General features: G+C 43.9%; 1 protein-coding gene across 1 annotated transcript; it reads right to left on the minus strand.

The window, feature by feature from the left end:
* Window positions 1-1,945: 1,945 nt before the first annotated feature.
* LOC147458558 (uncharacterized) lies at window positions 1,946-57,754 on the minus strand. The gene is made up of 4 exons (XM_086513213.1): window positions 57,596-57,754; window positions 57,435-57,500; window positions 2,388-2,513; window positions 1,946-2,302 (listed from the first exon to the last, which is right to left on the minus strand). The coding sequence occupies exons 1-4, from the start codon at window positions 57,707-57,709 to the stop codon at window positions 2,270-2,272; spliced, it is 339 nt and encodes a 112-aa protein (XP_086369339.1). The 5' UTR covers window positions 57,710-57,754; the 3' UTR covers window positions 1,946-2,269.
* Window positions 57,755-72,089: the final 14,335 nt, after the last annotated feature.

A 72,089-nucleotide genomic window follows, 5' to 3' on the forward strand; every position in this document is an offset into this window, starting at 1 on the left:
AAGGTATGTAAAGGTATGCATATTTGGCTTGAACGCAAAGGTATTCATATTGTGGAACATGAGCAAGCCCATTCCCAAATATTTGGATCTAAACATGGGATGTTTTGCTACCTCTCAGCAAGAGTTGGCGTTCGCCTCTTTCCCAATGCATGCTTAAAATAGTCATAGAATTGGCCATTATGCTAAGAACTGCCCTGAGAAGGCGATTGTTAGCAAACCGGTAGTCAAGACAACTTGGAGGCATGTCTCTAGGCACGTCAAGCTACCTACAAATGCAAGCAAGCTGGAGGAGGATGTATGTAATCAAGATGTGGCCGAATACAAAATAATAAGAGGATAATGGTCATCCTTCAACAAATAAGCAAGAGAAAACAAGTAAGCTTTTAGGATCATTGCAAGGGGTTAGATGAAACCTACCAGCACGACATCATAACCAAAGACACTTAGGGACAGAAGATAGATCTTCTTAGCCACCTTATTGATGTCTCTGGCCCTCTAACAATACTAGTTTGATCAAAAAGAAAAAGAAGTGACTTTCCTACAATTCTATTAAGTCTAAAGTGTATGGGTTACTTGCTCCTTGTAAAAGCCAAACACTTTTGAGTCCTTGTATCCCCATGGCAGGTCAACTTTGCATGGGCTAACTTTGTATTTTTCTTGTTTCTTTTGATACAAATATCCCACATAATGCAAGAAATCACTAACTAAAAATGTTTTCCTTATTTTTGTTACTACAAATATTCCACATAATGTCCCCTAAGAGTTGGGTCTAACCGTAAGGCTTTGGCCTCTCAACCTACGGGTTGTGGGTTCAAATCCCCCGTTGGGTCACACTCTAGAGGGACACCTTGTGCTCACTTGGTGTTCACGTTGCTAGGGCTCTTGCCCTTGGATACTTGAGTGCATCCTCCTCCTCGGGTGGGTCACCCAAGGAGGAGGTTCCTAGATGGTTGCTACGAGTTCTCTCTATCATTCCCAACACGTGGTGCATCAATTAGGTGGCCATGGTGATGACTACGCGTGGCTCTTGCCCGATGGTACGCAACCCTTGCCCCTTTCCCGACCATGTAACATGGCTAATATTTGGAAGGGATAAGCACCTCCCCCTGCAAGCCCTTTGGTGTCTCGAAAAAAAAAAAATCCCCAATGTGGGAATTACTATTTAAAAAAAGGCTTATTTGAAGGAAGCACCATAACCTTGAAGGTCACCAAGAAAAAGAGGGAAACGTGCTAGGAGCAAAGGATGTCTCGTGGTAGGAGAAAAGAATGACAGAAACAAGAAGTTGCACATTCACATGTCCATATCTACATACGTTCTCGCCCAAACTTTTCAGCGATTTACCGTGCTAATTATGAAAGGCAACCCACAATCATCGAGTGCAAGATGCAAACTACCATATGCCTCACCTTGTTTGACAAATTTGTCGAGTACTTTTTTTTCTTTTCTTAATCCTACTCAATAGAAGGAAATTTTCTTGGTAGAAATCTCTCTCTCTCTCTCTCTCTCTCTCTCTCTCTCTCTCTAACAATCACTCCTTTGCCTACAGTGCAATCACACAAACAATGAAAAGAAGGATTGAATTTAAAGCATCCATATTCACACAAGGTTACACTTTCCATCTCTTTTACAGAGATTCAAGGCAACTTCACCTGGAGTTATGTTTTATCGCCTATATCCATATCCAGGTTGGAAGAGAAATTTATGTCATTCATCTTCACAAGAATTATTTCTACCTCCAACGCCACATTTACATGGAAAACAGCGAGGTTCAAACAGCACTTTACATAAACTAGTAAACGGTTGGCTTTGATCATTCTCTAATTTGAATTATAAAATATATCTCACCTTTGTACTAGTTGCATTTATTTAACGGGTTATGGTTCCACCCCTCAAACAGTGAAGCTTCCTAGCATATGCTATTTTGCCGAATTCAACAATGAGATATTATGAATGAAAGAATTTTTTTTTCCTTTAAAAAAACCTGCTGCTGCCCAGTAATTTAATCATGCATCTCTTCAAAGTCTCAATATCATAACCTTGTCTGCCTAAATAAAAACCAAATGTGTATACATGGGCTGCTATGCTGTAGAATGGACTCCAAATAACCACGGAGGAACAGAAGACTCCCTGATACACACAAGATCAAAAACTTCACCATCTCGAAATTTTGTGTGTAAAGATCCTCGGCTCCTCATGTACTGGCTCTTCCACAATGCCTGCTTTTATAAGTTTCTTCCAAGACCACAATGGCATATATCTTCATTCTCTTTAAGCTCCATGCCATGAGACCCCCTCTGGTACCTGATCAAATTGAAAGCTTGTAAAAGCCAAAAAACCATGCTTCTCTTGATGAGATACCTTGCAAAAAGATGGAAATGACTTATACCTCATAAACAGGCCCTGTGATTCTACTTGGCTTTTCAACCAAGGTGCCGGTCGCAAAGTTATGGAGGCGTGGATATGGTATTTTGTAGTGCCAAGCATAATCATAGCGAGTCTCCCCTTCTATTATCTATTTGGTCAAAAAATAGAAAGAAGAATCAAAAGCTTCTCTTTCACACTTTTTGAACAGCAGCACACTCCAGCAATCTCATAACCCTAATCAAATTCACAACAGGGTCTAGAAACTTAAGCGCATATAGACATATGAAAAGAGCTCAAAATTGACACTAACTTTTTTTTCCCCTTTTTTCTCATCCTTGCTGCTAGGCTTTCTAAAATTGGAGTAACAAATCAGAATTGATACCTCACTAAGCTTTTCCCCTCTTTTCATTGTTGCAGCAGCTAGGCTCTGTCAAATGCTCGTAAAGTGCCTAGGCATGATGTCATGGTTACCCTTACTAACCCTCAAATTCAAAACAAAGTAATGGCAACCAGACAGTCTGAAGAAGGGGAAAAACGGGCAATTCTTGCCCAATCAAGAGTTTTCAAGGCTCCTCGTCCTCACCACTAATTGGCTGGGAGATTGTGCATTTTTTTGTCTTCTGCAACTGTTGGCTTTGCATTGTGGAGACCAATTCAGGAAGCTTCTCAAAGCACGGGCTCCGAGGGAGATCTGAGAGTTGATGTCTCCACATCCTTCAGCTCCAGAACCTGCCTTTCTTCCTCCTGTTAAAGTACAAATATGGCTCAAGACTCAAAATTCAAGTCTAAAGAGCCTAGAGAAAGGTGTAGGGTCCCTTGTTCGCGTCCTGCCCGCATGTGTCACCAGGGACCCGCATCCCGGGACGCGTCCCCTCTGCACACCAGGTGAGGGATGCCAGTGCTGTGCCGTCCTGTCCCCCCGTCTCGTCCTGCATCCCCCGTTCCGTCCTCGCCGGAAACGGCCACGTCCCCGGGTCCCCTGTTTCTATGATTCGGCTAGCAGAATCGTAACCAGAATTCAGATAGAAGCAATGCCCTGTCATCACCAGTGCTCCACGACAGTAAGAGTGGCCTCCCACCTGGACATCAATATCTAATGGCCATGTCGTGCAGTAGTAAGGCCATACACCAAAAGCCCACTCCTCTGACCCCTCAAAAGCTGGGTCTAAATTCACCGAGGTGCACTCTAAGGACTAAGACCAAGGAAGACTCCCATGCTAGAGGCCGGCTGCAACCTCCTTAACTGCCTCCTCAGGAGCCGGATCTAGATTCCACCGACCCTCTGCCGCTACAAGCACCCAAATCCCCTGAAAGATGCACTCTAAGACCAAGAAAGACTCACACTGTATGCAAAAGAGCCGCCCCTCCTCTTGAACCTCAAAGGAAAAAAGGAAACGCACTGTTTTTTTGTTTGGGTTTTTTTTTTTTTTTGGTTGGGGGGGTACCCTTTCCATCACTTAAAATTCGACCGTTGGTCAACATGGGAAAATATACGATGACATAAAGATAAAACACCCATACGACCACAGGATACATCACTAACAAGATACAATCAATCATCAAAAATGGTGTAGAAGCCACTGGCTGCGTGAAGCCTACACAAATCTGCCAAAAGTTAGGTCCATCTCTTGAGGTGAGCGATACCGTGTAGTCCAATGCCAAATACCAAAAATGATCTCAAGTATATGCTGTAAAGAGCCATCCTGTAGCAGCTCATAAGCTCCATGCGACTGAAAAGCCCGCATGTTGTGCCTCAAAAATCATCAGCAGCCAACCCATCAAATCTCTATGTCGTACACAAAGATAGGATGCACATCTATAGAGCCGACTATAAAAGATATGGAAGGTCCGAGGAATCCGATCATCCTCTACTATAATGATTAAGGAAAGGTGCCAAGATGTAGAACTCTCTGACCATACTAGCCAAGGCATTACTAATTTGGCTCTCATACATATGTGAGAATTGTCCATAGTCTATGAAATCTCTGGCCTTGGCCCTCCACCAGCGTTTGCTCCTATAAAGCATCATAAACTGTGATCTTTGTCCGAGGAATATCATGCAAGGTCTGCAACCTGTATCTGATCATAGGTGCTCTCTCTAGACCTAAAAATGGCAGGCCCCATGTAGAAGAATATTGCATGGAGACAACGTCTGCACATAAAGGCTCATCCCTCAATGAAGTGTAGAAGAATATTGCATGGAGACAACGTCTGCACATAAAGGCTCATCCCTCAATGAAGTGTAGAAGAATATTGCATGGAGAAGACGTCTGCACATAAAGGCTCATCCCTCAATGAAGTGTAAGGAGATCTCCATGGGCCTTCAGCATAAAAATGAGCTGGCAGCCACATGGATAATTGAACGTTTGGAGGTGATGCAAAGGCCACAAAGTAGTAAAACACCTCGGTGAATCGAGGAGACTCCATATTCTGCTATCTAACAATAGTGTCATATCACAAAGTGATGACGTGGCATGACCTAAAGGGTAGACTCCGGACAGAAAGGGGTCAGAGCCCTACTGAAAGAGCAAAACCAAGCCGAGAAGCCCAAAATGGAAGAACATCCAATTTTATAAGTGATGGGAGCGTCAGCAGCACGAGACGGTAGTGATGCATTTTTCTACAGTCGACGAGCGTGAAATGAAATGAAATGTTATATTAACGTCTTCAAAAGGCCAGAATGACCTATGAGACCAAACTGATACAAAAGTGGTGAATCTGTTACAATGTCTGGGTACCTTAGTACTAAAGTACTAAGTGTGAAAAGTGTGAAAGTAAATGTGAAAAAAACTAAATACAAAGTATTAAATAAACTTCTTAGGAGCATTCTGGGTGTCTGGCTAGAATGCTTCTAATCCTTTGTTGTAGTCTCCTCAGGTGAAGTGTGCTTCTGCATCTTGGTCGTGGTCGTCTCGATTTCCTAAGCTCAATCGCTCTGTCAATTAGGGTGCCTTTGGTGTGAATGTGGGTACTCCTTTGTGTTGGCTGCTGGCCTCTTGCTTCCCCTTCCACTCCTGCTTCTCTCGATCCGAAGAAATCTGTGATCTGCCTCTGAGGCTGTAGTGCTCTTTGTCTTCTCATTAGATTATCCTTGTGCCGATGTAGTTCCAGTAGGTACAAGCCTAAGCATCTTTGATCTTGGTATTGCATGATTCTATCTAGAGGTCCAAAGCCTTCTTTAAAGAGGCAATGAAAACGCCCACGTATCTCATAGGTCATGTGCTGTTGGCACACTTTACAATGTTATATTTTATTAGTTTTAGGGTACACACTTAAGTGACCCTAAGGGTGGTTCACACCCAAAGAATAATAACAAGTGTACAAGGGTGGCCCGAGGGCCTTTAGACCCCGATGTGGTACCTTTAAGTAACTCCCACTAAGTGTAAGCAATGCCTACCTCGTGTCTTTGCAAGACACTTAGTGAGAACATCTGCGAGGCTATCCTGTGTTTTGACCTTTGTCACTGTGACAAGGCCATCATCCAGTACCTGGCATATAAAATGGTACTGCACATCAATGTGTTTGGTACGAGCATGGAACATGGCATTCTTAGCCAGGCATACAGCACTCTGACTATCACTACCAAGCACTGGAGCATGAGCTGGAAGACCAAAAGTCCTCACAAGACGGCCAAGCCAAATGGCTTCTTTTGAAGCCTCTGTGACTAAAATATATTCAGCCTATGTAGTGCTCAATGCAACAATCTTTTGCAATCTTGAACACCAAGAAATAGCTCCACCAGCCAATGTAAAAACATAACCACTTGTAGATTTCCGAGTGTCAAGATCACCTACCATGTCCGAACCACAAAATCCCCGCACTAACAATGTACCCTTTCCATAACATATGCATGTGTCTTGTGTACCTTTCAAGTACTTGAAAATGCTCTTCACTGCCTCCCAATGTGGTTTTCCAGGGTTAGACATAAACCTACTAACAACTTCCACTGTGTAAGCAATATCCGGTCATGTAGCAACCATTGCATACATCAAAGAACCACACGCTGATGCATAAGGAATACCTTTCATAGCATGGACAACTGCATCATCTTTTGGGCAATCATGCTTGCTAAGCTTTGTGGCTCGTGGTAACAATACATACTACAGTGAGGCTTAGCATCAACTATACTAAATCTCTCAAGCACTTTCTTGATGTACTTGTCTTGAGAAAGGAATAAAAGACGCTTCTTTCGATCCCTTGCAATGCGCATACTCAAAATATGTTCAGCTGTACCCAAATCTTTCAAGAGAAAGCTGAATTTCACTCCTTTTTCAAAGCACAGTTTGATACAGCTTATACAGGGGGGAATTTTACAGAGGCTTCTAAGGTCAGGAAAGCTGCCACCTTTTTGAAAGAAAATGCGCATTCATGGTGGACGACGCTGTTGATGCAAGGACAGGCACCCGCCGCATGGGTATACTTCAAGCAAATGTTTGCATCTACGTGGCTGTCAAACGAATTTGAAGCCGATGTCATGACAGATTGGCACCAACACACTGCGGCTACTTGCAAGAGCCTACAGGAGTACAACAAGAAATTCACCAAAGTGTTGCTCTCAATAACTTCCTACAAGTTCATGCCATTGACAGAGCAGATAGAGAAGTATTGTTGTGGGTTGTCTAAAGGGCTCAGAAACTATTGCACAAAGAACAAAGTGGCCACCCTTACCCAGCTCATGGAGGTTGCCAACACTAGAAACGACTTGTTGAAGGGGGAAGACAGTGGATTCCAGGGCAACGTGAAAGGGGGCCAGCCCAAGAAAAATTCAGCGAAGAAGCCTTTTGCAAAAGTGGCTCCTAAAGCTTCCCAAGGGCCAGAAAAGGCAAACAAAGGCAAGGATTCAGCCGAGACTTCTGGAGCTTTATATGCGAGCACTTTGCTACAGATTGTCCACAAAGAGGAAGACCAGTTGATTCGGATGATAAAGAGCACATGAAAGGAAAGAAGCCCAAGCCCATAGGAGGTGTAGTGCCACGCATGGTGGGTGACAGGCCTAGTACACATGCCAGTGAGTTATGCACAACGTGGGGTAAAGTCAGAGACCAGACAACACTTATCTTTTTTGATCGAGGTGCCAAAAGCAAACTTTTATCTCACCAGAGTTGGCTATGAAGCTGGGCATCAGAGCTGAACCCATTATTGGAAAGCTACATCTGCATTCATATGTGGACACAAAGAGTTTTATATCATGCCATTGGAAGGGTGCGATGTGCTATTGGGAATTCCGTGGATTTCCAAATACATGGCGTGCTGGATGTCTTCGACAAAAAGATCACCCTTCAACATAGGGGCAAAACTCATGTTTTGGATGTAAAGCTAGAGGAGAGTCTGTCCCTATTGTATCTGCTTCAACTATCACTTCTGTAATTCAAAATCATCTTTCTACGTACTTGATTTTTGCACGTGATGTTTCAGATAATTGTCAGTCAAATTTATTTGTGTTAGATAAAGAAAGGTCAATATTTTTGCAAGAGTTTAGTGACTGTTTCTCTGATTCATTACCGTCGCAATTGCCACCAGAGAGGCCTGAGGACCATGCGATAGATTTGGTGCCAGGGTGTAGTCCACCAAACAGACCTCCCTACAGGGTTAGTGCGGCCCAAAAGAAAGAGATTATGGGCCAAGTAGAGGAGCTTCTAGAGAAGGGGTTGATTCAGCCTAGTTCTTCACCTTTTTGCTCCCCAGTGCTCCTAGTACAGAAGATGGATGGCTCTTGGCGCATGTGTATTGACTACCGTGCGTTGAATAAGAATACCATCAAGAACAGCTTTCCTATCCCAAAGATTAATGATATTCTTGACCATTTAGAGGGTGCTGCAATTTTCAGCAAGATAGACCCTATGCGCGTTTGCCAAGGCAAGAGCCTTCTGTGCAAGAACCGGATTAGCTAATTGCTAATCCCCCACAGGTACGCACAGTTCCATCGTGAGGGATTGCTAAACGAAGAGTTTTCTCACGTGTAAACTCGTCCATATCAAAGGGGAACTGTCCCATTGCGTGCTCGCTCTGCCGAAAACAATCCAAAACAAAGAATTACATAGGGTTTCGCACCTAAACTGCAGGGCAATGCCATGGGAGCCTCGGGAAAGCCTTGGGATGCGTAAACAGGGCTTTCGGCACCTGACAATGACAAAACAAGGAATTACAGCACGCTAAAATTGACCTACAACTCACTGGAAAGCTTCCAAACCACAAGGGAAAGTGTCCTTGACTTGTACTATTGACCTACATAGAATTTTGCACCGTTATGCTGGTAAAATTGGGTCAAAAACCTGCAATTACAGCCATGGACAGGTTTGGACAGATTGGTGAGAGTTAGGTGAAAGCGTTCGGATCATTTATTTGCAATAAGAATAAAGAAATATCGATAGGGGCGCCAGTCTTTGGGGCCTACAGGGTGTCGTTGTCTGCTTGGAGTGCTCTAGCTTCCAAGCCGTGTTCTTTTGAAGTGTTAATTCAAGCAACAGGTTTTTATTTGCAAAGTTTCTCAGTGTCCTAAAGTCTAAAGTAAAGTTTCAGGTGAAAGCCAAATGCTACCGCCCTACGGGCCGGTTTCATTTCCAATACTCACGATCAATGATATACTCGACAAATTACAGGGTTCTACTTGTTTCAGTAGAATCGACCTAAAAAGAGGCTATCATCAGATCAGGATCACTCTTGGAGATGTATATAAGACCCCATTCAAGAGGTCCTTTGGATTGTACGAGTATTTGGTGATGCCTTTTGGTCTCACAAATGCTCTTGCAAAGTTCAACGGTATGATGGACAGGATTTTTCAAGAGTATAGGTCATTTGTGGGCACCTTTTTCGACGATATCCTCATATTCTCCAAGAATGAGGCAGAGAATTGACACCACCTGTTACAAGTTTTCTAGGCACTGACGCAACATCGGTTGGTGGTGAATTGGAAGAAGAGTGAGTTTTTCTTACCAGAGATCCACTTTTTGGGACACATCGTCTCTGCTGAGGGTGTCAAAATGGACCCGCCCTAGGTTGAAACCATCATAGATTGGCCAGATTACGCAACATCGGTTGGTGGTGAATTGGAAGAAGAGTGAGTTTTTCTTACCAGAGATCCACTTTTTGGGACACATCGTCTCTGCTGAGGGTGTCAAAATGGACCCGCCCTAGGTTGAAACCATCAGAGATTGGCCAGATTTGAAGAATGTTCATGAGGTTCGAGCTTTTTGGGTTTGTGCTCTTACTCTCGGCGGTTCATTCGAAAATATGTGAGATTGCTTCTCCTCTACATGCTTTGACACAGAAAGGGGTTCCTCTCACATGGGGACCATGTCACAAACTGCTGACGTGTCAAGCCACTAAAGAATGGAGCCAACCTGTAGATCTCGACAGAGGGGCCTAAACCCTAGAACAAGCGAAAGCAAAAGCAACAGAAGAAGTTTTACCAACTTGCAAAGTCTTGCCGAGTGGCCTATTTTTAAAGACGAGTTTCCCCCAACTCACGCGACCCCATCCGATGGGACCGAGGGGACCTAAAGCCATTAAAGTAAAGCGGGACCAACACACACACACACACACACACACACACACTTGCGTGGATGACTGTTGATGTGGTAGATTTGTACGGACTGCCACAATTTGCGCTGACCTGCTGACGTGGCAGCTGTATGGACGCCCACGTTTTACGTTGATGGCGTGGGAGTTGTACGGATTTCAGCAAAACACGCTGGCAGCTTTTGAGGCCAGATGCTTTTCATGTAACTGCTTAGGTCCTTTAAATATGTGTAGAGGGCTCTTACTCTCGCACTCTTCCGGGTGAGGGTGCAGAGAATAGAGTACCGGCATTGTACTGAGTTTAAGCAATGTAAAGAAATATCAAGTGTCAAAGGTGGCAGCGGAAGATGCAATGAAAGACAAGACCTGGCTCGTGATCCGGTGGGTATCTCGACTCCGATCTAGAACACCTGCAATGTCAAACACATAAACAAAGGCACACCTGTGGAGAAGAGATATCACGTAGGTAGAATGAGACAGGACATCTGAGAATGAGAGAGAGAGAGAGAGAGAGAGAGAGAGAGAGAGAGAGAGAGAGAGAGAGAGAGATCTGGGAAAGGCTCTCCATGCTGATAACAATCTGCTCATACAAGTGACCAAGGGTGGTCACTTGTATGACCGGCATAGAACTGACATGCCAATGGATAGACCCGAGGACACACACAACTGCGACTGCTACTGACACTGCCAACTGCTCCCGCACCCGAGACCACTAACACAGCCATAGCATGGGCTGGACTCCCCGACATGGATCCACCTCCTGGCAAAGGAAGAACTGGAGAAAGAGACAGACAGACTCTAGGCTGCCGGTGTGGCTGCCCTCTAAAAGAAATAGGAATCTCTGCTCTCCTCCGCATCTGACTGCTATGCTCATCAAGTGGGCTGCCCTGAGGGGAAGAAATGAAAGGGGAGAACCTGCTGCCCCAGTCCCTAGAGAAGGAGCCCCTGCGAGTGGTACCTCTGGCTGCCACTGATCTCCTCCATGGCTGTCCAGCAGAAAACGCTAGGAGCAAGCCTGAGAAAAATGCCAAGGCAAGGGGGCTGATGAGAAACGCTGCTCCATCTCCTACCACTGGTGGCCAAAAACGGCAGCAAGGGATGCACCCTTGGGCGCCCTGCAGGGCTGTGAACTGCTGTGCATGACAAACGCTGGCTGATCCATGCGTAAACGCTGGCTGATCTGTAGGGAAAATGCCAGCCTGCCAGCATGTGTAAAAAACGCCACGCTGCCCCCTGGGGTGCCCAGGAGAGGGCGCCCCTCACTGGGGCTGATCTGCACTGCTAGAAAGTGATCCCCCCCTGGCTGCCTATATAAGGCTGACCTCAGCCTGCCCGACCCACTCCTCGAGCCCCACAACTATAATAAATATGGGAAGGGTGGAAAGTGGCACCAGCTTATAACATAAAACTTCCTAAATGCCAGCCAAAAACGAATAGGCAAAGCACTGTCAGACTATTTGAATTGCTTTAATATGCTAAAATAAAGCAGAAAATAAGGAAAAAAAAAGATTCCAAATTCTTTCACTTTTTATTATTCTTTTCGAGCGCTTCTTTTCTTTGAAGCGTTGAGGAACACGAGGAAATCACCACACCAACCACGAAAGTTTCTGTCCCGCAAATCAGCCACTAACCAGATGTCCATAGGCTCAAGGGGGGAAAATACCTAGGGCATGGAACTGAGCCAAAGCCCGAGCTAGGCATGGCTAGACATGACCCGACATGAGTGAAAAACCTCACACTAGGCGGGCACAGCCACAAAACAACCCCCACTCCCTAATCTGCTCCTGGGAGATATCGGAGCTACCAACGGACGGGAATATGAACTCTTAACACCCCCTCTCAGATCCTGGACGAGAAACGGATCCAAGGAGCTGGAGTGAGCAATCTGCAACTGTAAAGAGAGGGTTTCGTGGCCGAGGCAAAACAACCCCCACTCCCTAATCTGCTCCTGGGAGATATCGGAGCTACCAACGGACGGGAATATGAACTCTTAACACCCCCTCTCAGATCCTGGACGAGAAATGGATCCAAGGAGCTGGAGTGAGCAATCTGCAACTGTAAAGAGAGGGTTTCGTGGCCGAGGATATCTGCTACAGAACTCCAAGGTTGAATAGTGCCCGGCCAGTATACCATCCAACCGCTACTCCCGAAAGACGTCTGGGAAGTATAATGTTTTCTGCTGAAAGTAAATCCAGCTCTATGAAGAATCTCCTCAAGCCAATCAACTCACAAGTCGCACAATCAGCATCTGCAGAAGGTACTGTTGCTGACCGCTCCAAGAGTCTACATCCGAACTAAGGGTAAAAGGCATAAAAAAGAATGGTATCCGGATTATTTCCCAACTCTAAAGTACTCCACACCCTCGAGGAAAGAGTCGGAAATATGTACCTCCGGTCATATACCACATGCCAGAAACTCCAAGCTGCTACGGAAGTCCAAGGAAGGGAACAATCCGAGGCTATTATGGAACTATATGTCCGATGATGAGGAACCAAAGAACTGCACCAACCACCATATAGAATGATGATCTGCAAACTATATCTAAAGGAACTTCATCGGAACTAAGAGTGAAACTGTAACTGATCCGTCTCAGAGTGAATCGGGAACAAACATCCAGCAGAATGGAAACACACATCAATACTGAGACTGCAGCTAACACGGCAAGACCAAAGGAAGATCCTGCTCCCAAGCTCTGCAAGAGAAGAACAGGGTGTTGTAGACAGCAACCAAATAGACTGTCAATCCTATCTGTTGCACATGGAACCATAAGAACTGAAAGGAAGTAGTCCGCGGAACCGACTCCCAAGATGGCTCCATATCCCCCTCTGAAGGGAGAACATTCAAACCATGGATAACTGTCATAACTCTCCAACAGTCTCTGCCTGTGTAACTGGATCAGCAATGTATCCAAAGGAAAAATGATAATAATGATATACTTGTGGAACCTGGAACCAAATTTGGGAGAAGCAAGAAGATTGTCTCCCCTCTTTGAAGAATGCCATGGCTAATTGTAATTGGTTCTTAGTCCGAGAAGGACCACTATCCACCTGACAAAAGAGAACGTGTCGGTCTAAGGATACGGGAAGTAGGTGTGTCCTGTATGGTACAGTCTCCAGGGATCAATCTAGAAGACGAGGCATAGGAACTACTACTCGGGTGCACTGTGAAGAGCAACCGTCACACCACAAATCTGAAAGACGGGGCAACCACCGAAATGGCTAAGGGAAAACATCCGCCAAGATAATACATGCATTGTGGGCTCAAGCACACCATCCAAAACCGCAAGAAATGGGCAACGGAAACCTAGGATTGAAAGACACCATGTGTGGTACTCCGTTGAATGGAGCACCGGTAGTCGATTGAAGATAATAACCTGGAAGTCCCCTTTGAAAGAGAAGTATCCTCAAAAGTATGCTCTGAGGTAGCAAGTGACTCCACCACGTCGGAATAGAGCAAACACTGACAATGAAACCTCAAGAGCTAAAGCTAAGAACTCCCCCTAAGATAGGAAGTCCCACTCCCGCTCAATCCTTGGGAAAGAGAATAAGTACCACCAGAAAGAAATCTGAGACAACGTGGAGTAAAACTGCTTCCTCTAAAAATGAATAGCAAAGCCCGAATCTCATGAAACTCGAGACTTATAGAGAATCACACCACCGGTAAACTCGGAATGAGAAGAGAAGCGAGAAGTCAATAGCAACACATGAGCAAAAACTACAAATAACTGAACTTAAATAGAGAGAGAGAGAGAGTCGACACGAAGCGGCGCAGTTCCGCTTCCAAATGCACTAGCCCCAAAGACTGGCACCCCTTTTGGTATTTCTTTCTTTATTGCTCAATCGCATCGCACAACTCCCAAGGATGCAACTCTCCTCAACTCTGCGTCCAGATGCTCTGCGAGAGAGTGGCCCCAAGGGCTCTTAAAAACTAAACAAGACTTGCTTAAAGCAGAGTCCCAAAAGCTTCTGGCTCTAAAAGTATAACCAAAACTGGCGCCAAAAACCCTAGTTATCCATACTCAGCCACGTTAGCAAATCTCCCCCTTTTCCGGGCATGGACCACGTCAGTTGTTGTCCCGCGTTTAACGCATCTGTCACGTCATCAGTTTTGGCGCCTTGCTTTTATTAGGGTTTGGGCCTCTCAACCACCTTCTGCAAGTTAGTACGTGGTTAGGGATTTAAAAACCCTCTAGCTCCCTGTCCACACGCACATCATTTTGAGTCTTTGGAACTCTCTGATAAACTATCGATTGGTTTCCTTGGTTCTTTCTTTGGACATTTTGAGAAGACATGTCCCTGTTCACTAAAGCAATAACACTTGCCCTCGTTGAAGTACTCAACACGCTGCTCTTCTGTCAATTTGGGCCATGTAGATTTCTTCTTCTACTCCTTGCCCTTCATTTTTTCCTTGGAAGACTCCTTTCCCGTTGACTTGGACATTGGCTTGTCCGTTAGATAAGTCAATGAGGCTGAACGCATGGAAAATCGGTCCTTTGCATGTCGCATGAGCTTCTAAATGCTCTTGGATTTTTTCTTCGAACAAACCGCCGAATCTCTTTTAGTAAGTCGCAACAAAACCACTCCACTTGTGTCACAAATTACTGACGTGTCAAAGCCCTAGAGAAGGGGGCCAACTTGCAGATGCCGGCCGAGGGACCTAAACCCTAAGAAAAACAAGTAACAAAAGAAGAAGTCCTACCAACTTATGGGGACCCCGTCCAATGGGGCCCCAAGTGACATAAAGGAAATAAAGCAGGACTCACACACACACACACACAAGAACTTGCGAAGCAGGCTGATGACGTGGCAAATTTCTGAAAATCACATTGGCTGATGATGTGGCAGAACTGTACGGATTTTCGCTTTTCACGCTAGCGGTGCTGACTTGGCAGAACTGTACCGATTTCCGAAAATTGCGTTGGCACCTTTTTGGCTTTGCTTTTGGACAAGATGCTTTTGAGTTTGAAGGCTTTTCACTGTAATTGCTTTTTAGGCCAAGGGCCTTTAAATATGAGGTTAGGGCTAATTCTCTGGCATGCTTCCTGGAGAAGGTGCAGAGTTTGGAGTACCGGCTTGTATTGTGTTGATGCAATATAAAGAAATATTGAAAGGGGCGCCAAGGTTTGGGGCCAATACTCTCTGGGGTGGAATTCCGCCACTCCGTGTCACGTGTCATCTCTCTCTCTCTCTCTCTCTCTCTCTCTCTCTCTCTCTCTCTCTCTCTCTCTCTCTCTCTCTCTCTCTCTCTCTCTCTCACACACACACACACAGTTCAATTGTTATTCAAGTGCTAAAAGTCTGCTCAATCTCTTCTTTTCTCTTGCAGGTGGTGCACGTCTTGTAACACTGGTATCAGAGCATCAGGCGTGTGCTTTTCTGAAAGCATACCCGTCCCACAAAAGAGCAGACAGAGCAAACCCTTACTTCATCGCGCATCAGGCGCGCTCCCGTCTTCACTGCTCGTGTCTTACAGGGCATAAGCCATTAAGATCACTTGCAAGAGAAGGATCCAAGATTTGTTACGAGCTGCTGTTTTTCTCAGAGACAGTACCATGCAGATGTCTATAGCTACCAAGCCGCACACTTCCAAGGACTTGGCAAGCTTTCAAGAAAATTTTTGCCCGAAGTTATATGGTTTCTGACATCTTCCTTTGGAGTGCAACTTCTGGCAGAGTGGTGCAAGCCTCAAGGCCTATTTCATTGTAGGATCAACTTTTCAAGTCAATTTTCTGAGGAAAAATGCTGGGTAAAAAAAGTCTTATAAAACAAGGTGAGAGTTACGTTGTACCCTAATTATACATTTTACATTAAATGTAAAGAACGTAAAGGACTAGCTCGTTGCAATGGCGTAGCCAATCTCCTTAGAGAGCTGCCCCTGTGATCTTAGGGTCCTGACATGCTTGCCATGGAAACCCTAGCAGATTATATCTTGAAATTTCTCGACATCTCCCAATAGATGTCTCTTCACGAGCAGTTGACCTTGGAGGTCCAGTGCGATTGCCATCTGGGACTACCATCGCCACCAAAGAAACACTGTTTGTCCAAGAGCTGATGGACCATGTTGTGCTTGGCTACGACCCTATGGAATGAACCTAACCCTATTTTTTTGGTGCAGGTTTCAGGATGGAAAGTCAGTCGACTTTTCGAGCTCGACTTATGTCGAAATTGCTTTCTAAGTTTGAAATCTGTTTGAGAACTTGTTTGGTGATCCTGTTTGGCATTTGTTTGAAATGGGTGGTATCTGCTTTGAACCTGTCTTGGTGCCAATTTGAATTGTTTCACTCTGGTTTTAATACTAGTTTCAATGATTGGTGATTTTACTCCCAAGTAAAGTAGTGAGAAATTATGTTTGAGAATGCTTGTTCATACTGATGGCCCGGACCCTTGTGGTTATTTGCGGGGGGAGTATTGAATGATTGAAAAGTGGGGTTTTTTTTTTTACTCATGGCACAGACCCTTGTGGTTATTTACGGGGGGAGTATTGTTGTCGTGACTCCCGGCCCGAACCTAGATGGTTATGCGGGAGGAGTATTAAGAAGTCTGAGCAGTGGTTACTCTCAGCACCTCCAAACAATGCAGGCTGCGGTCTGGGGGGCGTTTGGTTGTAAAAGGCCTCTATATCTCCCGGCCGGGACCTTTTTAGGTTATGTGGGAGGAGTGATGAGAGAGTCGTTGAATATCTCCCGGCCCGGACCTGTTAGGTTATGCGGGAGGAGTGTTCATCGGCGGCTTTATGTTTCTCTGTCTTGTAACATGCATATGTGAGCATTTGTGTTGCATTGTGATGTGCCAACCACTGAATATTCCTAATTGGATGAGATTGCTTGGGTATGTTATTTTAGTGCATCAAGACGCCCGTGGAAGATCAGTACGGTCTGGGTGTGATGGCTAATTTTATTATGCCAGAATATCGAGAGTTCCGATCTGGACGAAAGGAGAAGCTAACTCCTTGAGCAAAAGAGCCGAAAGGAGAAGCTAACTCCTTAACAAGAAGAGCAAACTGATTGTCCCTCGAAATGACACTTGGAAATTTTCGAGCTAACTTGAGTTGTTCTGCAAATATACTGTAATCGCGGACGATTACTCTCTTTCAAGAAGGGGAAATGTCACAAATTGCTGACGTGTCAAAGCCCTAAAGAAGGGAGCCAACTTGTAGATGCCGGCCGAGGGGCCTAAACCCTAAGAAAAACAAGTAACAGAAGATGAAGTCCTACCAACTTATGGTGACCCCGTCCGGTGGGGCCCGAAGTGACATAAACGAAATAAAGCAAGACTCTCACACACACAAGAATTTGCAAAGCAGACTGATGACGTGGCAGATTTTAAAAAATCACACTGTCTGATGACGTAGCAGAACTGTACGGATTTCCGCTTTTCACGTTGGCGATGCTGACGTGGCAAAATTGTACGGACTTCCGTAAATTGCGTTGGCAGCTTTTTGGCTTTGCTTTTGGACCAGATGCTTTTGAGTTTGAAGACTTTTCACTATAATTGCTTTTTAGGCCAAGGGCCTTTAAATATGAGGTTAGGGCTCATTCTCCGGCATGCTTCCTGGAGAAGGTGCACAGTCTGGAGTACCGGCTTGTACTGTGTTGATGTAATATAAAGAAATACCGAAAGGGGCGCCAAGGTTTGGAGCCAATACTCTCTGGGGTGCAATTCCGCCACTCCGTGTCGCATGTCGTCTCTCTCTCTCTCTCTCTCTCTCTCTCTCTCTCTCTCTCTCTCTCACAAAGTGATGACGTGGCGGACAGCAGAAACCCTCAAATTCCTGTCAACCCTAACTTTCAAAAATCGCGGAGGCTGAAAAAAAATAATAACAAATAAATGATGAGCGACACGAATTTTGCTTTTTTTATTAAAAAAAAGAGAAAAGACTCTCTAAGAGAGAGAGAGAGAACTGATGCTTTTTATTTTAAAAGCTTTTGGGCCTCTACTTTTGGGCATCCCTTGTATCTTTAAATAAGTGGTGAGGGCTTCACTTCTCAGCACATCTGGACGCACAGTCTGAGAGTGAAACCCTAGCCACTCTCTTGTACTTTGATCTGATTAACATAAGAAATACCGAAAGGGGCGCCAGTCTTTGGGGCCAATCTCTAGGCACGGAACTCCGCCAGGCTAGTGCAAATCGATTGTGATCTGTGAATTGTTTTGAAGTGGTTATTTGGTGTTGTCGCGGTTGATTCTTGACTTGGAGTGTCCAAGTCTGTTACAGTGGTATCAAAGCACGGCCGATTTCTCTTCTACGGGAAATCCGATCCCCGAAAAAAAAAATTCCGTGGCACCTATGGCTTCAGGCAATGATCAGTCGACTCCCTCTGCATCTGGAGATGCGGGCTGGGATCACAACGAAGATTCAGACAAAGAGTATGGCCCACCTCGGCCTACTCAGGCGGAGCAAAGAGAGATGGAGCGTCGTCAATTGATTCGCGATGCAACAAAGATGATGCTCAATTTTGCGAAGGAACCGAAGATGGCAAAATATATGAACCAGACCTCTTTGGAAGAGGTACAGATGGAGTGGCAAAGAACCACAACACCACTCCCGAAACCCGCTCTCAAGAAACCTTCTGCCTCCGAGAAATATACGGAGAAGGAGCTGGAGAACGTGGTTGATGCAAGAATTGCTTAGCTTTTCGACGTGCAAAAGAAAGGCAAAAAGCACGGCAAAAAGCAGAAGAAAGGCACTGACTTCCCGGGATATTTGCGTCATCGGTCGACATTTGACAAGGCAAAGAAATTGAAGAAGCACGTCAAGTTTGAAGACCTACCGCATTCTTCTTCTTCTTCTTTTGACAGTTCTTCTAGCTCTTCAGACTCGAGCGAAGAAGACAGGAAAAGCAAAAAGCGAAGCAAGAAACAACGCTTCAGAAAGGGCAAGAAAAAGCCAAGGAAGTCTAAGTCTCACCCAGTGAGTGACACTTCTACAGAGGACTCGTCTACGAACAGTTCAGTCTCTGACAACGGAAACTTTTATGCGAACAAGAAGAATTTTTATAAAGCCAACCAGTATGACTTTCTCGAAGATAAAAGCAAGAAAGTCCGAGAGTTTAAGGAAGGTGGCCACTCGATCAAGTTTGATACTTTTTCAAGATACTCAGATGCTTCGAAGGCTTTGTCTTTTATACAGCAGTTTGACATCGCTTTCGCGAGAGGACACTATTCAGAGCACTCCAAGATTTGGAGAATTGCCTCTTACTTTAAGAGGAATGCTCGTACTTGGTTGTCCACGCTTCTCTTAAACAAGACTGCGCCAGTTAAATGGCTGAAATTTAAAAATATTTTTATTTTTTCTTGGTTGACGCAAGAATATAAACGAGATATACGAGCTGCTTGTAACCATCTTCGGATGACCAAGAAAGATACAATCAATGCTTATTGTGAAAGATTCTGGAGCTCTTTTCTACCCGCCTCTTCATTCAAGAAGATCTCGTTCAGAAAACAAATTGAGCGGTTTACCTTGGGTCTACCTACAAAGATCCGAGATCACTGCTTGGAACAGAAGTCAGCTTCTATTCAGGAGTTGATGAGTCATGCGAAGCGGGGCTTTGCCATTCACTCTGGCAGTCTGACCTACCCCACAGATGAAGCCATGACACAACGAGCCGAACAGACTTATGGGAATGAAAGTAGAAAGAAAAAGAGCAACCCAGAGAAAAAGGATGCACGACCCAAGCTTACTCCTGAGGGGAGAGAGCTCGCTTCATCAGAGAGGGGAAGTGCTTTGGATGCGGGGAACAGGGACATATCTCCGCGAAGTGCCCTAATAAGGCACAGAAAGAACAGAATGATAAAGAACGACGACAGGCCTGAGAGTTCGAGAGCAGCTAAGGAGCGTGGCAGAAAAGGCAGATAGAAAAGCAAAACTGGTACCACATGGCGTGGGACCTGCACCGAATCACATGAATGAAAGTACAAACTTTGCCGCTTTTTGGGGCAAAGTGAAGGATCAACAAGCCGTTTTGAAGGAGCCAAGGAGAACTTCTTTTCACTTGGAATTGGCGGCTTGATTTGGAATTACGCCCGACAGACTGACGCCGCAGGCGGAGGTAGTCCGACTGGCACCCGGATGGGATGTTGCCATTACACAGAGCATTGGCAAACTTCGTTTGCAATGACAGGGGTGTTCAAGACACGCGAGTGACGTTCTACTCAGGATCCCTTGGTACCACAAGAACTACGCTGTGGTTGACTACCTAGCCGAGAAAGCGACTTTGATAAATGAAGGGCTTAGAGATTGTACTTGATGAACTTCAGTTTCTTACTCATTCTTTTGGGAGAGAACTGAACAATGGATAAAGGTTGAATATGTTTTGACCTGATCAAAAGAACGCCAAGATTTTTCTCCACACTCATGCCGATTGCTTTTCAGAGGGCCTAAAGATCAAACCATTGATCAGATACCTGGAAGCACGCCACTGAATCAGCCACCTTACCGTGTGAGCCAAGTACAGAATGAAAAGATTATGAACCCAGTGAAAGACCTCTTGGAAAAGGGTCTTGTCCAGCCTAGTACTTCACCGTATTGCTCTCAGTGTTGTTGGTTTTGAAGAAAGACAGATCTTGGAGAATGTGCATCGATTATAGCACTCTCAACGAAATCACCATCAAAAACAGATTTCCGAGTCCTAGGATCGATGATATACTTGACAGGTTACAGGGATCCTCGTGCTTTAGCAAGATTGACTTAAAGAGTGGATATCATCAGATCAGAATAGTGCCAGGAGATGTCTACAAGACAGCTTTTCGGACGACTTTTGGGTTATTTGAGTTTTTGGTGATGCCTTTTGGCTTAACCAATGCTCCTGCGACATTTAACCGGATGATGGACAGGATTTTTCGAGAGTACAAGCTATTTGTTGGCACTTTCTTTGACGACATCATTGTTTTCTCCATGAATGAGGCAGAACACAAAGATCATCTGCTTCAAGTCTTTCAGGCATTACGAGATCACACGTTAGTGATTAATGCAAAGAAAAGTGATTTTTCCTACCAGAGATACACTTTTTGGGACACATTGTGTCAGCAGCAGGAGTGCAAATGGACCCGGCCAAGATAGAGACTATCCGTGATTGGCCCGATTTGAGGAATGTTAGAAGCTTCTTGGGATTGTGTTCGTACTACAGGCGGTTCATACGAAAGTTTGCAGAGGTTGCTTCCCCTTTGCATACCTTGACACAGAAAGGAGTCCCTTTCTCGTGGGAAGTCGGGACCCACAGTCGAGTACCTTTTTCGTGGGGACCCACAGAGGTGACTGCCATTCGGACATTGAAAGAGAAATTGACTACGGGACCTATTTTGACTTTGCCGGACTTGCAGAAGTCATTTGAAGTATATTGTGATGCTTGTGGTCGTAGTCTGGGTGCGGTCTTGATGCAAGAAGGCCATGTCATAGCTTACGAGAGCCGTTTGTTCTCTAGGCCGGAGATGACAGCATAGATCTATGGGAAAGAGCTTTTGGCGGTTATCCATGCTCTTACTCAGTGGCGGCATTACCTACTCGGAGCGGATTTTACTGTCTTTATAGACCATCAGAGTTTGCGCTACTTCTTGTCACAGAAGGAGCTTTCGGAAAAGCAGATGCGGTGGGCGAACATCTTGTCACAGTTCCACTTCCAGATTGTCCATGTGCAGGGACAGAAGAATCTGGTGGCAGATGCTTTGTCTCCGAAACCATTGGTTCTAACTATTTCCACGCTACATCATAGGAGCTTCGAGGATATGGTCGATCAGTATGCCACAGATACAGATTTTGCAGATATTTTCACACGGATACGGGATGGGGAGACAGTAGCGGGATACTCCCTTCGGGAAGGCTACTTGATGAGAAAGACTATGTTGTGTGTTACACAGCCGTTGAGGGAAACGGTTATGATTGAATGCCACTGTCCACCTTTAACGGGTCACCGCGGCATTGCTACCACCATGAAAGGGGTAGAGAGATACTTCTTTTGGCCGTGACTCAAAAAGGACGTGGAAGAGTTGTGCGCAGTATGCCAGAAGGTCAAGTTTGACAGGCATAACACACGGGGATTGTTACACCCTTTTACCCATACCCACCCGCCCCTGGGAAAGTATTGAAATGGATTTCATTTTTGATCTCCCGATTACACAAAATGATCACGATGATTTTCCGATTACATGGCACGTCTGAGACAATTGTCTCAGACAGAGCCCCCAAATTTATGAGTTTGTTTTGGAAGGCAATCTGGGAGAACATTGGCACGCAGTTGCAGTTCTCGTCATCGTTCCACTTGCAGACTGACGGGCAATCTGAGATTGCCAATTCAGTGGTTTTAGATTTATTGAAGTCTTGTATCTCGGATCAGAAGACTCAATGGGAAAAGAACTTACCTTTGCCTACAATAACACGATACACTCTTCCACGGGGAAGACGCCATGTGAGATTGTTGAAAGTGCTCCGAAGGTTCCATCCTTCCTGAGCATGAAAGATTAGATATTTGAAGCGGATGAATATTCGCGAGATTTGGATACGGCTATTGCCAAGGTTCGCGAGACTTTGTAGGAGTCTCAAGAACGACAGAAAAAGACAGCGGATCGCCATCGTCACGACTTGAAATTGAAGAAGGATGATTGGGTGCTCTTACGTTTTGAGAAGGCACGCCTATGAAAGAAAAAGGGAAAGGAGAGGCTTTTTTCAAAGCTTAGTATGCGATACTACGGACCTTTCCAGATCACTGACAAGATAAATGATGTCTCCTTCCGATTGAAACTGCCAGATACTTGGAAGATTCACAATGCATTGCATGTGAGTCTCTTGAAACATGTTAAGGGTGATGTGCCTGATGATGGGGAGCCTAATGAGCAACCCGAAGTGGAAGAAAAGGAGGAGATCCTTGTTCCTGAACAGATTTTGGCACATAACGATACGAAGAAAGGTAAAGTCCGAAGGCGGTTCTTGGTTAAGTTCAAGAACTTTCCTGCATTTGATGCGAAGTGGATGGAGGAGGAGGACATAGCAGATACTCCTCGGATTGTGAAACTTTACCTCGATGTTTTGGTTTAACATAGTCTACTCCAAACGGAACCCAGAATTCAGCTTGGCCGGAGATCTGGTGCAATGGGATGCACAAGAGGGGAGACACTCCGCTCCCTTGTCAACAGATGCCTCCATTTTGATACTAAAGTCACTGATGTCTCTTTGAGCTTCAGGGATACTGAGAGCTGACAGTATTCTGTTGGATGACTTTATGAAATGGAATTCCTGATAATGATGCTGATTTGTTCTTGACTTCTTGTGAGTGCAGGAACTGGTACCCGAAATGACTGCAGCATTTTGGTTTGATTGATCTCGAATAGACATGGTTGCAATAGGGGTTAGTCAATCGGACATCGATGAGGTCCCGATTGGACCTAGATGTGATTGCTAGCTACATTGCCAATAAATCATGGTCTAAGATCCGAATGAATGTATGTCATGTGATGTCCTGTGATGTCGTTGATGTGACTGTCGATTTTCTACATGTGCTAGATGTGTGTTCCTAGTACGTAGGTACTAACAGTCAGTGTCTGCTAAGACGGTTTATGGCTTTTGTCGGTTTTGCAAGCATAATCGCGGTCGATTACAATGCTTTCAAGAGGGGGGTATGTCACAAAGTGATGACATGGCGGACAGCAGAAACCCTAAAATTCCTGCAAACCCTAATTTCTACCAGAAACCCTAATTTCCGAAAATCGCGGAGGTTGAAAAAAAAAATTTAAATGATGAGCGACGCGAATTTTGCTTTTTTCATTAAAAAAAAGAGAAAAGACTCTAAGGTAAACTCCGGCTTTTGGGCCTCTGCTTTTGGGCATCCCTTGTATCTTTAAATAAGTGGTGAGGGCTTCACTTCTCAGAGCATCTGGACACCCTAGCCACTCTCTTGTACTTTGATCTGATTAATATAAAAAGAAATACCGAAAGTGAAGTCTGAGAGTGAAACCCTAGCCACTCTCTTGTACTTTGATCTGATTAATATAAAAAGAAATACCGAAAGGGGCGCCAGTCTTTGGGGCCAATATCTCTAGGCACGGAACTCCGCCTAGCCAGTGCAAATCTATTGTGATCTGTGAATTGTTTTGAAGTGGTTATTTGGTGCTGTCGCGGTTGATTCTTGACTTGGAGTGTCCAAGTCTGTTACTCTCTCTCTCTCTCTCTCTCTCTCTCTCTCTCTCTCTCTCTCTCTCTCTCTCTCTCTCTCTCTCTCTCTCTCTCTCACAGTTCAGTTGTTATTGAAGTGCTAAAAGTCTGCTCAGTCTGTTCTTTTCTCTTGGCACATGGTGTCCGTCTTGTGACAACTTGCTCCAGAAAAGGGATCTTCTGAAAAGAAGCAACTGGCGAAAAGGTATTCCAAAACCGTTGACAAAACGTCGCCCAAGTATCATCTTTCGTCATCCTCAAATGAGTCCACGTCGTAATGACATCCTCTTTTGAGGTTGAGGAGCGCGGGAATAATCCCTTGCGGAGCGGAGAACCAGTTAAAAGCCGGAGTTTATACGAGTTCAAGACCGGGTGGCAAAACGATTTGCGTGGGAAGGTGGTCCAACGGGCCCGCCATGTGTTTAGATTGGAATTGAGGGCCTTTCAAATCCACCCATGATCTCTTACTCAAAAGCACATGAGGTTTGACCTCGTCACCTCCACTATGAATAGACAATCCAAGTTGGGCTAACCACGTGACCCTCTAAGCTTGCTTGGGTAGAGGATCCACAATACAGAGTTATGAACTAGTCCCGACAAAGCTCACACACACACAAAAGCTCACACACACTTATTTATGGAAGTGAATTAAATGGGTTAACAAAGTGATTATGCAAAGGTTAAGGGCTGATTGTAACAAACTTAAGACACCCCAAGTCAAGATTCTACCGCGACACAGCAGAGATTCACTTTAAAACAGTTCACAAGAGACGACACAGCCTGGGTAGTTCCGTGCCAAGAGGTATCGGCCCCAAAGAGTGGTGCCCCTTTCGGTATTTCTTTTTATCCTCCCTATTATGTATTCGAGTGAATACATCAGAAAAATCCGGATCTGTGGCGTACTGATCAACCATGTTTTTGAAGCTTCTAGGATGAATCGCGGAAATAGCCAAGACTAGCGGCTTCCGAGACAAAGCATCTGCCGCCAAGTTCTTCTGTCCCTAAACATGGACAATCTGGAAGTGAAACTATGACAAGATGTTAGCCCACCGCATCTGCTTTTCCGAAAGCTGCTTCTATGACAAGAAGTAGTGTAAGCTCTGATGATCAGTGAATACTGGAAGTCGGCTCCAAGTAGGTAATGTCGCCACTGAGGAAGAGCATGGATCACTGCCAAAAGCTCTTTCTCATAAATCTATGCTGTCAATTCTGGCCTTGAAAACAATCCGCTTTCATAGGCAATCACATGGCCTTCTTGCATTAAGACTGCTCCCAGACTACAACCACAAGCATCACAATATACTTCAAATGACTTTTGCAAATCCGGCAAAGTCAATACTGGTCCAGTTGTCAATTTCTCTTTCAGTGTCTGAAAGGCAGTCACCTCTGTGGGTCCCCACAAAAAAAGGGACTCCTTTCTGTGTCAGAATGTGCAAAGAGGAAGCTACCTCTGCAAAGGTTTTCAAACAAAAAGGGCTCCAGAGAGGGCCTGACAGGATGGAGGGTGAGGGGCGTCCAAAGTGTTAATTTTTGGCTTGAGCTTGAAGTGATGAATGGGTAGGTTCAGACAGCTCATCAAACAGAGCAACATAGTGCAAGATATTTGAGTTTAAAGTTGGAGGTGTTTATAGATCCGTGTCAGATTGGGTAGTTGCAAATGAAGGGTCAGAGTTGAAGTGAATGCATGGGCCTTAAGTGCTCGTCATGTGGAGCATCTCTGTCTTTTCAGATCGCCATTTGGAGCCCTGGTTGCCAAGATATTTCCCATTGAAGTTTCACGGGGGGCTGGTTTTGTACCAGTTTGGTCGTCTCGGTAAGTGTGTCATCTGAGAGTTTTGGGCTTCAACGAGGTACTCGTATATGGTGCACTTAATAGAGCAATAAGTGCTCGAGGAGCAGAGTTCTCCGGAATGTCATCTCTTGTAGTGCACTGATAGCTGAGTATGCTTGGTTGTACTTGTGCTCAGCACAATGGTGATCAGGATGTATGCCAAATGTGTTGTGATTTGGCGATGTTTGGTTGGGAATAGTTGAGCTCAACAATGCTTGGGTCGACGTGTATGTCAAATGTGGTGCCAAATATTGTAATGGGCAATGCTTTGCATGATTTATAAGCCAAATGTAATGTATTTAATGAAACAAATATTATGTTTGAAACTACCGTGGTTGATATCCGGGCCTAATAAGCTGCCTTTGTGGCAATGTTTTAGCGGATAAGTATGCTTAATATGGTACTTGAGCTATTCATGCCGTGGTCAAGGAGCTATAAAAGCAGCACATGCCCTCGTTGAAAAGGAGTTGCCAGCGCCAGCAAGAGAAGACTCTGCCGCCAGAAGACGCGAGAGATCGCGAGACTACGAAGCACGGAAGTCGCTTTTCCCGCGCAAGAGTGACAGGTATCTATTGTGGATTCGCCATACGAATTGTTGTCGCATGTTTGTGTGTGTCTTTGCAGGTACTTCATCGCGAAGGAGAAGCGAGAAGGCTTCGGCCTACGCTTTGGAATTCCAGAAACGGAATTCGAAAATTGTCTGTGGAGTCTCGACTCCGAGTACAGACGGAGAAAGGATTGAGAGCTCGTCTCTCGGATTTCCCTTACGGGAAGGAACGACCATCAAGTCAAAGAATTAAAACGGAGGGGTTTTCTTCGGTTCTTGTGCTTGTAAAAAGATTCTCCCTAATAAATAATTCTCTTTAAGGGGGGGGACCAGCCCATCTTCTGGTCCCCAATACTGTGTCGATCTTCTCACTCTATCTCTCTCTCTATCTATTTCTCTCTATATCCTCTGGCTTCAGTAATAAGTGATAAATCATATTTATCAGAATGTATTCTATAATGTTATGCGCTCCCGTTTATGACAGTGGTATCAGAGCATGGTCTCCTCTCTCTCGCTGTAAAGGAGGACGACTCTGGGAAGATACGGGAAGAAGCCATGACAAGCCAAGAGAGAAGTAAGCAGGCGGAAAACTAAGGCCTGCAAGAAAAAGCTCGCAGAGTTGGAATTTTTTTCTCTCTGCAAGAAGTCGACACAAGACTTGGGATTCTCTGAGAAGGCAACAAGAGCATGATGCTCAAGAACCTAGAGAATCCAAGGAGCGGAATGCTCGAGATCCTTCAGAATCCAGAAAATATCCATGAATATCAATCCATAACCATAGCCAAGAAATCCTATCATTCCGGGAAGGATATGAAGAAGGTCTTTAGACCTCAGAACACTCCGGTCAAGTTTGATACTTTTGACGGATGGGAAGATGTCCCAAAAGCTAACGCTTTCATTCAACAGTTTGAAGTTGCCTTTGCAAGCGGCAATTTCTGAAAAGCGTCGAAGGTGAGGCATGTGACCAAACACCTCAAGGGGGATTGCAAGTACTTGGTGGTATGCCAAAGCTCTGCAAGGAACTTACAACAAGACTTAAATTCAATTCAAGGCTGAATTTTCCGACAAATTTTTTTCCTCTACACTTTGAGGAAGGCATCCAAGAAGATTAGGATCGGTTTGCCCAATAGAAATACGAGCAAGTCCAAAGCAAGTAGTGGTTCACTCTTGCCAAGGTAGCTCCATTCTTGATCCTCTCTGAGGAAGGAAAGATGAACAAATTTAACGAAGGACTTTTGCCCGAATTTTGTAAACCCATTTGCAAGATACTTTGCAGCAGATGGTGGAGTCAGCAATAAAAGCTGAAAGTGTACACCTTGATGTACATAGAATACAATCCCCGCAGTGGGACAAGAACCATTGAACACAGAAACAACGAATTTTTGTTACCTCTCCTCGAAGGATACATTGCTATCCGGAGAAAGTTTGGAGTAAGGGAATTCAATCTAACTCCTGAGTTTTTGACCCTCAAACTTTAAGTGAGAGGGCAGGTCTTTGATCAAAGTTAAATCTTTGAGGAACTCATAAAATACGTATTGCTTTTATGCACGAGATATGCATGCGTCTAACCAGGACAATCACTCTCGAGTATTTATGAGAGTAGGATCAATTTGAAACATTGTTTTCTGAGATGAATTGGTTTGCTCAATCATCCGGAAGGTCAACTATTGATCTCGTATCCGGTAGTTCACAAACAAATTACGTGCTATTGCGGGTAGGACGGCAGAAAGGAAGGAACCATTCCGAGCTTTTGACCAAGAAAAGCTTTCACTAAGCTTATGAACCAACACCCCCTACCCGGTCAGAGAAGATATGGTAGTGCTTTTCGCACAAGTGAATGAACACTCTCTTTACGAGGGAAGGAACAAGCAACGACTACGGCCTGTGCTTGAGGAATCCAAGGATTGAAATCCTAGATTATTTGATGAGCGGGTTTTGCTCTAAGATCGAGCCAAGGGATCGTCAAGTTGAGCGTCTTCGCTCTAAGGATCTTACGAAGGGAAGGTAATTTCACAGGTTCACCGAAACTCTAACAAAGCTTAGGAATTATGTACACCTTTGAGTACATGGATAACACATGAAGATGCAGACCTATGCCAAGAAACTGGATGAGAGTTTGTTATACTCTCTTGAGCGCCTTTTTGCGCGCAGGGATATTCCGACACGAGAATCTCTATTTGCGATGTGTTCGGTAGAAGGAATTTGAGTTTCTCTATGGAGAAGAGGTTTTCTTATGGTCGTTGAGCATTGAGTATGCTATGTGCTTTTACCATTACAGTAGCAACTTTTGGTTGCGGTATATGTTTCTCCATGAGCAGGTCAAGTAGCATTTACATGCTACTGGAATAAATTCGAACTATTATGTTCATAAGAATATAGTTCGCCAACCGTTTCAAAATGGTAAGAATTATATATGGGAGACCTTCCCTGAGAATCAAAGAGGGTTCGCTCTATTGTCAACCGGGTTTGAACGTACATTCAGAAAATGCTATAGCTAGAATCCTATCTGCCTAAGATTTTGCAAGGTTTCATTGATGCTCGCAAGATGAATCATTTTTTATGATTCTGTAAGGAAGAGACGCTAATGGGCGTCGGGAAAACACTGTTGGTGGTAATAACTCGCAGGAGGAAAAGATCGGAAAGAAGTGCCGCCGTGCACAAGGAATCTTCGGATTGGAACCGTCTGCCTACGTTGAGCGATAGCCCGGAACAAGAATCTTCTTTAATGTTATCGCAAACTGTGTTTGTGAAAGAAAGACATCGAGCTTAATGCTCTATGACTTGGGCATTCCCTACGTGGGAGGACACAAGAGGTTTAATACCCTCTGGACTAACAGCGTAGGATTACGCACAAGGACATAGACCTAAATTGATTTCTAGGAGGATTATTCTTGTCGGAATTGAGAAGGTCGAATTGAGTTAACAGATTCTTGGATGAGGAAACTTCCAATCTGTTGGAAAGACGCGAATGACGAGTTCTTACTTGGCTCGTAACTTTAATGAAAGGTGAAGGATATCATCGAGGTACTAAAGAAAAGACATGAACCAGTAAGGTAAGTATTGAATTTTTGAATTTTTGAATTTTTGTTTAATTGAACTTTCAAGTTCTCTTTTGACCAAGGACTAGCTCAACTCACCATTGAGCAAGGTTTGGAATCTTTTCGGTTTCTCCCCGACAGTTCAGTTAGACCTCTACAGTTGAGGACAACTGTTTATAAGTGAGAGGGATGTTGCTAAATTGGCTTTATCAAACAGGAAAATAATTCAAAATGAATTATTGGATTTATAAGTAAGAAGGGTTTTCTCACTTGGAACACTAAGAAAATAATTCTAAATGAATTATGGGAATTTTAAGTGAGAGGGTTTTTCTCACTAGAGACATCCGAGTACAGAGTATTCCTAGTGCGTCATTCAAAGTAATGACGCACTGTGAACGAGAATATCTGTAAGGCCACCAGGAACGGGTACTTCTGATACGTCACATCGGATGGGTGACAGGGAGCATCGGGAAGAAGTATCCGACCATCCGGGAATGGACATCTCTGATGCGTCATAGGATGGGTGACATAGAGCATCGTGAAGGGGATTGTACCGTAAGTTCGGTAGGAAAGGACTAGGTAATGGGTATTCCTGATGCGTCACAAGGTGGGTGACGGGTGCATCGGAAAGGGGATAACCATAGTCGAGAGGAAATCCGAACTGGAAAGAGGAATACGCGTAAAGACGCAAGCACAAGAATAAAGATGGGTTCTAAGAAGCTTTTCTTAAAAAGCGGAATATTTTAAAGAATTTTCCGGGAAGAGCAGACGCTGTCCCGCGAGGAATCTATGTTTGCATTGCATTTGTGCATGTGGTTGCATCCAGGAACGCCGGGGAAGTGTTGTGAAAAGCATTGTTTTGAACTTATAAGGTTTTATTGAGTTTTTGGGCAGGTTCAGACCAATTTTAAAATATGTCGGCCGTCCACTTAATAAGTGGGCAGCCACTTAGAAAATAAAGCAACAAAATCAGCCAGCGAATTCTCTCTCCCTATTTCGGGTAGAACGGGAAAAAAAACAAAAACAAAAAAAACAAAAAAATAATAATTATTATTATTATTATTATAATATATATATATATATATATATATATATATATATATATATAAAAAACGGCCGCGATCTCTACGCGAGCAGCTATTCATGCCGTGGTCAAGGAGCTATAAAAGCACCACATGCCCTCGCTGAAAAGGAGTTGCCAGCGCCAGCAAGAGAAGACTCTGCCGCCAGAAGACGCGAGAGATCGCGAGACTACGAAACACGAAAGTCGCTTTTCCCGCGCAAGAGCGACAGGTATCTATTGTGGATTCGCCATACGAATTGTTGTCGCATGTTTGTGTGTGTCTTTGCAGGGACTTCATCGCGAAGGAGAAGCGAGAAGGCTTCAGCCTACGCTTGGGAATTCCAGAAACGGAATTCGAAAATTGTCTGTGGAGTCTCGACTCCGAGTACAGACGGAGAAAGGATTGAGAGCTCGTCTCTCGGATTTCCCTTACAGGAAGGAACGACCATCGAGTCAGAGAATTAAAACGGAGGGGTTTTCTTCGGTTCTTGTGCTTGTAAAATGATTCTCCCTAATAAAGAATTCTCTTTAGGGGGGGGGACCAGCCCATCTTCTGGTCCCCAATACTGTGTCGATCTTCTCACTCTATCTCTCTCTCTATCTATTTCTCTCTATATCCTCTAGCTTCAGTAATAAGTGATAATCATATTTATCATAATGTATTCTATAATGTTATGCGCTCCCGTTTGTGACACGGATAATGCGCTCGCTTGCTGCCGTGGCCACTGTACAGATTTTCCGGATTTTGCGGCGCAAAAAGCGCAGTTGTTGACGTGGCATATGCATACGGAATTCCCTGCTTTTACGCTGGCTGAATTCGCTGGCTGATTTTAGCTCTGCTTTTGGGCCTGTTGCTTTTAAACTAAAAGCTATTAAACTATTGCTTTTGGGGCTCTGCTTTTGGGCATCCCTTGTATCAATCAATAAGTGGGCTAGGCCTCACTTCTCAGAGCATCTAGACTCAGAGTCTGAGAGAGAGTACCTACCCACTCTCTTGTACTTTGAACACACATTAATACAAAAAGAAATACCGAAAGGGGCGCCAATCTTTGGGGCCAATATCTCTAGGCACGGAACTACGCCGCGGGCCCAGAGTGGTCTCGTACGGTCACATACGTTTTGTCCACGTACGAAGACGTACTGTACGCATCGAACTAGAAAATTTTATGTCGTACGACATGGTTACTACATTGAACATTCAAAAATAAAAACACGCAATTCTTAAGCCTAGATTTTACACTTGAGACAATTAGACAATTGATTATCACATTGGACAAGAAGGCATTTTGCAAGTGCCAGGTGCCGACACTCAAGAGTCGAAAATCAAGACAATGAGACACAATGGGCATGAACCGCTTCGCATTACATGTGTCATAAATCAAAAAGCTAAGTTGAGATTTGATAATCGAGATGATACAAAAAAGTAGGCCTTTTAAGCCTCAATCGTGCAAAAAGTGGAAGTAGGGGCAAAAAAGATATGAGAGACACAAAAGTCTAAGAGCTTCCTCCGCAATATGAGAGAGAGAGAGAGAGAGAGAGAGAGGAGCCTAATGGAATCCAAGGTGAAGGACCAAAGCAATGAGAGAGAGAGAGAGGGAGAGAGAGGAGCCTAATGGAATCCAAGGTTGAAGGACCAAGGTCCAAAGCAATGAGAGAGAGAGAGAGAGAGAGAGAGAGAGAGAGAGAGATGAGGCTCAAGGCATGTGGGAGGTGAGGGGGGGGATCCTAGGCTAGGCGGGAGGGATCCCTATGCCAAAAGGCAACCCAAAAACCTCCCAAAAAAAAGTGCATTAAAAAATTCTCAAAATGGTCAAAGTGTCCGTTGACTGGTCAAACGGACTACTAAAAAAAGCCACTGGATGGATCCAATGCCTTGAACGGACGGGACGCCACTGGACGCCTCGTTCCGTCCGACAGACGAGAACAACCCTGGCCGGGCCATGTCGACTCAAGTGTGAATTGTGAATTGTTTTGAAGTGAATCTCTGATGTGTCGCGGTAGAATCTTGACTTGGGGTGTCCAAGTTTGTTACAGTGGTATCAAAGCACAGAAAGATTCTTCTTCTACGGAGGATCCGATCCTTTTTGCAGCGCACACAGCTTTTGGGACTTATCAGCCACCCTCACCCTTCATACTTTACGCATCAGGCACGCTCCCGTCTTCATCGCTCTGTCTTACAGGGCATAAAGCCATAAAGAATCCCAAATTACAAATGGTTTCTCGTGAAGAATCTGACAGAGATGACACCTCTCAATGGGAAGGCAAAGAAAAGTTGGAAAGCTGGCACGGGAACTAAAGAAAAGAATGAAGATTAAGGCAAAAAAAAATTCGGACAAGTTTGCCACCAAGGAGTACAAACGTCAACTGCAGATTGGCATATGTGTGAACAGATTGATTAAGTACTCCAGGGACCCGAGATTGGCAATACACCTAAAGAATTACCCGATTGATAAGGTTTACTCAAGATGGCGTGTGGCCATCGCTTCTCCTCTCAAGTAGGGAGGAAAGCCGAAAGACAAACGAGTGCAGAAAAGCGAAACCTGTACTCGCAAAAAGACATGGACAAGCACTCTTGAAAAGAAGCACTTCTACAGAGCCAACCAATATGACTTCCTCGAAGACAAGAGCAAGAAAACAAAAAAATTTAAAGAAGGTGGACAATCGATTAAATTTGAATCCTTTTCAAGGTTCCGGATGCTCGAACATGGTGGTCCACTCTTCTTCTGAGGATGGAAGCTCTAGTTACATGGTTGAAATTCAACTGGCTCTTTATTTTCTTCTTGACTGACTCGGGAGTACGAACGAGATATACGAACCGCTTGGCATCATCTTCGGATGACCAAGGGAGATTCTATGGACGCTTAGTGCAAGAGATTTTGGAACTCTTTTCTACCAACCTCTTCATTTATGAAGGTCTCTTTTAAGGAACAGATTGAGCAGTTTTGTTGCGGACTCCCTACAGAGATCCAAGACTACTGCCTAGAACAAAAGTCGAATCTATTCAAGAATTGATGGGTCTTGTGAAACGGGTTTTGCAATACATTCGGGAAATTTGACTTACCCCAATGATGAGATCTTGACTCAGAGAACCCAACAGACCTCTCACAATGAAAGTAGAAAGAGAAAGTGTTCCCAGGACAAAGAAACGAAAATACACATCCTCGACAGACTCTTAGAGAAAGGGCTATCTATCTCAAAGAGGGGAAGTGTTTTGGCTGCGGGGAATTTGGACACATCTCCGCAAAGTGCCCCCAAAAGGCACAGCAAGAACAGATTGTGTGGGGCCCGAACCGAATCAGATGCCGCACTTATGGCAAAGTGAACGATCAGGAAGCCCTCATTCTTTTTTGATGGAGGAGCCATGGCCTACTTCTTTTGACTTGAATTGGCGGCTCGATTTGGAATTACGCCCGACAGGCTGAGGCCACAGGCGAAGACAGTTCTAGCGACACCCGGACGCGATGATGCCATTACACCGATCATTGGCAAACTTCGTTTGCAATGTCAGGGGTGTTTAGGGCACGAAGACTTCTACGTAATGCCCTTGGGAGGTTGTGACATCCTCCTCGAAATCCCTTGGTACCACAAGAACAACGCCGTGGTTGACTATCGGGCTGAGAAAGCGACTTTGACAAATGAAGGGCAAAGAGATTGTACTTGATGAAATTCAGTTTCTTTACTCGATTTTCTGGAGAGAATTGAATGATGATTGAAGGTCGAATATGTTTTGACCTTGATAAAGAACACCAAGATGTTCTCCACACTCATGCCGATTGCTTTTCTGAGGGCTTGCCAGGCGAGTTGCCACCAACTCGTCCTGAGGATCATACTATTGATATGATACCTGGAAGCACACCACCGAACCGGCCACCTACCGTGTGAGCCGAGCCCAGAATGAAGAGATTACGAACCAAGTGAAAGACCTCTTGAAAAAGGGTCTTATCCAACCGGATACTTCACCTTACTGATCTCCGGTGTTGTTGGTTTTAAAGAAAGACAGATCTTGGAGAATGTGCATTGATTATAGAGCTCTCGATAAAATCACCATCAAGAACAGATTTCCGATTCCTAGGATCGATGATATTCTTGATAGACTACAGGGATCCTCTTGTTTCAGTAGGATCGATTTGAAAAGCGGATATCATCATATCCGAATCGCACCGGGAGATGTCTACAAGACAGCTTTTCGGACGAGCTTCGGTTTATATGAATTTTTGGTGATGCCTTTTGGCCTTACCAATGCTCCAGTGGACAAGATTTTCAAAGAGTACAGATCTTTTGTTGGCACTTTCTTTGACGACATTATAGTCTTCTCCAAGGATGAGGCAGAACATAGACAACATCTACTACAAGTCTTTAAAGCATTGCGGGATCAGTAGTTGGTGATCAATGCCAAGAAGAGTGAATTTTTCTTACAAGAGATACACTTTTTGGGACACATCGTCTCAGCAGTAGCAGGAGTACTGATGGACCCGGCCAAGATTGAGACTATACGTGAATGGCCGGATTTGAAGAATGTCCATGAAGTTAGAAGCTTTTTGGGCCTATGTTCTTAATACCGGCGGTTCATTAGAAAGTTTACAGAGGTTGCTTCCCCTTTGTATATCTTGACACAGAAAGGAGTCCCTTTCTCGTGGGGACTTACAGAGGTGACTGCCTTTCAAAATTTGAAAGAGAAATTGACTACAGGACCAGTTTTGACTTTGCCAGATTTGCAAAAGTCATTCGAAGTATATTGTGATGCTTGTGGTCGTAGTCTAGGTGCGGTCTTAATGCAAGAAGGCCATGTCATTGCCTATGAGAGCCAATTGTTTTCAAGGCCGGAATTGACAGCACAGATATATAAGAAAGAGCTTTTGGCGGTTATCCATGCTCTTACTCAGTGGCAACATTACCTACTCAGAGCAGATTTTACGGTCTTCACTGATCGTCAGAGTTTACGCTACTTCTTTTCTCAAAAGCAACTATCACAAAAGCACATGTTTGGCTAACATCTTGTCACAGTTTCACTTCCAGATTGTCCATGTGCAGGGACAGAAGAACTTGGTGACAGATGCTTTGTCCCGGAAGCCGTTAGTCTTGGCTATTTCCGCGATTCATCATAGAAACTTTGAGGATATGGTCGATCACTACACCACATATCCAGATTTTTCAGATGTATTTCGTCGAATACAGAATGGGGAGGTAGTAGCGAGAGATTCCATTCGGGAGGCTACTTGATGAAGAAAACGATGTTGTGTGTTACACAGCCGTTGAGGGAAAAGGTTCTAACTGAATGCCACTGTCCACCATTTACGGGTCACCGCAGCATTGACACCACCTTGAAAGGTGTGGAGCGATACTTCTCTTGGCCGAGACTCAAGAAGGACGTGGACGATTTTGTACGCAGTTACTTGGTATGCCAGAAGGTCAAGTTTGACAAGCATAAAGCACACGGATTGTTACAGCCTTTACCCATTCCCACCCGCCCCTAGGAAAGCATTGCAATGGATTTCATTTTTAATCTCCCGAAGACACGGAGTGGGCACGATGGTATCTGGACTGTTATTGACAGATTTAGCAAGCAAGCTCATTTCATTCCAGTGAAGAAAATAGTCAAGCCAGATCATTTCGCGAGACTGTTCATTGCCCAGATATTCAGATTACATGGCATGCCTCAGACAATAGTCTCTGACAGAGATCCCCAATTCATGAGTTTGTTTTGGAAGGTTATTTGGGAGAACATTGGCACACGATTGCAGTTCTTGTCATCTTTCCACCCGTAGACAGATGGGCAATCTAAGATTGCAAATTCAATCGTATTGGATTATTGAAGTCTTACATTTTGATCAGAAGACTCAATGGGAAAAGTTTTTGCCCTTGGTGGAATTTGCCTACAATAACATGATCCACTCTTCGATGAGGAAAGCGCCATTTGAGATTATTGAAGGTGCTACGAAGGTTCGACCCTTCCTAAGCACGAAAGGTAAGATTTTTTGAAGCCGACCGGTTCACGAGGGACTTTGACTTGGTCCGGCGGGAGGCTTTAGAGAAATCTCAAGATAGACATAAGAAGGCAGCAGATCGACATGGTCGGGACTTGAAATTAAAGAAGAACGATTGGGTGCTCTTACATTTTGAGAAGGCATGCCTAAGAAAACGAAAAGGAAAGGAGCGGCTTTTTCCAAAGCTTAGCATGAGATACTATGGACCTTTCCAGATAAAAGAAAAGATAGATGATGTCTCCTTTAGACTGAAGCTGCCCAATACTCGAGAATTCACAATGCTTTTCATGTGAGTCTCTTGAAGCCTTTTAAAGGCAATGTGCCCGATGATGGGGAGCCAAATGAGCAAACTGAAGTGGAGGAAAGCGAGGAGATACTCATTCCAGAACGAATACTGGCACATAAAGATAGAAAGATTAAAGGTAAAGTGATTAGGCGGTTCTTGGTTAAATTCAAGGACTATCCTGCATTGGATGCAAAGTGAATGGAGGAGGAGGACCTAGCAGATACTCCTCAGATTGTGGAACTTTACCTTGAAGCATTCGGTTTAGTATAGTCTCTGATAGAACCCCAATTTCAACATGGGCGAATCTAGTGCAGCGGGTTTGCACAAGAGGGGAGTCACTCCGCTCCTTTGTCAACAGATTCCCCAGATTTTTGATAAAGAGTCACTGATGTCCCTTTGGGTTTCAGGGATACTGCTAAGCTGACAAGCCTGACAGTATTCTGCTGTATGACTTTATGAACTAGAATTCCCGAAAATGAAAATGTACTGATTTGATTTGTACTTGACTTGTTGGAGTGCAGGAACTGAAAGACGAAATGACTGCAGCATTTCGGTCTCATAAATCTCTATAGACATGATTGCAATAAAGATTAGTTAATCGGGCATCTGTGAGGTCCCGACTGGATCTAGATGCGATTGCTAAATACGTTGCCGATTAATCATGGTCTAAGATTTGGAATGATTTTGAATGTGATTTGTCACGTGATGTCATGTGATGTCCTGTGATGTGACTATCGATTCGTACCTGTGCTAGATGTGTTGTGCCCAGTGCATCGGTACTAACAGTCAGTGTCTCCTAGGAAATTTATGGCCTCTGTTTGTTTTGCAGGCGTAATCGAGGGCGATTACAATGCTTTCAAGAGGGGGGTATGTCACAAATGGGTGACGTGGCAACAGACCCCGGACACACACTGACACGTGGCAGCATACGAACCCCCGCATATTGCGTTGGCTGGTTGCCATGGTGTAACAGACTTGGACACTCCAAGTCGAGATTCCACCGCGACACCACAAGAATAAACTTCAAAACAATTCACAGTTCACAATTGATTCGACACTGGCCCCGGCGGAGTTCCATGCTTAGAGATATTGACCCCAAAGACTGGCGCCCCTTTTGGGTATTTCTTTTTGTATTAATCTAAGTTAAAGTACAAGAGTGCGGGAGGCTCTCACTCTCAGACTCTGTGTCTAGATGCTCTCAAAAGTGGGAAGCCTGCCCACTTCTTTAAAGGGTTTACAAGGGATGTGTAACAGACTTGGACGCTCCAAGTCAAGAATCTACCGCAACAGCACCAACCACTTACAAACAATTCACAATTTAATTCGACACTAGCCCGGCGGAGTTCCGTGCCTAGAGATATTGGCCCCAAAGACTGGCGCCCCTTTCAGTATTTCTTTTTATATTAATCTGAGTTCAAAGTAGAAGAGTGCGGGCAGGCGCTCACACTCAAACTCTGCATCCAAATGCTCTCAGTTGTGAGAAGCCAACTCACGTCTTTAAAGGTTACAAGGGATGCCAAAAGCAAAGCCCAAAAGCTGAAAATCAAAAGCTTCCTGAAAATAAAGCAAAAGACCTCTCTCTCTCTCTCTCTCTCTCTCTCTCTCTCTCTCTCTCTCTCTCTCTCTCTCTCAATAGAAATAAAGCAAAGAGGCTTTCTCTCTCTTAGGCTTTAATACAATAAAGCAAAAGCTGGGTGTCTCTCTCTTGCAATTTGCGTAGAAAAGCAAGGCCCAAAAGCTGTCCAAATCTGCCGCAATATGCGCCGCAAATCACGGAATTCCGTACTGCTTTCCACGTGGCAGCCTTTCCGCGTTTTACGCTGCAGCCATCCAGTCAACATTTCAGGGTTAGGGATTCAGCAAAATTAGGGTTTTTGAATTTAGGGTTAGGGTTTCAACAAAATTAGGGTTTTTTATTTTAGGGCTTGAGTTTCCTGCAGAGCGGGTAGCCACGTCATCACTTTGTGACATACCCCCTTCTTGAAAGCATTGTAATCGCCCTCGATTACGCCTACAAAACAGACAGAGGCTATAAACCGTCTTAGCAGACACTGACTGTTAGTACCTACGTACTAGGGACACACATCTAGCACATGTACCAGTCGACAGTCACATCACACGACATCATCACAAGACATCACAAGACATCACATGACATTAAACATTCATTCAGATCTTAGAGCATTATTTATCGGCAATGTAGCTAGCAATCGCATCTAGAAGATTCAGTCAGGACCTCATCGATGCCCGATTGACTAACCCCTATTGCAACCATTCTATTCGAGATCAATTAGACCGAAATGCTGTAGTCATTTCATCTATCAGTTCTTGCACTTAAAAACAAGTCAAGAACAAATTAGTTTCATATTCCGGAATTCCATTTCATAAAGTCAAACAGCAGAATACTGTAAGCTCTCAGTATCCCTGGAGCTCACAGAGACATCAGTGACTCTAGTATCCTAAAAATCAAGGCATCTTTTGACAAAACGTAAGAGCACCCAATGATCCTCCTTCAAATTCAAATCGCGACGATGGCGATCCGCTGCCTTTCCTGTCGTTCTTGAGATTTCTGCAAAGCCTCGCGGACCTTGGCAAAAGCCGTGTCTAAGTCGCGCGTATACTCATCAGCTTTAAAAATCTTATCTTTCGTGCTTAGGAAGGGTGGAACCTTCGCAGCACCTTCAACAATCTCAAATGGCGCCTTCCCCGTCGAAGAGTATCGTGTTGTTGTAGGCAAATTCCACCAAAGGTAGATACTTTTACAATTGAGTCTTCTGATCTGAGATATAAGACATCAATAAATCCAAAACCGCTGAATTAAAAATCTCAGATTGCCCGTCAGTCTGCAGGTGGAACGATGACGAGAACTGCAACCGCATGCCAATGTTCTCCCAAATTGCCTTCCAAAACAAACTTGTAAATCTGGGGTCCCTGTCGAAGACAATCGTCTCAGGCATGCCATGTCATCTGAAGATTTGGGCCACAAACAGTCTCGCTAAGTGATTCAGCTTAACTGTTTTCTTCACTGGAATGAAATGAGCCTGCTTGCTAAATCTGTCAATAACAATCCAGATACCATCGTGACCACTCTATGTTCTCGGGAGATCAAAAATGAAATCCATTGCAATACTTTCCCAGGAGCGGGTGGGTATGGGCAAAGGCTGTAACAATCCCTGTGCTTTATGCCTGTCAAACTTGACCTTCTCGCATACCAAGCAACTGCGCACAAACTCTTCCACATCCTTCATGAGTCTCGGCCAAAAGAAGTATCTCTCTACCCCTTTCATGGTGGTCGCAATGCCACGATGACCCGTAAAAGGTGGACAATGGCATTCAGTCATAGCCTTTTCCCTCAACGGCTATGTAACGCACAACATGGTTTTCCTCATCAAGTAGCCATCCCGAATGGAATATCCCACTACTGTCTCCCCATCCCGTATCCGTGTCAAAACGTCTGCAAAATCCGGATATGTGGCATACTAGTCGACCATATCCTCAAACCTCCTATGATGTATCGCGGAAATAGCCAACGCCTTCCGAGACAAAGCATCTGCCTCCACATTCTTCTGTCCCTGAACATGGACAATCTGGAAGTGAAAGTGTGACAAGCAGTTCGCCCACCGCATCTACTTTTCCAATATTTGCTTCTGTGACAAGAAGTAGCTCAAACTCTGATGGTCCGTAAAGACAGTAAAATCCGCTCCGAGTAAGTAATGCCGCCACCGAGTAAGAGCATGGATAACTGCCAAAAGCTCTTTCTCATAAATCTGTGCTGTCAATTCCGGCTTTGAGAACAATCGGATCTCGTAAGCAATGAAATGGCCTTCTTGCATTAAGACCGCACCCAGACTACAACCAATAGCATCACAATATACTTCAAATGACTTCTGCAAGTCTGGCAAAGTCAAAACTGGTCCCGTAGTCAATTTCTCTTTCGAAGTCTGAATGGCAGTCACCTTTGTGGGTCCCCACGAGAAAGGGACTCCTTTCTCTGTCAACACATGCAAAGGGGAAGCAACCTCTGCAAACTTCCGAATGAACCGCCCGTAGTAAAAACACAATCCCAAGAAGCTTCTAACTTCATGGACATTCTTCAAATCGGGCCAATCACGGATAGTCTATATCTTCGCCAGATCCATCTGCACTCCTGCTACTGAGAGACAGTGTCCCAAAAAGTGTAACTCTGGTAGGAAAAGTTTTCTTTGCATTAATCACTAACTTGTGATCTCGTAATGCATGAAAGACCTGAAGCAGATGATCTCTATGTTCTCCCTCATTCTTGGAGAAAACAATGATATCGTCAAAGAAAGTGCCAACAAATAGCCTGTACTCTCGAAAAATCCTATCCATCCTCCGGTTAAATGTCGCAAGAGCATTGGTTAGGCCAAACGGCATCACCAAAAACTCAAATAACCCAAAAGTCGTCCGAAAGGCTGTCTTGTAGACATCTCCCGGCGCGATTCTGATCTGATGATATCCACTCTTCAGATCAATCCTGCTAAAACACGAGGATCCCTGTAATCTGCCAAGTATATCATCGATCCTAGGAATCGGAAATCTGTTCTTGACGGTGATTTTGTTGAGAGCTCTATAATCGATGCACATTCTCCAAGGTCCGTCTTTCTTCAAAACCAACAACACTAGAGAGCAATACGGTGAAGTACTAGGCTGGACAAGACCCTTTTCCAAGAGGTCTTTCACTTGGTTCATAATCTCTTCGTTCTGTGCGCGGCTCACATGGTAAGGTGGCCAATTCGGTGGTGTGCTTCTAGGAATCAGATCAATAGTATGATCTTCAAGACGAGCAGGTGGTAACTCGCCTGGCAGGCCCTCTGAGAAGCAATCGGCATGAGAGTGGAGAATCTTGGCGCTCTTTATCAAGTTTAGACATATTTGTCCTATCCCCATCACTCAACTCTTTCATAAAGGTCAAGTAAACAATGACTGGATTTCATTAACTTTGAAATAGCCGAAGCCGATACAATAGGGACAGACTCGCCCTTAAGTTTATTGTCAAGTACAATGGTTCTACCCTTCTCTGTAGTCAATGTCGCTTTCCTCGCACGATAGTCGACCACGGCGTTGTTCTTGTGGTACCAGGGAATTCCCAAGAGAACATCACAACCTTCCAAAGGCGTTATGTAGAAGTCTTCATGCCCCAAATACCCCTGACAATGCAACCGAAGTTTGCCAATGATACGTGTAATGGCTACGTTCCTGCCGGGTGCCGCTAGAACAGCCTCCGCAAGTGGTCCCATCCGACCGGGAGTGATCTCGAGCCGCGCCCCCAATTCCAGTGAAATGAAGTTGGCCTTGGCTCCTCCATCAAAAAGGATCAGGGCCTCTTGGTCTTTCACTTTGCCCCAAGCTCGGCAAAGTTTTGTACTCTCGTCCATCGTGCTAGGATCGGTACCCACGCAATCCGGAACCAGTCTTGTTTTCATCTTGCCTTTTCTTCCACGTTCCTCAACTGCTCTCGAACTCTCAGGCCTTTCGTCGTCCTTGTCATTCTGTCCTTTATGTGCCTTTTTAGGGCACTTCGCAAAGATATGTCCAGTTTCCCCGCATCCAAAGCACTTCCCTTCCCTGATGAAGCGAGCTCTCTCCTGAGGAGTAAGCTTGGGTCGTGCATCTTTCTTTTCTAATTGCTCTTCCTCTTTCTACTTTCATTTGTCAAAGTTTGTTCAGCTCTTTGTGTCATGATCTAATCGGCGGGGTAAGTCAGACTGCCAGAGTGGATGGAAAAACCCCGTTTCGCATGACTCATCAACTCCTGAATAGAAGCTAACTTATGTTCCAAGCAGTGATCTCGGATCTCTGCAGGTAGACCCAAGGTAAACCCGCTCAATTTGCTCCTTGAACGAGATCTTCTTAAATGAAGAGGCGGGTAGAAAAGAGCTCCAGCATCTCTCGCAATAAGCGTCCACTATATCTTTCTTGGTCATCCGAAGATGGTTCCAAGCAGCTCGTATATCGCGGTCATACTCTCGAGTCAGCCAAGAAGAAATGAAAAGCTTCTTAAATTTCAGCCATTTAACTGGTGCAGTCTTGTTTAAAAGAAGCGTGGACCACCAAGTTCGAGCATTCCCCTTAAAGTAAGAGGCAGCTCTCCGAATCCTAGAGTGCTTTGAGTAGCGTTGTCCCGCGAAAGCGATGACAAACTGTTCTACAAAAGACAAAGCCTTTGAAGCATCTCTATAACCAGAAAAAGTGTCAAATTTAATTGACTATCCACCTTCCTTAAACTCTCGGACTTTCTTGCTTTTGTCTTCCAAAAAGTCATACTTTTCTAAAATTCTTCTTCTTTGCATAAAAGTTGTTGTCGTCAAAGTCTGAACTGTCTGTAGAGGAGTCCTCTGTAGAACTGTCACTAACGGGGCGAGATTTAGACTTCTTTGTCTTTTTCTTGCCCTTTCTGAAGCGTTGCTTCTTGCTTCGCTTTTTGCCTTTTCGGTCTTCTTCGCTCGAGTCACATGAGCTAGAAGAACTGTCAGAAGAAGAAGAAGAAGAAGAAGAACTGGGTACTCCTTCAAATCGAACACGCTTCTTCTGTTTCTTTGCCTTTTCAAATGTCAACTCACGACCCAAATAGTCCGGGAAGTCAGTGCCTTTCTTCTGCTTTTTGCCGTGCTTTTTAGATTTGTTCTGCGTGTCAAAAAGCTGAGCAATTCGTGCATCAACCACCTCTTCTAATTTTTTCTCTGTATATTTCCTGTGAGCAGAAGGTTTCTTGAGAGCGAATTTTCGGGGTGGTTCTGTGGTTTTCTGCCACTGCGCGTTGCACCTCCTAGAAAGAAGTCTCGCTCATATATTTTGCAAACTTTGGATCCTCCGCAAAATTGAGCATCATCTTTGTTGCATCGCCAATCAATTGACGACGCTCCATCTCTCGACGCTCCACTTGAGTAGGCCGAGACGGGCCATACTCCTTGTTGGAATCTTCGTTGTGATCCCTTCCCGCATCTCCGGATGCAGAGGGAGTCGACTGATCCTTGCCTGAAGCCATAGGTACCGCAGAAAAGAAATTGAGATCGGATTTCCCGTAGAAGATAAATCGATCGTGCTCTGATACCACTGTAACAGACTTGGACACTCCAAGTCAAGAATCTACCGCGACAGCACCAAATAACCACTTCAAAACAGTTCACAGTTCACAGTTCACAATTTAATTCGACACTCGCCCGGAGGAGTTCCGTGCTTAGAGATATTGGCCCCAAAGACTGGCGGCCCTTTCGGTATTTCTTTTTATATTAATCTGAGTTTAAAGTACAAGAGTGCGGGCAGGTGCTCACACTCAGACTCTGTGTCCAAATGCTCTCAGTTGTGAGAAGCCAACCCGCGTATTTAAAGGTTACAAGGAATGCCAAAAGCAGAGCCCAAAAGCTGAAAATCAAAAGCTTCCTGAAAATAAAACAGAAGACTTCTCTCTCTCTCTCTCTCTCTCTCTCTCTCTCTCTCTCTCTCTCTCTCTCTCGCTTAATAGCAATAAAGCAAAGAGGCTTTCTCTCTCTTAGGCTTTAATAAAATAAAGCAAAAGCTCGGTGTCTCTCTCTCTTGCAATTTGCGTAGAAAAGCAAGGCCCAAAACCTGTTCAAATCTGCCGCAATATGCGCCGCAACTCACGGAATTCCGTACTGCTTTCCACGTGGCAACCTTCCACGTTTAACGCTGCAGCCAGCCAGTCAGCATTCCACGGTTACGGTTTCAACAAAATTAGGGTTTCTGATTTTAGGGTTAGGGTTTCCTGCAGAGCGGACAGCCACATTATCACTTTGTGACAGGATGCCAAAAGCAGAGCCCCAAAAGCTGAAAATTAAAAGTTGTCCCAAAAATAAAACTATCTTTTTATTTCTCTCTCTCAAGCCCCTTTGATAGGCAAAATAAAGCAAGGCTTTAAAAGCTCTCTCTCTCTGCTTTGGCGTAGCCTTTTTGTGCAGCCTAGAATTGGCCCAAAAGCTGTCGTGCTGCCACGTGGCTGGCTGTCCGCGAAATGCGCCGCCTTTTCAGCCGTGATACCCGGAGAACGTACGGCAGCGCCACGTCAGCGTTTCAGCAGGATTGTCCATGCCTAGGTTTAGGTATGTGTGTACAAGGCAGCCACGTCACCCTGTTTGTGACATACCCCCCTCTTGAAAGCATTGTAATCGCCCTCGATTACACCTGCAAAACAGACAAAAGCCATAAACTGTCTTAGCAGACATTGACTGTTAGTACCGACGCACTAGGAACACACATCTAGCACATGTACCAATCGACAGTCACATCACACGACATCACATGACAAAAAACATTCAACATTCATTCGGATCTCAGACCATCATTTATCGGCAATGCGATTAGCACCGCATCTAAATCCACTCCGGACCTCATAGATGCCCGATTGAATAATCCCTATTGCAACCATGTCTATCAAGATCATTTAGACCAAAATGCTGCAGTCATTTCGTCTATCAGTTCCTACACTTAAACAAGTCAAGGACAAATCAGTTTCATATTATCCGGAATTCCATTTCATAAAGTCATACAGCTGAATACTGTCAGCTCTCAGTATCCCTGAAGCTCAAAGAGACAACAATGACTCTAGTATCAAAAATCGAGGCATCTGTTGACAAAGGAGCGGAGTAACTCCCCTCTTGTGCAAACCCACTGCACCATATATACGGCCAAGCTGAATTCGGAGTTTCATTTGGAATAGGCTATGCTAAACCAAAAGCTTCAAGGTAAAGTTTCACAATCTGAGGAGTATCTGTTAGGTCCTCCTCCTCCATCCACTTCGCATCCAATGCAAGATAGTTCTTGAATTTAACCAAGAACTGCCTTCTCACTTTACCCTTATTCTTTCTGTCCTTATGTGCCAATATCTGTTCTGGAACAAGGATCTCCTCGTTTTCTTCCACTTCGGGTTGCTCATCAGGCTCCCCATCTTCAGGCACATCGCCTTTAAAAGGCTTCAGGAGACTCACATGAAAAGCATTGTGAATCCTCCATGTGTCGAGCAGCTTCAGTCAGAAGGAGACATCATTTATCTTTTCGGAGATCTGGAAAGGTCCGTCCTTTCCTTTTTTCTTTCTTAGGCGTGCCTTCTCAAAACGTAAGAGCACCCAATTATGTTCCTTCAATTTCAAATTGCGACGATGGCGATCTGCTGCCTTTTTCTGTCTTTCCTGAGATTTCTGCAAAGCCTCGCGGACCTTGGCAAAAGCCGTGTCCAAGTCGCACGTGCACTCATCGGCTTCAAAAATCTTATCTTTCGTGCTTCAGAAGGGTGGAACCTACATAGCACCTTCAATAATCTCAAATGGCGCTTTCCCCGTCAAAGAGTGTATCGTGTTGTTGTAGGCAAATTCCACCAAAGGTAGATACTTTTCCCATTGAGTCTTTTGATCCGAGATGTAAGACTTCAATAAATCTAAAACCACTAAATTGGCAATCTCAGATTGCCCGTCAGTCTGCGGGTGGGAAAGATGACGAGAACTGCAACCACGTGCCAATGTTCTCCCAAATTGTCTTCCAAAACAAACTCGTGAATCTGGGGTCCCTGTCGAAGACAATCGTCTCGGGCATGCCATATAATCTGAAGATCAGGGTCACAAACCGTCTCGCTAAGTGATCCGGCTTGATTGTTTTCTTCACTGGAATGAAATGAGCTTGCTTGCTAAATCTGTCAAGAACAGTCCAGATACCATCGTTACCACTCTGTGTTCTCGGGAGATCAAAAATGAAATCCATTGCAATACTTTCCCAAGGGCGGGTGGGTATGGGCAAAGGCTGTAACAAGCCCTATGCTTTATGCCTGTCAAACTGAACCTTCTGGCATACCAAGCAACTACGCACAAACTCTTCCACATCCTTCTCGAGTCTCAGCTAATGAGTCTCGGCCAAGAGAAGTATCTCTCTACCCCTTTCAAGGTGGTAGCAATGCCGCGGTGACCCGTAAAAGGTGGACAGTGGCATTCGGTCATAATCTTTTTCCTCAACGGCTGTGTAACGCACAACATGGTTTTCCTCATCAAGTAGCCCTCCCAAATGGAATATCCCGCTATTGTCTCCCTATCCCGTATCCGTGTGAAAATATTTGCAAAATCTGTATCTGTGGCATGCTAATGGACCATATCCTCGAAGCTCCTATGATGTATCGCGGAAATAGCCAGAACCAACAGCTTCCGAGACAAAGCATTTGCCACCAAATTCTTTTGTCCCTGAACATGGACAATCTGGAAGTGAAACTATGACAAGATGTTTGCCCACCGCATCTGCTTTTCCGATAGCTGCTTCTGTAACAAGAAGTAGCGTAAACTCTAATGGTCGGTAAAGACAGTAAAATCCGCTCCAAGTAGGTAATGCCGCCACTGAGTAAGAGCATGCATAACTGCCAAAAGCTCTTTCTCATAAATCTGTGCTATCAATTCCGGCCTTGAGAACAATCGGCTCTCGTAATCAATGACATGGCCTTCTTGCATTAAGACCGCACCCAGACTACCACCAATAGCATCACAATATACTTCAAATGACTTCTGCAAGTATGGCAAAGTCAAAACTGGTCTCGTAGTCAATTTCTCTTTCAATGTCTGAAAGGCAGTCAAGTCACCTCTGTGGGTCCCGACTTCCCACGAGAAAGGGACTCCTTTCTGTGTCAAGATATGCAAAGGGAAAGCAACCTCTGCAAACTTTCGAATGAACCGCCTGTAGTACGAACACAATCCCAAGAAGCTTCTAACTTCATGGACATTCTTCATCGGGCCAGTCACAGATAGTCTCTATCTTGGCCGGGTCCATATGTACTCCTGCTACTACAGAGACAATGTGTCCCAAAAAGTGCATCTCTGGTAAGAAAAATTCACCTTTCTTTACATTAATCACTAACTTGTGATCTCGTAATGCCTAAAAGACCTGAAGCAGATGTTCTCTATGTTTTGCCTCATCCTTGGAGAAAACAATGATGTCGTCAAAGAAAGTGCCAACAAATAGTATGTACTCTCGAGAAATCCTGTCCATCATCCAATTAAATGTCGCAGGAGCATTGGTTAGGCCAAAAGACATCACCAAAAACTCAAATAACCCAAAAGTTGTCCGAAAGGTTGTCGTGTAGACATCTCCTGGCGCGATTTGGATCTGATGATATCCCCTTTTCAAGTCGATCTTGCTAAAGCACGAGGATCCCTATAATCGGTCAAGTATATCATCGATTCTAGGAATCAGAAATCTGTTCTTGATGGTGATTTTGTTGAGGGCTCTATAATCGATGCACATTCTCCAAGATCCGTCTTTCTTCAAAACCAACAACACTGGAGAGCAGTACGGTGAAGTACTAGGCTGGACAAGACCCTTTTCCAAGAGGTCTTTTGCTTAATTCATAATCTCTTCATTTTGAGCTTGGCTCACACGGTAAGGTGGCCGGTTTGGTGGTGTGCTTCCAGGTATCAGATCAATGGTATGATCCTTAGGACGAGCGGGTGGTAACTCACCTGGCACGCCCTCTGAGAAGCAATCGGCATGAGTGTGGAGGAAATCTTGGCGTTCTTTATTAAGTTCAGACATATTTGTCCTATTCTCATCATTCATCTCTCTCAAAAAGATTGAGTAAACAAACAGACTAAACTACATTAATTTTGAAATGGCCGAAGCCGATACAATAGGGACAGACTCGCCCTTAAGTTTTACATCAAGTACAATGGTTCTGCCCTTCTCTGTAGTCAAAATCGCTTTTCTCGCCCGATAGTCGACCACGGCGTTGTTCTTGTGGTACCAGGGAATTCCCAAGAGGACATCACAACCTTCCAAAGGCATTATGTAGAAGTCCTCATGCCCCAAATACCCCTGACAATGCAACCGAAGTTTGCCAATGACAAGTGTAATGGCTACGTCCCTATCGGGTGCCGCTAGAACTGCCTCTGCTAGTGGTCCCATCTGGTCGGGTGTGATCTCGAGCCACGCCGCCAATTCAAGTGAAATGAAGTTGGCCTTAGCTCCTCCATCAAAGAAGATCAGGGATGCTTGGTCTTTTACTTTGCCCCAAGCTCAGCAAAGTTCTGTACTCTCGTCCATCATCTTGCCTTTTCGTCCACGTTTCTCAGCTGCTCTCGAACTCTCAGGCCTTTCATCGTCCTTGTCGTTCTGTTCTTTCGGTGCCTTTTTAGGGCACGTCGCGGAGATATGCCCAGTTTCCCCGCATCCAAAGCACTTCCCCTCCTTGATGTAGAGAGCTCTCTCTTGAGGAGTGAGTTTGGGTCATGCATCCTTTTCTTTCTTTTTTGGGTTGCTCTTCCTCTTTCTACTTTCATTTTTCAAAGTCTATTCGGCCCTTTCATGATTTCATATGTGGGGTAGGTCAAAATGCCTGAGTGAATGGCAAAACCCAGTTTTGCATGACTCATCAGCTCCTGAATGGAAGCTGACTTTTGTTCTAAACAGTGATATCGGATCTCTGTAGGAAGACCCAAGGTAAACCTTTCAATCTGTTCTTTGAACGAGATCTTCTCAAATGAAGAGGCGGGTAGAAAAGAGCTCCAGAATCTCTCGCAATAAGCGTTCACTGTATCCTTCTTGGTCATCCGAAGATGGTTCCAAGCAATTCGTATGTCGCGTTCATACTCTTGAGTCAGCCAAGAAGAAATAAAAAGCCTTTTGAATTTCAACCATTTAACTGGCGCTATCTTGTTTAATAGAAGCGTGGACCACTAAGTTGGAGCATTTCCCTTAGAGTAAGAGGTAGCCCTCCAAATCTTGGAGTGCTCTGAGTAACGCCCTCCTGAGAAAGCTATGTCAAACTGCTGTATAAAAGACAGCATCTCTATATCCAGAAAATGTGTCAAATTTAATTGACTGTCCACCTTCCTTAAACTCTCGGACTTTCTTGCTTTTATCTTCCAGAAAGTCATACTTGTTGGCTTAATAGAATTTTTCTTCTTTGAATAAAAGTTGCTTTCGTCAGAGTTCGAACTATCTGAAGACGAGTCCTCTGTAGAACTGTCAACCATTGGGCGCGATTTAGGCTTCTTTGCTTATTTCTTGCCCTTTCCGAAGCTTTGCTTTTTGCTTCGCTTTCTGCTTTTTCTGTCTTCTTCGCTCGAGTCAGAAGAGCTAGAAGAACTATCAAAAGAAGAAGAAGAAGAAGAACTAGGTACTCCTTCAAATCGAACACGCTTCTTTTGTTTTCTTGCCGACGCAAATGTAGAGTGACGACCCAAATAACCCGGGAAGTCGGTTCTTTTCTTCTGCTTTTTGTCGGGCTTTTCTACTTTGTTTTGTGCGTCAAAAGCTGAGCAATTCGTGCATCAACCACCTCTACTAATTCTTGCTCTGTATACATCCTTGGAGTAGGAGGTTTCTTCTGGGCTGGTTTGAGGGGTGGTTCTGTGGTCTGCCGCCACTGTGCATGCACCTCGTCGAAGGAGGTCTGGCTCATTAATTTTGCAAATTTCGGATCCTTCCCAAAATTTAGCATCATCTTTGTTGCATCGCCGATCAATCGTCGACGCTCCATCTCTTCGATCTCCGCTTGAGTAGGCCGAGGCGAGGCATACTCCTTGCGTGAATCTTCGTTGTGATCTCTTCCCGCATCTTCAGAATTTCGCATCCTTCACAAATTTAGCATCATCTTTGTTGCATCGCCAATCAATCGTCGACGCTCCATCTCTTCGATCTCCGCCTGAGTAGGCTGAGGCGGCCATACTCGCGTGAATCTTCGTTGTGATCTCTTCCCGCACCTCCGGATGCAGAGGAAGTCGATTGATCTTTGTCTGAAGCCATAGGTGCCGCGTAAAAAGAATCGGATTTCCCGAAGAAGACAAATCCGTCGTGCTTTGATACCACTGTAATAGGCTTGGACACTCCAAGTCGAGATTCCACCGCGACACCACAAGAATACACTTCAAAACAGTTCACAGTTCACAATTGATTTGACAATGGCCCAGCAAGTTCCGTGCCTAGAGATATTGGCCCCAACGACTGACACCCCTTTTGGTATTTCTTTTTGTATTAATCTGTTGCAAAAATACAAGCGAGTGGGAGGCTCTCACTCTCAGACTGCGTCCAGATGCTCCCAAAAGTGGGAGGCCTGCCCACTTATTTAAAGGGTTTACAAGGGATGCCAAAAGCAGAGCCCCAAAAGCTGAAAATTAAAAGTTGTCCCAAAAATAAAGCTATCTTTTTATCTCTCTCTCAAGCCCCTTTGATAGGCAAAATAAAGCAAGGCTTTTAAAAGCTCTCTCTCTCTCTGCTTTTGCGTAGCCTTTTTGCGCAGCCTAAAATGGCCAAAAAGCTGCCGTGCTGCCACGTGGCTGGCTGTCCGCAAAATGCGCTGCCTTTTCAGCCGTGAAACCCGAAGACTGTACGGCAGCACCACGTCAGCGTTTCAGCAGGACTGTCCATGGCTAGGTTTAGGTATGTGTGTGCAAGGCAGCCACGTCACCCTGTTTGCGACAGTGGCCACTGTACGGATTTTGTGGTGCAAAAAGCGGAGCTGCTGACGTGGCGTATGCATACAACATTCCCTGCTTTTACGCTGGCTGAGTTCACTGGCTGATTTTAGCTCTGCTTTTGGGCCTATTGCTTTTACATTAAAAGCTTTTAAACTACTGCTTTTGGGGCTCTGCTTTTGGGCATCCCTTGTACCAATAAATAAGCGGGCTAGGTCTCACTTCTCGGAGCATCTAGACGCAGAGTCTGAGAGTGAGTACCTACCCTCTCTCTTGTACTTTGAACACAGATTAATACAAAAAGAAATACGGAAAGGGGCGCCAATCTTTGGGGCAAATATCTCTAGGCACGGAACTACGCCGGGCCGAGTCGACTCAAGTGTGAATTGTGAATTGCTTTGGAGTGAATCTCTGCTGTGTCGCTATAGAATCTTGACTTGGGGTGTCCAAGTTTGTTACATAATGTGTGGAAAATAAGGGAAAAGGAGGAGGAAAATAGCGTGAGCAACGGGCAGCAGCGCAGGGGGAAGAGGAAGAGGTCGTAGCGGCCGCTACGGGCCTCATATGGTCCCCACCAAGAAGGCAAGTTTGCTCAGCTCCTCAGGGCGACCCTTTTCGGTTCTAGCCTTGCGGCATCTCGCGCTCCTCCCAAGACCGGCTGCCACGTCATCGAGGCCGCTCCCATGCCACGTCAGTCACGGCACTGTGACTGTCGTGGAGAGGCAAAAAGAGAAAAAAGGAGGGGATTTTTTTAGGGGAAGTAGGGTACTGCAGAAGGAGAAGGAACGTGAAGGGGAGAACGAAAGGAAGGCAAGGAGGAGGGGATTTTTTAAGGGGAAGTAGGTATTGCAGAAGGAGAAGGAACGTGAAGGGGAGAACGAAAGGAAGGCAAGGAGGAGGGCAAGAGCAGGAAAGAGGAGTTTGCTCGAGAGAGACGACGAGGCTCTCTTGAGCTTGCAAGGCGAGAAAAGGAATTTCTCTTGCTCTCTCTCTCTGTCTCTCTCTCTAGAGCTCTCAACGAAGAGGAAGGACATCAGAAGCTCTCTCAAGCTTGGAGCCCACCGATAAAGCACGCGAAATCAAGAGAGGGATTTTTCTTGGCGGGGCTCTCAGACCTCAAGACGGTCATTCCCATGGAGATTAGACAATACAGGGTGGAATTCAAGGTTATCTCGATCTCCTTTGACAAATAAGGGAAGCAAGGAGAGATATAACTCTCTCATAATTAGCATCGGTTCATCGAGCAAAGGAAACAATTATTTTTCTACCGTAAAGCAAGATAGGAGGAATTGAGACCGACCAAGAAGGGTGTGAAAAAAAGGGATGTGCTCTGCAAGATAGAGAGCACGCAAACTTTGACCGAGCAGTGAGCGGAAGGGAAAATTTTGGGAAAAGATAAGCAAGGGAGATGTACAGGGTGGAATGTTCTTGGCGATTACACATTGGCTCCATCAGGTTGGGGTTTTTTGATTAGGGGTTTGCAAATCAACAGGCATACCGATGGCAACGTATGCAACCGATTTGTATCAGGGGTTTCAGATATAAAGTTAATGCAAGCATTTGTTGATTGCCAGCGTCTTTTAAGTGTCGATATCCTGTCTCGGTTTATTTTTAGCCATTAATTTTGTTCAGATCTGTGATATTCTTCCGCAATTGCTCTCTAAGTGTCACTATATCTTCCTTTTAGCACCAAATCAATCCTAACCGCACTCATTTCGCTTGGTCTTCACCCCGGTTGCTTCTCCGTCTACAGCCATAAGCCCGGCGCTTTCCCGGTCGACCTCGGAGACGTGCGCACTCCAACAGCGTTGTTCTTATGGTACCAAGGGACTCCTAGGAGGACGTCACAACCTTCCAAGGGCATTATGTAGAAGTCCTCGTGCCCTAAATACCCCTGACAATGCAACCGAAGTTTGCCAATGACAGGTGTATGGCTATGTCCTGTCCGGGTGCCGCTAGAATTGCCTCTGCTTGTGGTCCCATCCTGTCGGGTGTAATCTTGAGCCGCGCCGCCAATTCAGGTGAAATGAAGTTGGCCTTGGCTCCTCCATTGAAGAAAATCAGGGCTTCTTGATCTTTCACTTTGCCCCAATTTCGGCAAAGTTCTGTACTTTCGTCAATCAGGCTTGGGTCAGTACCCATGCAATCTGGTACCAGTCCTCTTTCATAATGCCTTTTCTGCCACGTTCCTCTACTGCTCTAGAACTCTCTGGCATGTCTTCAGTATGTTCTTGTTGTGCCTTTTTGGGGCACTTTGTGGAGATGTGCTCATGTTCCCTGCAACCAAAACACTTCCCCTCTCTGATATAATTGGCCCTCTCTCGAAGAGTGAGACAGGGTCGTGTATCCTTATCCTTCTTGCAAGGTACGTAGTATTCGGTACGTGTTCAGTACGTACTGTACGTTGTACCGTATGGATTGGGCCATAAGGTACGTAAAATTCGTAGTATAGTTTTTAAAAGCTAAAAATGCAAAGAATTTCAAATTTATATACAACCTATCTAGTTTAAAAACACTGCACAATACTTAAACATAGCCACAACTTTCAAAAAACACTTAAAATCACCCCACAAGTGATGTAACCGCTAGATAACTTTGCAACACAATTAACGCACACTTCAAAGTTGAATACAAAACTTACAATCTTTCGCGAGGTCAGGACTCTAGAGTGCCTCCTTGCAGACTCCAAACACAAAGGGAGGGAGGGAGAAAGAACCGTATCGGTGGCGGCAAATCCTTCCTTGGTCTCTGTGCAGACACTGTGCAGAGACTCTGTTCTACTCTTTGGTTCTCTGTTGTGATAATAACCAGTATAGGATAGGTGGACTTATTAAAGGCCTCGCCCAACCAGTCCGACCACGGGGAATAGGCACCGTCGGCGAAATTTATTTATTTTTTTCCGAGGTTTTTTTTTTTTTTTTTTTTTAGTACGTACGGAATCGTACGAACGTACAGTACGGTACGAAACCAGACCGTACGTACGTACGGAAACAACCTTGCCTTCTTGTCTTGGGAACTCTTTTTCTTTCTACTTTCATTGTTGGAGGTCTATCGTGTTCTCTGAGTTAAAATCTCATCAGTAGGGTAAGTCAAATTTCCCGAATGTATCAAGAAACCCCGTTTCGCATGACCTATTAATTCTTGAATAGAATTTGACTTTTGTTCAAGGCAGTAGTCTCGGATCTCTGTAGGGAGTCCGCCACAAAATCGCTCAATCTGTTCCTTAAAAGAGACCTTCTTAAATAAAGAGGTTGGTAGAAAAGAGTCCCAAAATTTCTCGCAATAAGCGTCCAAAGAATCTCCCTTGGTCATCCGAAGATGATTCCAAGCGGTTCGTATATCTCGTTCGTACTCCCGAATCAACCAAGAAGATATAAAGAGCCTTTTGAATTTCAACCACATGACTGGAGCTTCCTTCCTTAGAAGAAGAGTGGACCACCATGTTCGAGCATTGCCTTTAAGAAAAGATGCAGCCCTCCTAATCTTGGAGTGCTCTGAGTAATGCCCTCCAAAGAAAGCTATGTCAAACTGCTAAACCCTCGGAGCATCTCGGAACCCAGAAAAGGATTCAAATTTAATCGACTGTCCAACTTCTTTGAATTCTTTTGCTTTCTTGCTTTTGTCTTCGAGGAAGTCATATTGGTTGGCTCTGTAAAAATGCTTCGTCTTTGCATAAAATATATGGTCATCGGAATTTGAACTAAGGATGACTCCTCTGTAGAACTATCTTAAACTGAGCGGAACTTGGGTTTCTTTGCCTTTTTCTTGTCTTTTCCGAAGCTTTGCTTTTTGCTTCACTTTTTGCCTTTTCTATCCTCCTCGTTCAAATCAGAAGAGCTAGAAGAACTGTCAGAAGAAGAGGAAGAAGACGAATTGGGTAGTCCTTCAAAACATACTCGCTTCTTCTGCTTTCTTGCAGATGCAAAAGAAGATTGACGGCCCAAATAACCAGGATAGTCAGTCCCCTTCTTGCGCTTTTTCACTTGCTTTTTGGATTGATTGTTCGCGTCCCAAAGCTGACTAATTTGAGTCTCAACCACCTCTTATTGTTCTTGTTCTGTAAATATCCTCGGAGAAGGAGGTTTCTTGATTGCCGGTTTTGTGGCTTTCTGCCACTGAGTGTGCACTTCTGCGATGGATTGCTGAGACAAATTTTGCAAATTGAGGATCCTTTGCAAATTTAATCATCTACTTTGTGCACTCGTCAACCTGCTGTCGACGTTCCATCTCTTGAAGTTCATACTGAGTAGGCCGAGGTGGCCCGTACTCTTCCTCTAATAATTCAATTGAATCTTCTTCGTGATCTCCTCCCGCATCAGCAGATGCAGAAGAAGTGGACTGATTCTTGTTGGAATCAGTAAGTGACGCAAGAAAAGGATTGGATTTCCCGGTAGAAAACAAATCGGCCGTGCTCTGATACCACTATAACAAACTTGGACACCCCAAGTCAAGATACCGCGACACAGAGATTCACTTTAAAACAGCTCACAAGAGACGACACGGCCCGGCGTAGTTCCGTGCCAAGAGGTATTGGCCCCAAAGACTGGCGTCCCTTTCGGTATTTCTTTTTATATTAATCTGTGTGCAAAGTACAAGAGCCCGCGGGTGCTCACTCTCAATCTCTGCATCTAGATGCCCAAAGAAGTGAGCCCCTGAGGCTTATTTATTCTTACAAGGGATGCCCAAAAGCAGAGCCCCAAAATCTTTTACTCAAAAACTTCTCAAACTCAAAACTAATTGTAACCAAAAGCTGCCAGCATTGATTGCGGAGATCCGTACGTACTGTCACGTCAGCAGACCAGCACGTTTTGCGAAAATTTTGCCACGCCAACAGTCAACGGAAATTGCAGACGTCCGTACACCTGGCCACGTCAACCTGTTGGCGCATTTCACGGGAGTTTGCCAGCAGCGTGTGTGTGTCCGGGGACCTGCCACGTCACCAGTTTGTGACACTAATTCCGAAGCCTATGCAGAGGGTTATAAGTGAGGCTTTTATTTTAAAGAACAATGAAGCAAGAAATTGCGTCTACCATGCAAGCAAGATACTCTAACTAGTGAAACTTAAACACTAATTGCACTCAAAAAAGCAAAGCGCAATCTTCTCCTCATCTAATCACCAAAGGGTAGTAGAGTGCGCTCATGCCCAAGTGGTGATTAGAGTGTAAGATTATTATCAATCTACGATACTCATGCAATGAGGATTGGATGTGATCGATTAAGCTAATAATGAAAAATAGAATGGATTAGTAGGCCTAGGTGTGAACCATCAGCTCTGATACCACATGAAAGGGAATGTCATTATGACAAAGACGTACAGATTAGAGAGAGAGAGAGAGAGAGAGAGATTGACACTAAAGGAAGTAGCAAATCATGAGTAGATTAATGACAAACTAAAATGCAAATGGTGGATACAAAGTGGGCTCTAATGATGGCTAATAAAAGAATATGAGTTGGATACAAAGTGTGTAGCTTAAGCTTCTTTTATAGAGTTGGGAGAGAGTGACATAAGTAGTGATGTCAAATGTATATGCTTCTGATGTAGAGGGGGTTCTCACTAGTCGGTGGTGCGAACATTGTGCTTCTATGGTGAAAACAAACCGGAAAAATGATCTCAATTGCTAGCTGTTGACTTTTTGTTGGAGCTTTTTGGCTTCCATGTTAACTCCTGCCACATCAATAGAGTAAGTTATGTCCTCAAAATCTACCACGTTATCACCTGTGCCAATATATCACGCGGCTCGCCCAAGACTTATTGCAGTGACGTAATCAACACAGTGATTTACATCTTCAACCAAATGCCAACTCTCCATATGAAGCCTTCAAAGGTATTAAGCTGTCAATCTCCTAGTTCAGAGTTTAGAATGGCCCTTACAACCAATCAGGGCATTGCATAGCGGCTTGACCACTCGCAAAATGTTCAAGGGCGTTTCAACTATTAAAAAAAAATGCTACTAAACGAAGGATTTTCCTAAAAGTACAGAGTTGAGTTGCTCTCCTTGCTTCTGTAGGAAGGGGTTGTAAAAACTTCTAGAAGAGATGCTCTTGCAACAAGAGAAGATTGTGTAAAATCTCCTTCATTTCTTTTGTTTCATTGTCTTGACCTCACGTGATGCTAGCTGAGTGCCTTGCAATGCAGTCTAACCGTGACCACCTTCATTAGCTCAATGAAATCATGATACAAACCTGGTCGAGGGTAAGGTGCAATAGGCCTTATTTTGTGAGCTCTAGATAGGAACGAGAAGGTACCGATTTTTCAATAGCATCCTTCTCAGATAGATGTTGGTTCTGGCGGAACAGAGAGCGGCACTCGTCCTGCAAAATACACAAACAATACAATCGAACATCGCTCTGCGCGCGCGCGCGCACACACACACAGACACAGAGAGAGAGAGAGAGAGAAAGAGAACCAAGATGTAGCGCTTCTCTTCGGCTGGACCTGGCCAAGTGCGAGACGATCGTATGAGCTTTCTGTAGAGAGAGAGCGCACGCGACCGAGTTGCTTGCGTCGCCATTGCTCGCATGGATTCAATTTTTGAAGCCACTTTCAAATGAACCAGGGTGAATGGTCTTTGTCTATGTCTAATACCTATCGATTTTTTTTTGTCTATGTCTAATACCTATCGATTTTGAGAATGCTGGCAGCACAATTTTCCACGTGGAAGAAGAACAACCTTGGAGCTAAATTCAGCACGACTCTCTTATTGATGCCTCTGAGCCTCTGCCTTGAGAACCCTTTACTACTCTCGTGTTGAAGGCAAAGATGCCTCTAAGGCTCTGCCTCGAGAACCCTCTCCCAAATCCGCTCTTATGCCCGCTTGCTCTCCCCCAAGGCTCTGCATGCCCATAAACTCTCCAACCTCCACCTTCGACAGCATCGCCAAGAAGGCGGCAATAAAGGCTACACAAGCAAACATAGAGAGCAAGAGAATAAGTTCGATTTTGAGAATACTGGCAGCACAATTTTCCACATGGAAGACAACGAAAAATAAACAATGAATAAACGCAAGCAAAATTGGAGCTAAATTCAGCACGACTCTCCTGTTGAAGGTGAAGATGCCTCTGAGGCTTTGCCTCGAGAACCCTCTACAACTCTCTTGTTGAAGGTGAAGATGCCTCTAAGCCTCATCCGAGAGTAGGATTTGTCCCTCAGGGGTAGGGCCAGAAAGCTCTAGTCTGTTTTCAGTAGATGCGAAGTGAGGGTCTCTCTCTAGATGCAAGCATGCATCTTGAAGGCATGCGGCTCTAGTCAGAGGCTCATGTCATGCTTGGCACTGCCTTGGTCGATATGTATACCCAAATGTGGTGTGCTTCAAAAAGCACAAAAAGTGCTTGAGGAGCTTCTTGTTTGGAATGTCGTCTCTTGGAATGCACTAATTGCAGGATATGCACAACAGGCGCACGCCAGAAAGCTCTGAGTTGTTTTTAGCAAGTGCGAAGATAGGGCCTTTCTCCAAACTCTATCACCTACACATGCATCTTGAACGCATGTGGCTCTATGCAAGATGCTCTCAAAAAGAGATGTCATGCTTGGCACTGACTTGGTCGATATGCATGCCAAATGTGGTGCACTTCAGAAAGCACAAAAAGTGCTTGAGGCGCTCACTATTCGAAACAGCGTGAATTGAAGGAGCAGGGATAGAAAGTTCTAGGCTATTTTCAACGAATGCAAAGTGAGGACCTATGTCCACATACTCGGGGTTCTCTTTTAGCAACACCAAGAAAGCAACAATAAAGGCTACACAAGGATTCATGCTGATATTCGCGATAGTGGGTTACTTGAAAAGAAGCATGCTTGGGGAACATGTTGGTCAATATCTATGTCAAGTGCAATGCACCTGTCGTGGTGCAACAAATCTTTGAAATGCTTCTTGTGCGGGATGTCGCCTCTGATTGCAGGATATGCCCAATAGGGGAGGGCCATGAAACTCTTGGGCAAATCCAAAGTGAGGGCCTCTCTCCAGATGCAATCACATTTAGTTTGAAGGCATGTGGATTTAGTCAGGGGCTATTGGAAAAAGATGTCGTGCTTGACAATGCCTTGGTTGACTTGGTGCACTTCCGAGAGCACAAAAAGTGCTAGAGGAGTTTCCTGTCCAAAGTGTGGACTCTTGGAATACACTGATTACACGATTTGTCCCACAGGGGCAGGGCCAAAAAGCTCTAGTCTTTTTTCAACAAATGCGAAGTGAGGGCCTCTCTCTAGATGCAAGCATGCATCTTGAAGGCATGTGGCTCTAGTCAGAGGCTAATGTCATGCTTGGCACTGCCTCGGTCGTCGATAGGGGAAGGGCCAGAAAGCTCTAGTCTTCTTTCAACAGATGCGAAGTGAGGGCCTCTCTCTAGATACAAGCATGCATGTTGAAGGCATGCGGCTCTAATCAGAGGTTGATGTCATGCTTGGCACTGCCTTGGTCGATATGTATGCCCAAATGTGGTGTGCTTCAAAAAACACAAAAAGTGCTTCAGGAGCTTCTTGTTTGGAATGTCATCTCTTGGAATGAACTGATTGTGGGATACACACAACAGAAGCAGGCTAGGAAGCTCTGGGCTATTTTTAGTAGGTGCAAAGCGAGGGCCTTTCTACAGACCCTATCACTTACGCGTGCATCTTGAACGCATGTGGCTCTATGCAAGATGCTCTCAAAAAGAGATGTCGTTCTTGGCACTGACTTGGTTGATATGTATGTCAAATGTGGTGCACTTTAGAAAGCACAAAAAGTGCTTGAGGAGCTTACTATTCGAAATGGCATGAATTGAAGGAGCGGGGAAAGAAAGCTCTAGGTTGTTTTCAACGGATTCAAAGTGAGGGCCTCTATCCACATACTTGGGTTCTCTCTTAGCATCACCAAGAAAGCAACAAAAAAGGCTACACAAGGATTCATGCTGATATTCACCATAGTGGGTTACTTGAAAAGAATGCATACTTGGGGAACATGTTGGTCAGTATGTATGTCAAGTGCGGTGCACCTGTCGTGGCGCAACAAGTCTTTAACGAGCTTCCTCCGTGGGATGTCGTCTCTGATTGCAAGATATGTCCAACAGGGGAGGTCCAGGAAACTCTTGGGCTATTTTCAGCAGATGCAAAGTGAGGGCCTCTCTCCAGACGAAATCACATGCATTTTGAAGGCATGTGGCTTTAGTCATGGGCGGTTGAAAAAAGATGTCGTGCTTGACAATGCCTTGGTTGACATGGTGCACTTCAAAGAGCACAAAAAGTGCTAGAGGAGCTTCCTGTCCGGAGTGTGGACTCTTGGAATGCATTGATTGCAGGATTTGTCCCACATAGGTAGGACCAGAAAGCTCTAGTTTGTTTTTAGCAGAAGCAAAGTGAGGGCTCTCTCTCTAGATGCAAGCATGCAACTTGAAGGCATGTGGCTCTAGTCAGAGGAGGATGTCGTGCTTTGCATTGCCTTGGTCGATATGTATGCCAAATGTGGTGTGCTTCAAAAAGCACAAAAAGTGCATGAGGAGCTTCTTGTCCGGATATGCACAACAAGAGCAAGGCCAGGAAGCTCCGGGCTGTTTTCAGCAAGTGCAAAGCGAAGGCCTTTCTCCAGAGCTAGTACATAGGCGTGCATCTTGAACGCATGTGGCTCTACCCAAGATGCTCTTGAAAAGAGAGGTTGTGCTTGACACTAACTTGGTCGATATGTATCCCAAATGTGGTGCACTTCAGAAAGCACAAAAAGTGCTTGAGGAACTTATTATTCGGAACGTGAACTGATGTTGCAGGATACACACAACAGGAGCAAGGACAAAAAGCTCTAGGTTGTTTCAGCAGATGCAAAGTGAGGGCTCTGTTCAAATGCAATCACCTATGTGTGCATCTTGAAGGCATGTGGCTCTACGCAAGATGCTGATATGGGCTTAAAACTCAATGTCTTGGTTGACATGTTTGCTAAATGTGGTGCAATTTGAGAGCACAAAAAGTGTCTGCAGTTCAAAGGGTGGACTCTTGGAATGCAGTGATTGCATGATTTGCCCCAAAGGGGCAAGTCGAGAAAGATTTCAATAGATGCGAAGTGAGGGCCTCCCTCCAGATGCAATCACCTATGCATGCATCTTGAAGGCATGTGCCTTTATGCAAGATGTTGATAGGGGCACAAAAATTCAATTGTTAGTCAGAGGCTATCAAAAAAATATGTCGTGCTTGGCACTGCCTTGGTCGATATGTATGCCAAATGTGGTGTGCTTAAAAAAGCACAAAATGAATTTGAAGAGTTTCTTGTCTTCAACGTCCTCACTTATAGAATGCATTGACTGCGGGTAACGCACAATAGGAACATGGCCAAAAAAGTGTAGGCTAATTTTAGCGGATGCAAAGCAAGTGTATATCTCCAAATTCAATCACCTATACTTTCATCTTGAAGGATTGAAGGCATGTGGCATTACACAAGACGTTGACGTTCGTGATGAGATTTTTAACCTAAATTTCCTTTCTTTTGGTTTTAAGCAAGACACAATAGGTGGAGAGCACTCACCAAGGGAATAATTTTAGCAAGAGGATGAACATGGCCCTCTTAGGATGGGAAGCTAAACATCTAATAGCGCTAGGGATCTTGACTATGAGAGATTACCCCAATTACGATGCTGACGAATCTAGACTCGAGTATCAAGACTAAGGTGCTAAAGAGGAGCTTAAAATTGCGTTCAATCAAGATGAACCAGCCTTCTTAAGACAAACAAGGTATTTCATTGATATGTCACTTGTGAAAATCGTAAGAAATCCAGATGGTTCACTTTCAAGAGCTGCAATGACACAATCAACTTTATCCAAGAGAGGAAAGAATTGCAAAAGCAGTAGAAAAGGATATGTTGACTCCCTAAATGTTCCTTGGGAAGATCCTATGCAAGAAACTAGAGAGGAACATCTGTGGTCTAGGATTCTCTACAGCTTTACCCAAAGAGAGGAAGGAATTGCAAAAGCAACAGCAAAAGACGTGCTTGATTCCATCCCAAAGGATCTAATTCTTCCTTTTTGGGAATATCTCATGCAAGAAATAGGAGAGGAACATCTCGCTCAAGAACTGTGATATAGGATTTTTTGTGTATGACATATCGGTTGGAAGAAGGTTTCATTTGGTAAGGCACACAGTTGTTCCTATAAACTATTTACTTCTTATCATGTGCACAGTGAAGCAATCAGGACAAACTAGTTGAAGCAATGAACCAGTAAGTGAACATTAACAAGTGACAACTAGCTAGTCACCATTAGCCTCATAAGACGATGCATACTAATGCCCCTCTTGAGTAGTGATCACGCGAGGCATAGTTATCAATTACTTTCTTGAAAGCTATGCCTCAATTGTGGTAATGCATCTTAAACATTCAGCTTAGTACAACTATGCCCTTTAAAATGTAACTATGTCAAAATTGGCATAGTTGCAATCGTAACCTCTTTCAAGCATTAATTATGCGAGAGAACTTGACAACAATCAATAGGGACTCAACACCTTGTCATCTTCCAGTCGTTAACCAGTAGCCAGGCCTTCCCGTGGTCACAGATGAGGCTAAGGTACAAGAGGTTTAGTTCGCATCAGTTATCTGAATAGATAACTATGTTGCCTGTGACCATGCCCTTAAAAGGAAAAGGGAGCAAACAATTTTCCGTCATTACTTTTCCATGTGGCACTAATCAACAAGCTTCATCCTAACGGTCCACAATTGATCCCAAGTGTTCAACACTCAACTAATGCCTTATGTATGCCCAAAAAAATTCCAACAAAAATTGTCACTACAAAGCAAACTATTGAGCAAGAGAGCTATATGCTATCTCCGCATTTCTTGCACCTTGACTTGGATTTTTTCACAAGATGTTCCTATAAACTATTTACTTCTTATCATCTGCACAGTGAAGCAATCAGGACAAACTAGTTGAAGCAATGAACCAGTAAGTGAACATTAACAAGTGACAACTAGCTAGTCACCATTAGCCTCATAAGACGATGCATACTAATGCCCCTCTTGAGTAGTGATCACGCGAGGCATAATTATCAATTACTTTCTTGAAAGCTATGCCTCAATTGTGGTAATGCATCTTAAACATTCAGCTTAGTACAACTATGCCCTTTAAAATGTAACTATGTCAAAATTGGCATAGTTGCAATTGTAACCTCTTTCAAGCATTAATTATGCGAGAGAACTTGACCTACGTGGCTCACAGATAGAGACTCCCAGGGTCTGTAGTGCATGGGACAACAATCAATAGGGACTCAACACCTTGTCATCTTCCAGTCGTTAACCAGTAGTCAGGCCTTCCCGTGGTCACAGATGAGGCTAAGGTACAAGAGGTTTAGTTCGCATCAGTTATCTGAATAGATAACTATGTTGCTTGTGACCATGCCCTTAAAAGGAAAAGGGAGCAAACAATTTTCCGTCATTACTTTTCCATGTGGCACTAATCAACAAGCTTCATCCTAACGGTCCACAATTGATCCCAAGTGTTCAACACTCAACTAATGCCTTATGTATGCCCAAAAAAATTCCAACAATGAACACTACAAAGCAAACTATTGAGCAAGAGAGCTATATGCTATCTCAGCATTTCTTGCACCTTGACTTGGGTTAGAGGTTGGCGGCCTCAAAGAGTTGAAACACTTCTTGTCTTGCCCTTGCCAAAGGCATTTTCTACCTAGTCAATGGAAGCGACTAGTGTTTCTGGCAATCTAAAGCTAGCTTTCATTCTTTATAGGGAGAGATCCTTGCCTATATATCCTCCAACCAATACCATCTACGTTGAGTTTGGGTGATTTCTATAGAAGGTTTTCTTTGAGGGATAGAAAGGTTAATTGATCTTAGCTTTGCATGCACACCTCCTTTGTGAAGGTTTCAAGTTGTACTTATTGTTGGGTTTCAAGCCAACTAGGCCAGACAACCACTAATCCATTGCTAACATAATTCACTTACTGGTTTAATAGTACAATAAGAAGTGGATGAGTATTCTTCTCATTGTGCACCACACCACACATTGTGTGTCTTCTCTTTCTTGCACTCACCGCGTGACACTCACATGTAGTATCAGAGCTATGGTGATGACAGCTCTTCCCTCCCGCATCTGCGTGAGCTCCCTTTACCCCCAACAAACTAAGGCTTGGGTGGATTAAGGTTGTGTGAAGAGAGAATTAGAGCTCTGAGTGAGCTTGATAGGACATTGTACACAGAGTGCAACACACAGAGAGAAGAGGGCTCGTGCAGATATTAGAGGAGGAGAGAGAGAGAGAGAGAGAGAGAGAGAGAGCTGAAATTCTCATCCGCATCACGGGCATTGCACGCGTAGTTTAAGCCTAGATTTTGGTTTTGATTGTTGTTGCAGGTTCCTCGTGGTGTCAGGATCACAGCGGGCATCTTGAGTTTTTACCCCCCTTTCAAAGTCATTTCTTTCCTCATAATCTACATCTAAGTAGCACAGCTGGAGGTAGCTTTCAATTGGTGTTTTCAGCATTAGATTTGACTCTCAACACTTCTTGGCTTATGACCCTGATTTGGTTTTTGGCAATTGACCTCCTCGCATCTCGTCAACATTGGCATCCTCATCAACTTTAGAATCCCTTGTGTCCTTGTCATCAACTATCTACCTTTGATGATCTTCCTATGGCATCGACAACACTCTTGTAGTGGGAGTGTACTTTTTGCTTCTAAAGAGTCTCCCAAGAGACTATTTTTGCATCGACATCACACATGGTGTTAGCATTTGGCGACGACTTTAAAGGTGGAGTTTATTTGTCAACGAGACAGGTACCTTTGCATACACAGGTATTTTCAGACTCTCTGTGTTTTTAAGAGAGGATACGACTTGCCATCTGTATCTAGCTTGATGTATACACTCATTGAGAGGTCATAGATCTCCATTTCCTCTAGCGTGTCATCTACTTTAGACCCATGGATTACAAGTTTACTGGATATAGGTATGATGTTTTCACAAGGCACTGTTGGCTGCAGTTTCACTACCGGTTGTCTTGCATTGACAGATGTGTTTCTTTTAGCACTGAGAGTGTCATTGAACTCTTGCAAGAGCAGATATCCTTACAGAGATTTGGGCTACTGCTTGCATCAATTTCAAGCACATTTTGTATGCGGTTTTTTACTCATGTTCCTTGAGTTGCCGACATTGCCTGTTGTACATCGTGTGGAGCCATTTTTTGACATTTTTTTGTAGTTACTCAGTCGTTTTTTAGATTCAATCTAGAGACCCCTTTCTGAAAATGTGTCTAGTGCCTTGTGTCTACTTAGCTTTTTGAAGGGTCTTGCATGAGGATTTATTGAGTTGGGGTATGCTCGAATATTAAGATACCTTTGGTGAAACAAGTTGTTGGAGTTCCCTATTTCAATATCCTCCCCATAGGCTATGTATAGAAGGATATAGGTGCTTTGATGCCACATTGGCACTCACTTGTTAGTGAGATTTGATAGTTTATGCCCAAACTATATTCTTTTCCTTGATATATTGCTAAGTTTTTGTTGAGATTTTGTTCTTCGTTCAAAGGAGACTAACCTGAAATTTCTACATAAATTTTTCCATATATCCAAAGTTTGTATTTGCTCTTGGTAGCTGTGGCTAGTTCTTCTAAGAAAGTGAGTATTACATCAAGAAGTTTGATGGCACAAACTTCACGGTTTGAAAACACTGCATGTTAGACATGTTGATCAATAAGGGTCTTGCAATGCCGTTGAAAGAGCACAAAGAGAATGCATACACTGATGATCACTGTAAGGAGCTTGATGAGTGTGCTAATGTGACTATTCACTCGCACCTTGGTGAATCCATATTCTTCACTATTATGGACAAGACCAATGCGAAGGATTTATGGGAGTCTTTATGCTCAACATGGGAGGGTAAAAGTGCTTTGAACAAAAGTGTCTCTTATCAAGAAACTTATGCATTTAAACATGAAAAAGGGTAGCAACATCAATTCACATTTGAATAAGTCATTATCTTGTTTACACAACTTACTTAAAAAGAACTCAATTTTGGATGATGAGATGAAATCCACCTTCTTCCTATGCTCTTTGCCATTATCATGGGATACGTTTAACATGGCCATAAGTAACTCCCCACCTAGCGAGAAACTTGTATTTAGTGATGTTACTAGTGCTTTGCTCATCGAAGAGATAGATGTCAATCTCTTGATTCTAGTGGGTATAGAGATGCGTATGTGGCTAGTGGTGGTTATCACAGGCAAAGAGGTTGTAGTTGTGGTCATTCTAAAGATCACCAGAATGGTGGTAGCCACCAGACCAAACATTGCATTTGCAGTGGGAGTGGCTAGGAGATTTATGGAAAATCTTGGCACAAAGCATTGGGACATATATGAAGCACATTTTGAGATACCTTAAAGATACAGCAAGCAAGTGCTTACACTTTGGGAGCATTGATGCATCCATATTGGGTTACACAAATGTAGATTATGCAGGTTGTGTGGATAGGCAAAAATCCACATCCAGTTATGTATTCTTGTTTGCAAGAGCAATTGTTTCAAGGAGGTCATCTCTCCAAGATTGCACATCATCTTCCACCACAGAGGCAAACTATGTTGCAATTTCTAGTGCTAGCAAGAAAGTCATATGGTTAGCTCGTCTAGTGGGAGATCTTGGCATACATTAGACTCCAATGCTACATTGTGATAGTCAAAGTACTATAAGAACCTCGTGTTTCACTCAAAAGTCAAAACACATAGAGGTCAGGTATCATGTGATACAAGATATCTTGGCTAGCAAATACATTGGGCTAATCAAGACAGGTTCTCTTAAGAAGAGCCTAACCTCAAAGCAATTTTCACATTGCATTGAGATATTAGGTGTAGGGTGAAGCCACATGCATCACAATTGTGCAGGTTTGTACATACTAGGCCACTTGGACCATGTTGGCCTTCAAGTGGGAGTTTGTTGGGGTTTCTGGCCAACTAGGCTAAAGACCCACTAACCCATCGCTAACATAATTCAATTATTGGTTTAATAGAACAATAAGGAGTGGATGAATATTCTTCTCATTCTACGCTCTACCACATGCTATGTGTCTTCTCCTTCCCGCACTCGCACACATGATCTGCATGCACTCATACTTATGAAATCTTATACACCTAAAAGAACTAACTACATTAAGTGTCTGTAGGTAAACAAGTAAGATTTCTACTAGGATCAAGTAGATCAATGTAGATTTTTGAAAAGAAAAGCAATAAGTATTTTAAAGTTTGACTAGTACAGTAGTACTATAAAGTGCTTGACAATCCTTCTGCAGACTGCTTAATAGTGCATACAGTACCTAAGTTAACAAAATTACTTCGGCCATATTGTGACTATCCAAAACTACTTCAATGTATTTTGTATGAATTGCAAACTGCATAAACATGTACTCTGGAATTGGTTGGCTAGGTACTCAAGTACCTAAGGATGTAGCATAAGTACTTCCATAGTGAGATGTTGGAGGTACTCTAAGCTACTCAAAGCCCCATGGATTACTTTACTTCCATACGCTAAAATTGATGATTACAACATGCTTTGAAGGCTTGAGATGATGGAATTGGATTGGATAAGAATAAAGAGAATATTTCTCAAATCTAGCCAAATTTGACTTTGTACACAATCTTTAATGGAGGTACCGGTACTTTTCAAAGTAGACACCAAGACCTTAAAAGTTGTTATACAATGGAGAAGAGGTCGGTTGAAAGCTATTTTGCACATCATGACCAGAATTTCCAAGAGAGAGTTGAACTACTATGTTGTACCCTTATATTTTATGTCATAATCATAAGTGCTTAAAAGGTATTTTAACACCCTCAATTAGTCTCCATCAATAATTTCTTCAAAATGGAAGTAGTATACGTGTGTTTAGAGATGAAGATAGAGTATTTGTTCCTTCACTCTATGAAGCCCAAAATGTAATTTCAAGTAATTTCTCAACTTAAAGAAGTTCTCACATGATCCAGATCTTTTAATATTGTGTTATCATACTAACTACGCTTGAAGCCCATTTGTAAAAGTTTGGCTTTCAACCTTGAGTGCAAACTCCTTCATGCTTGCTTCAGCCCATAAAGACTTCTTCTCATCTTGCATACATTGCTTTCTTTACCTTCGATTCTTAATCTTTAAGGCTACTATGGGGCTATCGGGTAGACAATTCCTTTTCATGGAAACTATTGAGAAAAGTATTCTTGACATCCATTGGATAGATGTTCCAATTATTTAATGATTATAGCATGAAAATGAGAGTTTAAAATGCCGGTATCTTTGCTAATTGAGCAAAGGTTTTCTTCATGATCCTTGTTGTATTGTTGGGCACTGTAATGGGAATGGCCTATGAACTTTGAGAATAGCGGAATTAAGAGAATTAGAGTGAGCATTTTTGTGAGATTACTCTTGGACGGTGAACTTAATTGATGGTAGCAACATAAACATAGTACTTAATTAATTTGGCATGAACAATACTTTTGCAAGAGAGAGAGAATTAGAGAACATGACAATAGATGAGGACCGGATTTACTTGGAGCAGGTCCTCCCTCCAAAAGGCGTTTGTATTATACATTCTCCCGTCAAGAGAGACTTTGTTACAATACAATCTTTGCGTTCCTTGTGACCTTGGTGATGCTACGAAGATGGAAAGCTTCATGCATCACGAGCTTAACATAAACTTTGCAAAAAGCATTACCTATCCCAAGCCTCAATCCCAAGGCCTCAAACACCTTCGAAGGTGGAGAGAGCTAGCGGGGAAGAGGAAGAAGAAACATTCCATAGGAGAAAGAAATAGTTCCTCACTTACATCACTCTTCTTGCTTAGCATAGCATAATAACATAGTAATGAAGATGAAGAAGATGACAAGCTTAAGCATTGAGGCATGGCTCTTGGTTGGATTTGCATTCCATCACCAAGAGTATTGGTGCAGGCTCTCCACTTCTCAACACTTGGAGAAGCAGATGGAGCTCTTGCATTTTGCACTCCACACAATGAGAGAATGTGTGTGTGTGTGTGTGGAAGAGTATACCCTCCCTCTCATGCTTGGTCCACACCTCTCTCTCTCTCTCTTTCTTTCTCTCTCTCCCCCCCCTCTCTTGTATTATTTTATTATTTCCTTTGGACATGTGTCCTCTTTTTCCTCTTTTGAGAGAAAGAGCTTAATTATTTATTTTTATGTATCCAAATACTCATTGGACCCCTTTAAAACCTAACCAATAGCTTCAAGCAAATCATGAGGGCCACATGTGGAGGACCATTTGAACATGTATCTTTTATGCTTATTAAGTCATTTGGTTGAATACAATACTTCAAGGACTTATTCAATCAAGCAAGCATGTGTCTTTTATGCTTCTTAAGTCATTTGTTTTGAATTGAATACTTCAAGCCTTAGTCAATCAAGCATGGAAGTTCATGCCTCTTGAGAACTTATCTTTTAATTTAGCATTTTAAAAAACCTTAGTTGTTTAAGCATAAAAATCACCTCAAGCTTTGGGCAAGGCTCCCACAACCACTTTAAGCGTCTTAGCACCTCATGCTTGGGTACGATTCCCACCTTGAGGTTAGCCCTAGCTTGGGTAAGGTCAAAGGACTTTTTGACACTAACTGTTGGAGGTCTTCAATGAAGCTAACCCTAAGGTCTTTTAAGCTCCATTAGGTAGCATTGCTCTTTGACAGACCATCTCTCATTTGGACCCCTTTACCATTGGCCCCGTGTTAAGATAGACCCGTAAGCACATGTCTATATTCTAAACCTTGTTCCTGTTTATTATCCCACATTAAATGATTAGTTTAATATGAGAAAATCATTTGGGTTGGTTAGATATTAGATTTAATGACATTACCTCTCTCTTGAAATCATAGTCGTCCTTGACTATGAGGTAAAAGAGATAAAGCCATAGTCATTAGTCAGTTTGTCTTAGCGGGTAGAGGATCCCTTTTTACCCTACGACATCATTCCAACATGGATGACTAATCCATTTGGTGCTTGGGAGGCATAGCTGCCGCAAGCATGTCTGCTCTTTAGTCCATTTCAACCTCCCAAGTAGAGTGACAAATTCTACATGGTGTTTGAGAGATGTCGTCATCACAAACATGATTCTTAGTATACATACTACTTAAATTTGTGCACAATAAAGAGATAATTAGTCTTATAAGACAAAAACATTGTAAGCGTTGACAAGGTTCATACTATCCTTAAGCTGGATTCCTTGCATCCATCTAGCATCTTCAAAAGGATAATTTTTGAACTTAATAAGATACCGTCGGATAATCTTACCATGTCGTAGTGCCTTGTCTTCATGCCGAAGGATAGCTTCGGGTTGTAGCACATCTTCTTGGTCTTTGATTTTGGGAGGGTCTTCAATAATTGGTGCATTTGGAGGCTCTCCTTTGTAGGGCTTAAGTAGGCTCACACGAAAAGCATTGTGTATGAGCCAATGGTTAGGCAACTTGAGTTGATAAGCCACCTCATTGATTGGCTTCAAAATTTGAAAAGGACCATAGTATCTTTTTGTTAGTTTAGCATAATACTTTTGATGGCCCGTAGGATTTTTGCCCGTCGTTTGCCTCAATCGAGCCTTAGAAAACTTAAGTAAGACCCAATCATTTTGTTTGAACGTTAAGGCCCTTTTGTGCTTGTTAGCAGCATTTTTATTCCTTAGTTGAGAGATGGATATAGCCTCCTTAATCTTTTGAAAAGATGCTTACAGGTCATGGCTATACTCACCGGCAACGAAGATCTACTTTAGTAGCAAGGGACTTTTAAATCTTCCCTCTATGATTTCAAAGGTGCTTTTCCCGTAGAGGTATGGATAGTATTATTATACGCATACTCTATAAGAGGAATGTACTTTTCCCATTTTGAGCCTTGATCTATTTTTTGTGATATAGGTCCTTAGTAGATCAAGAATCGTAAGATTGGCTATCTCACTTTGGCCATCTGTTTGTGGGTGATAGGTCGAAGAGAAATTCAATCTTGTACCTAGATTTTTGAAGAGACCTTTTCAGAAAATTACTGGTCATTCTAGGATCTCTATCTGACATGATGGATTTTGGTAATCCATGGTGTTTGAAAATTTGAGATATGAAGAGAGTTGCCATTTGGTGTGCCTTAATAGTCTTCTTGACAGGGATAAAGTGTGCTTGCTTGCTAAACCTGTCGACTATTGTCCATATTCCCGTATTCCCATGGATAGACTTGGGCAATCCAAAGATAAAATCCATGGATATACTCTCCCATGATGAATTATGGATTGGCAATGGCTTGAGTAATCCAGGTTGCTTCCCTCTATCATACTTGGTCTTTTGGCATACCACACATTTTGAAACATACTCTTGTAAGTCTACTTTCATTGTAGGCCAATAAAAGTACGTCTCTACTCCTCGAAGAGTAGGTTGAATGCCTCTATGCCCCACAGAGGGATGAGCATGGGATTCATACATGACTTTCTCACGAAGGGAGTGGGTAATACATAGCCTATTGCCATGGAGAAGATAACCATTCTGCAAGGTGAATGGTTCCTCTTTCTACCCTAAAGCAAGGGCTGACATTATGTCTTTAAAGTCAGGGTCAGTAGCATACTCATCTATCAGAAGATAGATCATTGTAATTTGATATAGACACATTATTAACTTTTGGTCGTCGTGAAAGTGCATCAGCCACTTGATTGTGCTTACCAGCAATGTGGAAATAAAATTGCCAAAGAAAGTTTTCCCACCTCATTTGTTTGTTGGAAAGCTTTATTTGTGTCATGAAGTACTTGAGACTTTGATGGTCTATTCGTAAAATGAATGGTGTTCCCAATAGATAGTGCTTCCATGTGTCAAGGGCATGTAGAACATCTAAGAGCTCTTTCTCATAAATGCCCAAGACTTGCTCGTCCGTATTGAGCCTTCGGCTCTCATATGCTATGGCATGTCCTTCTTGACGCAAGATTGCTCCAAGGCAAGCATCA

The sequence above is a fragment of the Adiantum capillus-veneris genome, chromosome 5 (genome assembly GCF_014529385.1).
Source record: "Adiantum capillus-veneris isolate H3 chromosome 5, ASM1452938v2, whole genome shotgun sequence".
Lineage (NCBI taxonomy): Eukaryota > Viridiplantae > Streptophyta > Polypodiopsida > Polypodiales > Pteridaceae > Adiantum > Adiantum capillus-veneris.

Coding starts and splice junctions, on each gene's coding strand:
- LOC147458558 (XM_086513213.1), bottom strand. CDS start 57,709: ATGCGAGCAATGGCGACGCAAGCAACTCGGTCGCGTGCGCTCTCTCTC. Junction 2,514..57,434: donor AGGATGCTATTGAAAAATCG/GTACCTTCTCGT, acceptor TTGACCAAATAG/ATAATAGAAGGGGAGACTCG. Junction 2,303..2,387: donor TCACAGGGCCTGTTTATGAG/GTATAAGTCATT, acceptor CAATTTGATCAG/GTACCAGAGGGGGTCTCATG.